Below are 72089 nucleotides of genomic sequence, written 5' to 3' on the forward strand. Positions count from 1 at the left end.
AGGTTTCTTTTTTTTTTTAAATGGCATTTAAAAAAGCAAATAGCACAAGAATATCATTCACATATAGCCTTAAGGTAAATAAAAATAGTAGATTGTTTAGGGACACAAACTTATATGAAATGCAAAAAAAATGACAAATATAGAATCCAGAGTCTTATGTTTGGCTTGGCACTGCCTCAGAGAAGGAAGGGCATGAAACATACCGGGGCTTCCTGGTGATGTCACAGTTCTTCAGCTGCAGGTTGGTTATAGTCCTGTTGTAACACAGACGTGTGACTACGGATGTGTGCATGCACAAACTCCTATGTTCCTGTGTACACACATACACACACACACATGCTCCTCTGCATACAGTGTAATAAAACCACTTTTCCCTGAGTTCTGGCCTCATCCTCAGCACCCACTTTCCAGCATTCTGACCCCTTGCAGAGCCTCAGACTTGGACCTTTATTTTAGGCTAAGCCCTTCTTGCAGCTCCCTGCTCCAATCAAACCAGTGATGGTTCAACACCCAACATGGCATCCCTTTGCTCTCCATCAGGATTCACCTGGAGCATCTATTCCAGACACCACCACCGGGAAGAATCACTCTGTGTGACTGTCTCACCAAGCAGGTGGTGTCAACCTTTTCTCAAGTTGATCTGAAATCTCATCTGGGATAAAGGGTCCATGTTTCTTATCTGTCCAGCATCACGTGGTCACTTTCTGTTGAACTGTACTCACAGAGCTATAGGTACCACCACTGGCCAGAAGCTCCTGCACTCAACCCAACCCCAGGGCTGCCTGGCACTCACGAGAAGCCTGACAAGTTCATCCATGGCATCACTGCTCCTCCAGATTCCCCATTACTGACTTCCCCCAACCACCCTTCTCCACTTGATAGAGCAACCCAACACATACATCTCTCTGAACCCAGGCTCCCACTTGGGGCATAATTCTCACCCTTTTAGAAGTCAAGGCTTTTTATTTTCTCTCTCCTGCTCTGGTTAAGGAGTAGATAAACTATGAGTTCCTAATACATCTATTCTGTTTCAGGAATATTTCCTCTACAAAGGTCTCCTGTTTAGCACTGAAGGGATGCTACTGTGGTCCAGTAAGTTAAGTTGCTACCTGCAACAGCAGCATCCCATGTGAGCACTGGTGTGAGTTCTACTTCTGATCCAGTCCTTGCTAATGCACCTAGGAAAGCAGCAGTAGATGGCCCAGGGGCTTGGACACCTGCAACCCATGAGGGAAATGTGGATGGAGCTCCAGCTCCGGCCTTTGGCCTGGCCCAACCCCACTCCCCACTCTTGGGGAGTGAACCAGCAAATGGAAGCTGTGTCTCTTTGTGAGTCTGTCTTCCAAATAAATCTTTTTTTTTTTAAATGAAAAGTTTAAAAAATGAAACTGAAAAGTACTTCAAAAGCAAATAAAACTGGCAAATTGTGTTTTTGCTTCAACTGTTACTGTTGTTTTTGAAAAACACATAAATGCTAACCGCTGTCTTACAGGCCTGGGTCTAGGTGCTCTGGTGTCTGTGAATGTTTCATACCATCTGCAGCACAGCACATCACAGACCAGCATACCTTCCATTCCCCTCCAATGAACCAACTTTCATTTGCATGCAGAAGACACTGAATTAAAGAATCAGTGACAAAAAAAAAAAAAAAAGAAAAAGAAAAAGTACAGGAGGGCCCAGTGGCGTGGCCTAGTGGCTAAAATCCATGCCTTGAATGCGTTGGGATCCCATTTGGGCACCAGTTCTAATCCCAGCAGCTCCACTTCCCATCCAGCTCCCTGCCTGTGGCCTGGGAAAGCAGTCAAGGACAGCCCAAAGTCTTGGGACCCTGCACCTGCGCGGGAGACCCGGAAGAGGCTCCTGGCTTCGGATCGGCATAGCATCGGCCGTTGCGGCACTTGGGGAGTGAATCATCGGACGGAAGATCTTCCTCTCTGTCTCTCCTCTCTGTATATCCGCCTTTCCAATAAAAATAAAATAAATCTTAAAAAAAAAAAAAGGTACAGGAAAAGGAAGGAGAGGTGTCTGCAGAGGTGACAAATGCTGGGCTACAAACTGAACTCAGCCAAGGGAGAGCAGGACCCAGGGGAATGTCACAGGCTGGGCTGGCAAGGTGTCTCCACTGCAGAATCCTCAACACAGCAGGACGCAGAGAAACTAAGACAGGTCAGAAAGGCTGGGCAAGCCAAGGCAATCCCAAGGCGAGAGGGGGCAGGAGCTGGACTCTGGGACCTGGCTCAGTGGGAAGAGAAAATGGGAGGCCTTTGGAGAAAGGCAGCTATGTTGGCTCATTTCTCAAGGTTGAGTGAAGACTGCTGTCCTTGGTCATGGGGCCAGGGAGAAGGGTGATGTGAGGGAGGGCACAGAGCTTTCTCACTTACCATCTCAAATTTGGCCTGAACTACAGGGTTGCAGATTCCTGGGCCAGACAGGTGAAACGAGACGGTGGCCTCAAATGCACATACAAATAGGTCTCAGACACTGATTTGAGCTTCATCACCCAAAAATCAAATAAAAACAACCATTAAAAAAAAAGAAATACCAGTGCTTCTTCCTGAATTGACACATTTTGCTCTGTGGGCTCTGAAATGAGTCTTTCTGAGGCTTTTTATTATTTTTCCTTGCTACAACATTTGATAGTGCTGTGGTGAAAACACAGAACCTGATAATATATCCCATGCCCCTCCAACCAAACCACTGCAAATTAGAATGAAATGGCTATCTGATGGACTGGTCCTCACTATTGATTAAGACCAAGTAGGAGAAAATATGACAAATTGTATTACAATTGTTACTAGTTTTTGGCCTTTCTGTGAGAAAAGTGCTCTGGACACCTCTGTCAGGAGGCCCTCATACACCTAACACCCCACTTGCAAAGAACAACTCCCCAAAGACAGCTCTGCCTTCATCTCTAACACATGACCGCCGCTCAAACACTTCCCACTATCAAATTTTCTTTTTTTTTTCTTTTTTTCATTCTTTTTTTTAAAATTCCCTTCCTTCCTTGTTTTGCAGTCTACATCAAGCTCTCTCATAAATGTTAAAACATTTTCTCCCCTAATCTGAGAAATATAATGGGCAAAGTGTCAGTTACTCTGTAGTTTTAGAACATTCCGCTGGAGATGAATGAAATCTCCCTCAAATGGAGATTTTGCTTCAAAATACCCTAGCATTAAATCTTTCCCCCTTCCTTTCTCTCTCCTTCCCTCCCTTCCTATCTCTCCTTCTTTTATTGCTTTCTTTACAAAAAAGATATATTTTATTTATTTGACAGTCAGAATTACAGAGGGAGAGAGAGAAAAAGGGATCTTCCATCTGTTGGTTTACTTTCCAGATGGCTTCAACAGCTGCTCTTGGGTCAGGCCAAACCCAGCAGCCAGGGATTCCATCCACGTCTCCCATATGGGTGACAGGGGCATGTGTACTTGGGCCATCTGACAGCTTTCTTAGCATCATCAAGCAAAGAACTGGATCAGCAAGAGTAGCTGGGGTTTAAACTGGCATTCATATGGGATGCTGGCATTACATAAGTTGGTTTAACCCACAATGCCAGCTTCAGTAGCATAAAATCTTCACACAGAATGATAGGAACACAATATAAAAAGGAGTGTAGACTGTACTCCCTGGGTATAGTCCTCTACCTCTATATAAGTCTACCCTTCATCAAAACTTGAAGTTTTCTTGTAACTTATCTAGTACTGCACAAATATGGGGTGACAGTAACAACAGAGGTTGGGGAATCATTATAATTTTTCTGCTCAGTGGCATCTGCTCCTAACTCCTGCATGGGAGCCCTGGTATCTACTTTACAGCACTTTGAATTCTGCTGGAGACAGTCCCACAGAGACTTTTTTTATACTTGCTGACTCTGCTTCCCCCAGAGCCAAAACCCACAGCCCTTCAGTGGAAGAGTTGGGACTTACCCTAGATTCTGAGGCTTGCACCCTCTTCCCACAACACCAGCGCCTCCTACTCAGCTCTGATTCTCCCTTTCCCTTTATGGTGTTTGTTATCTGGAGGGACTATGCAAATGGATGGAATCTCACTCACACAGCATCCCACTTCCCCCCCTTTCACTGTATACTCTGACTATATTCAGTAGTGGCCCATTTTGCAACTTCAGGAGGGTCTCCACATCTCCCTAAAAACTGTGTTTACTCGATAGTGAGGACCATTCTCCAACAGACCACATATAACCTGCGAAGAAGGATCCACCTTTGGGATGGGTGAACCCTTCAAACAAGGATCAGCATACCATGTATGAAAACAGAGCTCCAGTCTCTTCTTTAACCCTTTTCCCCATGTCTAATACTTGTATATGCTACAGGAAGTGGAGCTCATCTGTTAAATCTACTGAGATACCAAACCCTTCAGATAGCTTTGCCTTCAAAGCAGTGACAACCAAGTGCCCTACCAACCCTTCCTTTTCCTGCAAGGAGTTCAGAAAGTTCAATATGGAAAAGACATATTGTTAAAACAAAAACTATGCGTGGATTTAAAACACATATTTTACACCAAAATAAACATCTTTCAATTTCATTTTTCCAGGAATGTTTTCACTTACTCTCATGTACTACTACCCCCATCTCAGACATTTTTCCCCATTTATTAGCATGACAGATTACAGGCAGAATACCTCGGCACCAGCAAGGCACCTGACAGTCACTCAAATACAGCACTGAGCATGATGGGAAACAGCGTCCCCTTGATGACTCAATGCGGTGGGCAAGTAACTGCACGACCACAGCCCAGGGTATCCCCTCACAGAAGAGCTAGATTGATCCGGAGGGAGATCCATCCTGCTGCGATGCAGCAGTCTTTGGTCAATGTTTTCTTCAAGATGAGCTTGCAAAGTTAGCAAATAATTCATAGCTGAAGCTGGATAGTTATCTTCTGGAAAGAGTAGAGACTGAAAGATTTCAGTAAGTAGACTGACAACTCAACTGACCAAAATCACACCTTCAAAACTTAACAAAATAAAAATATTGCCCTTATTTATTTTTTTAAGCTGTTGGGGGAAGTAGGTATGAGTGTGAGCAACTAGGACCGCTCACTCATTGACAAGTTCTCCCAAAGACACTTAGGTTTCTATCATTAGTTTTATGACTTTGACTTTACACCAGGGCTTCCTCGTACTCTCTGGGCTCAAACGCCTATTTATGCCCTTTGAATACTTAACTTCGCACATTGTTCTTCTGGGTTCATCTCTGCATCAATTTCCTGACCACAGTCCCTGCTCACCTGTACTGTTCTCACCTGGCCTTGTGTCCTGCCCAACCTTACAAGTTAGCTGTCAAAAATCTGTGATCTGGGTCTCCATGTGCAGCAGTTTCCTTGGCGTGGGGCCTGGAACAGATGATAGCTGCTAGCTCCTCTTTACCCTGAGCATGCCCCACACATGGTCTGTTTGACCTCTGAATCCCTCTCTTATCTACAGTCTGAATCCCAAGCTGATCCCATTCCGCTGCTAACAAGAGATGGGGGGAGGGGGAGCATGGGTTTAAAGTAATCCATATTTAAGAAGTCCTATGAATTTTTATTAGACCCATGCTCAGTACAAGCTGAAAATGTGGCAGAGTGACTGAAGGAGAGATGTAATCTTAGTCCACACTGATAAGACACACACTGCTGCAGAAAACATGGGCCGTAGTGGTGGCACAGCACTGTACCGGCTATAAACACTTCTGAAGTATTGTGTTCATGTTCCAGTGCTGTGTCTTCAAAGAGTTAGCGACATAAAAGAGATGTATGTAATCAGAATGGCAAACTTTCTGACATCAGTGAATGTAAGAAAGTTGTAAGAAGCAGGTGTATCGACCTAGGAAAGGAGGATTTTCAGGGTTGGGATCACCAGAGACTGCAGAGCTTGCAAATGAGTGGCGACACAGAGGCTTTTGCTACAAGACACAGCCCGGGGTCTGCAATGGACGGGATGGGTGGGAATAGTAAGGGCTCACTCCCTCTCAGCTCCTAACTTAGGTGCCTCTGCCTCTCCAGTCTCAGTTTCCTGGTAGGACGAGAAGCACTGATTTGCAAGATGAAGTCATCAGAGCTCATGACTCCTGGTCCTTACAGAATTTCCATCTGAGAGCACAAAGGGGCATGGCCTCACCTGTTATGAGGCCAGGGATGGTGGTGGGGGGCAGTGCCATTCCAAGTGGTCATTCCCATGAAAACTCAACTTACTGAAATAATGAACAAAACAACTTGGTTATAAGCTCTGTGTCGTCCACATATGAAAAAATCAGAAATTCTCAAGATAGTAGGTGTGGTAGGCAGAAAAATGAAGCTCCCACAAAGATTCTTGCTAATCTCTCCAGCATCCCTGAGCATATCACCTTACGCAGTAAAACCAAAATACAGTTAAGGATCTTGAGTGAAGATCTTATCTTGGATTATCTGGCAGGCTCTAAAAGGCATCACAGGTATCCTTACAGGAGAAATGCAAATGGGATCTGATAGAGACAGCCAGAAGAGAGAGCAATGTGAAGACAAAAAAATGGAGTGATGTGGTCCCATGTCATTGAACTCCTACAGTAGCCAGAAGCTGGAAGAGACAGGAACGGATTCTCCCCATTGCCCCTGAAGGTTGTGTGGCCCTACTGGCACCACCTTGGTATTGGCCTCCCGACCTCTATAACTATGTGTCATCACATTTGTGGTCATTTGTTGTAACTGCCACAGCAAGTTAATAAAGGTTTTGCACTTATACAATATTTTGTAGTAGGCTAAAAATAGGCAGTAATATCCTTCAAGGGAAAAGACTGTATCTGTATGTATCTTTTATGGCCTATGCCATAGTTGTCACAGCTCTGTTCTTAGACGTATTTAAGGGGCCATGACAAAAGCATCCTTTAAGCCAGTCTTTCTATATGTCTCATTAGTAATTGCTCCTTCACATGTGACTGCAGCAGATAATACGGCAGATCACCAAATGATTCCAACCTCTGCTCAGCAGAAATGGCTGCAGCCAGACAAACCCTGTAATGTCTCACAGCCATTGGAGAGAGCCGTGTGCAAAAACAAATGGACAAGGATCAGCAATGTGATGCAGAGGGTTAAGCGGCCACCTGGGAAGGCGCTTCACTTCCAAATCAGCTACCTGCTGATGTGCCTGGAAAGCTGAAGAAGATGGCCCGAGTCCTTAGATCCCCAGAATCTCGCTCTGTAGAAGGCCCAGATTTAATTCTAGATTTCTCACTTTGGTGTGGCCCAGCCCCAGCTGTAAAGGCCATTTGAGAAGTGAACCAGCAGATGGAAGACCTTACGATTTCTCTCTCTCTTTCCTTTCTTTCTGTAACTCTGCCTTCCCAATAAACAAACCTGTAAAAGGAATTCCAAGAGGCAAACAGCAAACTTTTTCTCAGTGGAAAAAGTACACAGGAGCTGGCTGGAATCTCTAATTATTGCAGCCCAGGCAGCATTTCTCCATGCCCAGCTCTTGGCTTACAGCATGAAGAATACTATGGAGATGAGGAGTACAGTAAAAAATTCCAATCAGGAGTTGAAGAGGAGGTAGTACAACCAGGCTTCCCTATCTCCCATCATTCTCAGAACACCAGGCCCAGAATTCATGCTCATGTTCTCAAGTCCAGGCCAGGTTTATAGTCACTTTTCAGGCTTCTAATGGCTCATTGATAAAACCATCATTTCTGCTTTTAAAGCCAGGAAAGAAGGCAGGAAGGCAGGAAGGCAGGAAGGCAGGAAGGCAGGAAGGAAGGAAGGAAGGAAGGAAGGAAGGAAGTTAGAAGAAAATGAAAGATATCTATAAAAAGGCCAGCTAAATCACATGAGGCTGGGAATGATTCATTGCTCATCCACTCTCATTGGCGTTGAATAAAATATCACCCACTGGAGGCTGGAACAGGAAGGGGCTTCAGGTCTGAGTTGCACTTGTTGGTCTTTTCACTTCTTAGATATTAGCCCTCTGGCAAATCATTCTACTTCTGCTGCACAACTGAAGAAGACAGTGTATGTCCTGGAACAGTGGTTGCCACTGGGGTCCATGAGTGTCTGAGGAAGGAGTGAATGGAGTGCTTTGTGTGTCTAGGATTAAATAACCCATCCCAGGTTTCTCAACTCTTTCCTTGAGTCACAATAAAAATACAATGTTGTCTTCTATAGCTCCATCACTGAACATCACAACCTGTCTGGGTTTTCTGATGTCTAGAAAGAGGAACTAGAACCTTGGAAACTCAAACTGGCAAGGGCACATTGTTTTTATCTTTGACAGTGGTGCTTAGTTTTGCAATCCAGATACTTATGCACAAGAAAGTTGGTCAGTTCTTATGGATGATATATAAAAACGTTTTTGTTTGTTTGTTTTGTCTAGGACTAAAAACATATGTATTTGCATCTAAAACAGAGCTCTAAGTATGCCTTAATCTCCTAAGTTTATTTTCTCTATTTCTTTTCCTGATCCAAAGATGGCACGAGGGTAGCCTGTGGGAAATATGACCTTTGCCTTGGGGTAGAAGGATGAGAGGGCATTCCACAGCAGAATGGGCCAATTTGTATGTGAGGCTGAGGCAGGTGGGTATGGAGAATACAAGCTACCTTGGTTTCCCATCTGTACAAGGAGCTGTCCTAACCAGGTCCTGGTAGCTGAGGGGCACACAGGCACCTGGTGCCAGCCTCAGAGGGCAAGCCATTGTGCTTATACAATTCTTCCCTCTTCAGTCTCTCCCCTTTCCCTAATGCAACCAGCACAGACAGAGGCAGTGTACCCCTAAGCCAACTCCTGTTCCCCTGACTCACACTGGAAACACTCTCATGCCATTCCAGTAACCAGCATATTTTAAAAACCTTGGGCACCCCATAGAAGCATTGCTGACTTTCTGATCGCTGGAAATCTTATTCCCCATAATAGAAAAAAAAATACACAGATTAATTTCTCTTTTTGTCAGATGTGTAGCAGCAAGCACATTCACATGGCTTGGAAACTTGATTCCAGATGCAACTTTGGATTTGAACCTCTGACTAATTAGAACTACATTTTATTTCCCCACAAGACTATAGCAAGATCTTGGATATTTATCCTGTCTCTTGGGACTTATTAAAACCAAAGAAACACTGAAAAATGGAGCGTCATCCATGTATATTCTATGCTGACAAACCCACAGAATTTAAGGCATTTTCTCAGAGGAAATGGAAACAATTCTAAACCAGGGATACTTTTGTTTCCTTTTCTTCCTGAATGGTAATTTTTGTTTGGGAAGGCTTCTGTGTCTACCAGATAGGAGGTAGTATCTGTGGCCTAAACGCAGCTGTCTAAACCTTGCAAACAGTTGGAATAGCAGGAGAGGAATTCTTGGTATCACTGAAATGGCAGAAACGCCAGGGGACCTCTTAAAGCAGGCTCCTCCATGAAGACAAAGGCCTTCAAGAGACAGGAAACCAAGCCCTCTGATCAGCCCTGGGTCAGCAGTTAGGACCGAAGGAGATGTTATTTTAATCAAATCCATGTAAACCATGAGTTAAATCATGAACTAGGAAAACTCCATTTAATCAGCTTTCAAATAAAAAGGTGCATTTTTGTTCTGATATACCTGACTCCATATTCTTCAAAATTCAAATGAGGATGGCTTTTACTTTCAGAATAGCCACATTATACATTTAGAGCAGTACTTTCTGGCAGCCATTCTCAGGACTAAATCCATAAAGAATTCTAGAAGATTCCATGTTAAAAACTGTTTTTAATGTTTCCTTTGTGTCCTTACTGCTTCTTCCTTTCTTCTTGGGACTTTTGCTTGCCCAGATTACTCTAATCTTAAAAACTATCTATTCATTTGTGTGCTTGGGACTTGCTGTTTTTGAAAAGAAAAGCAAGACAGAGTTGACTTATTTCCACAAACTACAATTAACAAGCACAGTTTCTACAGATAAAGCTCCAAGATGCAGAAGAGAAGCCAGAACTACTGGGGGAGGAGGCACATTTATTTTCACTTTGCCATCTTACCAAGACCGTTTTCACTGACTCTGACTGCCCCCAGTCTGGCCATGTGCCATCCATTCATGCCTGCAGTCAACATTCTCAGAGGGCCTACTGTGGGGCAGCACCAAGACTAGCACAGATTCTGACCTGACAAAGTCTATAGTTCATCAAGGAACACACAGATACTAGACAGCAACGGCTCTACAACAGCTCTGCCTACTTCCACAATGACAAAGCAACACCACCCACCAGCTGGTGGGGGGATACAAACACACCCAAGATGACACCCCTGGAAAGTCACATCACTTTCTTAATTATAAGACTTTTTAAGGAGGGCACACAAAAATACATCTCAAATACTCCATCAGTAGTGGCAATGAGAAGGCTCTGCATCCAGACAGAACTGATTGGGATCCTTGCTTCCACAGCAGTGTTTTGGGCCACTTAGGGCAAGCGACGGGGTTGTGCAGATGACTGCTGTATGGCCAAAATATAAAAGACACAAAGCACTCACTGTGCAAAGGTCTGATAAAGGCTGGAGATTCCTTTACCAATATGGGCACCTATACCAGCTCATCTTTTGACATGTCAAAACAAAGCCAATTTTCCAGAGTTCTGTATTGGCAAAAATGTTTGACTGAATGAAGAACTTTACAAATCACAAGCCCTATGACTTGTGTCATTTTTCTCAGGCTGGCCAACAGGTAGTACTACTGGCATAGCGGAGGCCTTCTCTACTTACACATTCTTCAGCAGATACATAACACAGAGGCAAAACAAACAAAAAATACATCTGTGCCCAGTGGTCTTCTTTCAGCATTAGAAAACAACCCTGGAACTGGAGCTACTGAATGGGAACTTTCAAAGCAGTGGCCTCCCTTAAGACAGGTCAAGTGCTCTGCCCTAGTCCTTATTTGGCTGCTCTGGTTCTGACCTGTCTGAGCATCCATAGGCACCCACACCACACAGCCAGGCACACTAGCTGTCACCTGTGGGAGATACTTCTGGCTGCCAGCACTGCAGCTCCAGGACCTCCCAGACAAGCTTTTGCCTCAAAAGCTCCCAGCCCACGGCTGGCCTCAGTAAAGAAACTTCTTTAGATTGGGGACCCACAGTCCTTTTTTAAGTTTGGGTATGAGACCGAAGTCAAATTTCAGAAAACTACATGTGGTTTGGGTGTTTTTGTTTTTGTTTAAATCAAAAAAAATGAATCGTTTTACTTGGTTCCAGGGGCAAAGGATCACTTCACCAATGAAAAAAATGAGACTTGGAGAGGAGAAATGCTTTGTCTTAGGACTTACAGCAAGCTAGCAGCAGAACTGAAGCAAGAGTGTACTTCTGTCATTCACGCTGAGCGCTGGTCCCACAGCCTGGGACCAGGGACACAGCGGCCCTTCCCCTCTTGTGCCTGAATTGGGCACAAGAACCGTGCACTTGGAAGAGCCTCCTGCACTGTCACCCCCAGGCACTCGCAGCTGCTCTACAGTAGACTGCCTAGCAGTGGCGCGGGCACCCAGAGGTTTCAATCAGGTTCAGGAGGGACACAGTCTGACTTCTGGGCTTCTGACTCTTGTGCTTCAGCAGACAAACCGAGGTGTGGGGGGAATTGGAAGTGGCCTTTCCTGTCTTTCTCACACTATTTCTTCAAGCCTACTAGATTTGTGGCAGCTGAAAAGCTCATCCCTGAAAACAGATCATAGGCGTGACGCAATAGCCTAATAGCTAAAGTCCTTGTCTTGAATGCACCAGGATCTCATACAGGTACTGATTCATGTCCTGGCTGCTCCACTTCCCATCCAAGTCCCTGCTTGTGGCCTAGGAAAGCATTCAAGGATGGCCCAAAACCTTGTGCTCCTAGCTTCTGGCTTCAGACTGGCTCAGCTCCGGCCATTGCGGCCACTTTGGGAGTGAATCATTGGACAGAAGGTCTTTCTCTGTCTCTCCTTCTCTTTGTGAATATGACTTTCCAATAAAAAAAAAATGACAAAATAAAGAAAAAAGAGATAACAGGCTATTCTGCAGCACTTAGGGGATTGCATGAGGTCAAAGGTCACTGTGTGGTCATAATTGTTCTAGAATAATATTTCAGAGTTTAATCCCTTGCTTAAAACAGAAGTCCATTTAGAAGGGATCTTGTTCAGAGAGGAGACTAAGGTCAAAATCCAAAACCTCACTCAGGATGCAAATTCATAATGAAATAATGCTAACATGTTGATGATGTTGATGAGTAGGAAGAAGCAAGGAAGAGGAGGATGAAGCAGCTCGAGTGGCCAAAGAATCCAGCAACATAACTCAGAACAGCTGAAAAATCATTCTCAAGGCCATGTGGCTGGTCAGAGTTGTGTGGGGGTAGACAGGGATCCCGAGGATCCTTGCATTTGAGATGGTGATCCATGATGTCTAGAAGACAGGGATCTTTCTGGAGAGCCTGGTTCATGGTCTGAGCTTCTACTGCCCCTTCTGTGCAGCTGTATCAGACTATGTCACAGTTCCTTGAGTACTCATCTGTCACAGTCATCTTTGCCTCAAGAGTCCAGCAATGGTGTCTGAACTTGCTAAGTGAATACAAGAATGACCTGCCTGTTACACAGTAGTTAAAATTACAAGGCACAAAGAGGGAGGTGAGAAACAACAGTCATTGGAATAGATGAAAAATCAAGAACGAACGGACTAGTGGGTTCCCCCTGAGTCAGTCTGACACTGTCCCTCCCCTTACCAGCTTAACAGTGCATCGGCTCTGGTTCCACTCTATTTCTGGCTTCGGGAGATAGACTTTACAGCATAAACATATGTGCCCATCATTGCCAAAATTTTTACAACTAAGGGAGAAAATAGTAGGTTCACGTAACTGAGCTAAAGTTTGCTATTTTATATTAGAGTTTCATCCCTCAGAATTGGCAATCCCAAATTCAAAACAGACTTCATCTTGGATTCCAACAGAAAACACTTTGCTCTCAGAGCAAAGTTAGTCAACTTGCCTTTTCCGCGTCTAGATCAGCATCCTGCTTCTTCAAAACACTGTAGAAGAAAAAAAAGTGAAACATCAAAAGAGACCCCAAGCACTCTCTGCCTATAAACCACCCACAAAGTACCACCACAGAATTTCCATTTGTTGCAGACAATCAATCTACTTATACTTTTTTTTTCACATTCACATGATTGATGCTAAGACACAGTTGCCACAAACACCTGCCTGAAACTACAAAGACCTGGCTCTGTACCACCAAAGAAAGACAGCATGCAATTTAACCCCCAACTCCCCACACACTTCCTTTCTTCAGAGTCCCTACAAGTCACCATGGTTGGGGAGCTTTAAATGTGAGTTCTCCAAGGTCTCACCCCACTAACGACCTCACTGAAATCTGCCTCCCCCAACCTTGCCCCAGCCCATATCTGCGCTCACTCCTAATTTGAATATGAGTAGGTGTCACCATCCAACTGGCCTTTTTGGTATGACCCCTGTTTCCCATCAGCTGTGGTTGCCTTCTGCATGGGGTGGCTATCGCCCAGCCTTTTGGAACTACTTGTGTATCTTGTGCCAAGCCCTTGGCAAGGCTGAAGGCTGATTCTGCTGGCACTCATGCCCACTGCGTAGCAATATTTCGAGTGCTGGGAGTGAAACAGCAGATTTCCAGTTTGCTCATGCACTCGGCCTACAACCTGCCAACATAATGGTATCTCGGTGTGATTTGCAATTTCAGCTGGTTTGAATAAAGCGTCCGTGTTAATAAGGTGTCTAAAGAAACAATGAAAAATGGCTGGATTGAATTACGTTGACAACAATACACTAGGGCAGAAATGGGGAAGTTTGAGCTGAGAAATCTGAACACAAAAGACAGAAACAAGTTTTCTTGTGTGGGGACTCTCACACTTTTTCAAGATGACTCTTAGAACCCTTCTTCTTGGCACATGGTTTAACACAGACTTTTATAAATGACCTTCCCTATGAAAACCATCCTTTACCACACAACACACACAAGTGAATTTTTGCACTGTTGGAAAAGATGCATAATTAATAGTAACATCTTTATTTTGTTTAGTCAAGGATGACTCAGAATGAAGGAAAGAAAACAAAAATGGCCATGGGAAGAGAACTAGAAGTCATATAGTATGCTCTGCAGATGGACATGTAGATCATGAACTCACTGCAGACAAGCGTGCTATGCAGGGGTCGGCGAGGCAGTGTGCCGGGAAGCCAGCTGCCACAGCATGCGCCTCAGCAACCCATATCAGCCTCTCTCTTTACAGCCTCAGAGACTTGCTTTCTTCTTTCTACCAAGCAGACTCCTGGCTCACACACCGGTTGGTGCCCAGAAAGTTTCACTTGCCCCCTATGTTCAGTAAAGAGCAATTCAGCACAAGAATACCTCTGAACCACAAGGAAGTGTTTCCTCTGCTGGTTCAACTTGTGTTCTTAAACACAGCTATGGAGGTTTCAGAGAGTTGTTCTGGTTTATGGATCACAAGGAGTGCTGTGCGCGAGGCGAAAGAGTCCTTCGTTGGCCACACAAGCATAGCTCTTGCAGAACCACTTTCCCAGTGTATAGGTGAAATACGCCTGGGTCATGCCTACTGCGCAATGGCAAAAACCGCACTTTATGTCAGATTGTTGAATAAGGAGACTTTACTGCAAGCACTTCCGCTCCTTGCATCAACAGCAAAAAACCCTGAAAATCCACTTGGAGCTACTTGGAGCTACTGGCTCACCACTGTCCAAAGAGTCTCAGCCACCCATCCATGTACACAGCACCATCCAATTTCTTTTTCAGGCTTCCTGAACAGATGGTGTTAACTATCAAAGACTACATACATGTATCATTTTGGAGTCATAAACCAAAAGGATGCCAGAGTTTTAACTTCAAAGACTCCCAGCAAGACAGCTTGAGGTATTTTTAGGCTCAATTGTTTCAAAGAGGATAAGGATGGATGAAATAGAATTGCCTTAAAGTAAAATTTACATGGCAACCCCATCTAGAATGAAAAAAAAAGTGTTTGTCTTTTGATCCATTTACATCTTTCTTAAACAAAAGCTATGTTTCTGAAAAGTCGGGAATAACAGTTGGGAACAAACATTTTTGGTCATTAAATATTTAAATGAAACAGACACTTTATTTAAATGACTCATTTAAAAAGATCACTTGAAATGGATCAATTTCTGTTTTTTACTCTAAATCTAACTTCTGGAAAACTGTAATTTTGGCACTCCAAGATTTTAAGGCAAAGCAGGCCCATTTGTCTTGTGTGTGTGTTTGTGTGGGTGTGTATGTACGTGCGAGCATACACACGTGTGTACAGAGTGGCATGTGTGGCTCTACAGACCCTTCACATCGCTGTCTCTGTATTCAGCTGTGGCCCTGGTTCATCACAGCCCCTCCCACGCATTTCCTCTTCCTGCTGAGGGGGCATTGACCTTGTGTTTGGGAGACACAACGAAAGAAATGCAATGCCCCAATGGGAAAGGCTGCTCTGTAAATGTTGCTAGCACACAGCAGGAACGGAATGACCCACTCCCAACTGTTCAGATCAGCATGACCCTCCCCCGCTGTGGGAGAATATACAAACACTCTAAAAATACAACAAAGAGGCCCTCAACTTTGAACTCTCCAGAACTATCCCTCCAGCCCTTACTGCACTCATGTTTCCAAATGCCCATGAGACATTTCCCCCTGACCTCAGAACAGACAGAGCAGTAGAAGGAGGAACGAGGCTACAGGCAAAGGGGGCATGGGGCACATGTTCTGAGGACATAACAGACTTTGCAGTGCTCCATGAAGTGGATAAGATGATGACTTAGGCTGCAGGGAAGAAGGCAGGGTACATGGTAGAGGCCAACCTGCAAGACATTAGCCAGAGACAGAAGCGCTCACACACTGTAGCACGATATTTCCATTCTATGCCATGAAGGGGCAGAAAAAGAAGCAACCTGCAACATATTCCTGGCTCTGGAGCAGGAATAGTCATTGCAAGCCCACCAACATGGCTGGTAAGTCAAACTTTCCCCTTAGGGGGCCTTTGGGCCCCAGCTCAGAACCACCCTTCATCATTCTTGCTTTGTTTTGCCAGCTCTTCTGTGCATGACCAGCTTCCCCTCTGCTGTGCTCCCACATGACTTTACTGCGGGGTCAGTCTCACTACCTCCTCCTAGACCATCAGCCCTTCTGTAGCCTTCAGCCTGGTGCCTGAGGCAAGCACACAACAGTGGGGCCATCTCTACTGCTGGATGAGCAATAGGATTGAAAGGAGTAGCAGCTAACTAATAAAGCCACGCCTTTCAAGCCCAGCCCATTGTCTGCATGTCCAGAAAACTGTGTGTGTGTGTGTTTGTATGTGTCTACGCACGGTAGACACATAAAATAAAGCATACATGGGTTCATGCTCATGGAAAATATGCTTTAAGAAAAAATTATCTACTATTTTTTGCACTAATATAAACATCTTTTCATGCCATTACCCCCATAAACTTTCTTTTTAAAGATGTATTTACTTATTTGAAAATCATAGTCATGGGGAACAGCAGGGGTGGAGAGGGAGAGATCAATTTTCTGTCCACTGGCTCATTCACTCCTCCAGATGACCACAATGGCCAGGCCAAAACCAAGAGCCAGAAGTTTCTCCCAGGGTTTCCATGTAGGGAACAGGGGCCCAAGTGCTTTGGCCATCAAGTACACTTGAGTGTAAGCATATCTTACATACAACATGTGCAATGACCTTCTTTAAGTTCATTTTAAGTCCTTAGCTGAATACAGGACAGAGATTCATTTTGTGGCTTATATTATAATTTTTTTTCTTAAATATTGCTCAGTGTTCCTTGTTATTTTATCACACACAACTGAGAAACTGAGATTTGATACGTAGGGATCATAACCACTTCTCACATGTGATGACGGTTTAAGGGCCATGACAGACACACAATTTAAACTGTGACTTGGGTCTTTGCTCAACTAGTTTTAAAATGGAAGACTGGGAGAAAAATGAGGTAGATTTTTGCTATAGCATCATCTTTATTCCAAACTTGGCCCTTTCTGCTCCTTGCAAAAGACTTAAAATATTCACCAACCTGCCAAAGAACAACTGCACACTGCCGAGCATGTCTTCACACATTCACATCTCAATGGCTTCTTTCTGCTCCAGTGATCACAGCTCAATTCAATCGCAACCACAGTGAGAACCTCAGAACTGTATGTGGTGTAGTGTCAGTGGCAGCAGTGGATAAAATGGACATTGGACAGCGACTTCCATATCAAGCATGTCGATGGGGACAAGTGTAACCTCGGTTGTTATTAGCTTGGGACCCAAGGCACAAAAAAGACCAGGCAGGGCCAGACTCTACTGTGATTCCAAAGAAAGCTAAGACACTCACAGAGCACACACAGAAGCCCCTCAATGCTCTCTGGCCAATGAGGCGGCCCCTGGCTCCCTGCCCAAAGCCCAGGAACAGGCTCACTCTCACTGGCCTCTGCAGCTGCACACAGGCATGCAGTGTGTGGGACCCTCCACGCTCAGAGTCACCACAGTCCCCTGGGTGTTCAACAGCCGAGTCAGGCCTCAGGGACAGACCCCAGCCCAGACAAGGCCCTCTGTGGTAGAGGCTTTCTAGTCTCATTCTCCCAGGAGATAAATCTACCAGCAGCCATTCATTCTGGAGCCAAACTAATACATTATCCAGTGCCCTCGGTATGTACAAACTTTCTAAGAAAGCTAGAGACAGCAGCCAGTGCAAACTTTTCTCTCATCTTAGCCAGACCTGGTCAAGGCATGGAGTGGGAAGTGTACATGTCAGATGGTGATGGGCTCAGGGCACTGACACCCCTGGGCCTTGTTCAGTACTTGTCACCAAGGGCAGAGCATAGTGAAGAACATCAGTGGTGGCCAGGGGGGATAAATGCCCTGTGCCTCTCACATAGCAAGGGGTAGACAGTCATTTCTGTACTACCGTCTCATTCATTTTCATCTTATATTAGTTTTGTCTTCACCTCATTAAAAACATGATACATACCTGATGGGAATTTTGGAAACAGGAAATCCCTGTTAGAATACTGGAGCTCTTCCTTTGACCAGTTTTTCTATGCACATATTAATATTCAATATTGCTCCTACTTCTCTATCTCATCCCAAGTGGCACATGTGGTTCGGACACAGTGACCAAGGCAGGGAGCTACCCCAGTAAGAACAGTACCAGTACCATGAACTACGGCATCTATTTCAATGAGTTTGGTGCAAAAGGCAGATTCTGCCCCTAAAAATGCTTCTCACCACTGTAAGTTACTCTCTGCAATGGACAACTGTGATTCCCAGTCAGGGGAAGCAGGTGACTTGGAATCTACATTGCATTCATAGTGTGGCTGTTTATTTCTCTGTGCTTGGAGGAGAGGGGGTGTAGCAAGAGTCGGTCACATGATACAAAACGTAAAGAGGCCAGGCAGGTGGCAGAGATGAATAAAGCAGGTGAAATGAGGCTGATGTGGGCTGAAGAGCCTGGTCTCCTCTCAAAAGAACAGCCACAACACTGCTTAAGCTGCCTATTGTTACAGAGAACAGAGGCTTGGTTTTTGCTGGACTTTTTCATGTTTGCAAGAGAAGCTAAAAGTTCTAGTTGTTATACAAAACTGCCGGTGGCAAGTGTTGTGGCACAGCACTATAAACCACTACTTGGGATGCCTGCATCTCACAGTGGAATGTCTGACTGGAATCCTGTCTACTCTGCTTTCAGTCCAGCTTCCTGCTACTGTGTTTAGGAGGCAGCACACAATGACCTGAATACTTAGCACTTAGTAAGTACTTAGGTCCTTGCCACCCATGCAGGAAGGAGATTCAGATGAAGTTTCTGGTTCTTTGCTCTGATCTGGACCAACACAAGCTGTTATGGGCATGTCAGGAATGAACCAGTAGATGAAAGAACTTTCACTCTTTCACATAAATAAATCTTAAAAAAACAATGAAAATGCCAATTTACATTGTTACATTTTTACAATGTGCTATGAGGCCCAACAAAACATACAAGAAGGCATAATGCAGCACACAGACTGGTCTGCTATCCTTGGAAGTCACAAGAGCTTGACTTTAATTTCTCTTTCTGTTAAACAGGAAATCAGCCAGTATTTGCTAACCAGTGGGGGCTCATTTAAGAGCACCGAAGGGGTCTTTTTTTTTTATCTAGTAGTAAAGTAATCCAAATACATTCAGATGCACAAAGCAGGGTAATTGATCCCCCTCTTTCTTAAACCTAGGTTAACATAAGTGGGACTTATTTTGTTGTACACTTATTGGAAACATGTATCTTTGAATGTTAGCTTCAAGAACAAGAACAGTACATTATTGTATCCTTAAAGGTTGAAGGTGTGGCCAACTAGCAGTACTGAATTGAATGGCAAAATGAATGCCTGATTGGAATGCTTTTGATTCCTAATGAGCAAATGCTCTGCCCCAGTGCAGTATCAGGCATCGGGGAGAGTGGTGGTGAGGTAGCCAAGAAAATGGTGGATAAAGAAAGCCAATCTTTAACATGGTGAAATCACACGCTTCTGTGTTGATGAGAATGCTCAATATTTTAAAGAAAACAGCTAAAACCCTCATCCTGGCTGAGAGAACTGTGTCAGCAAAATATGAGGCAGTATTGGGAGCAGTAAAAAAAAAAATTATTAGTAAGAGTTAGAATCCAAGATCTCGTTATATAGGTTTTCCTACATAAGAAGTCAGGGGAAGAGAGGAAAAAAAAGGGGGGGGGGATCTTTACTACAACACACACTGCCCCACATTTTACCACTGTGCTGTTTCTGCATTTGTCCTTTTTAGCCTACTTCTAGCAGTCTCTTTTGCTAAAATACATTAGTTGCCATGGAAACGATGTCATAGTGTGTAAAACCATTTACTGTCCTTGGAAAGGCATTCATGATTTTAAAAAAAAGAAAGAAAGAAAGAAAAACTGAACAGTAGCATGTTTTTAAAAAAGAAGCAACAGAAAGCACTTGTGCCAGGACGTGTGATCTCCAAACCAGGACTTGAAAGGGTTCTTCCGCCAGGGTCCTGAGAGCTTCTGCATGTCAGGGTCCCTCAGATCATCCCCAGGAGCACCCTTCCAGCTCCTGCAGGCCAAGTGCACTTCAAAGTCTCTGATCTCCATGTTGAGAACAATGGGCTCCCTATGGTCCGCACTCACTTGTACAGCGTGGGGGAAGGGAGAGGCTACAGAATGAGAATGGTGCTATGCCTCCAAAGCCCCCTACTTGGGGGAGAGAATTGAGTTCTGGATTATACCCTGCTGTCCTATTTTGCAACCAGGGATAGAGACAATATTTGGGACATGGGGATGTGAACTTGGGTTTTGTTGTGACCACGGACTAGCAAGCCACTCCCTGTTTTCCTTTCATCAGCTCAAAGGAAACCACACTCATTCCATCCATCATGTGCCATGCTGACTAAAAGAAAAACCAAACACCACAAAACCAAATCAGCCAGGCGTGTTCCCTAGACGCCAAAAATCTAGTGGGGACAGTGAGACAAGAGCACCAATGCACCCCTGGGCCGTGAGGAAAAGCTGGACTTGATTCCAGCTGTGATAAGGAAGACGCTGAAGGCAGCAGTGGGATCTCAGATTTTCCCAAGCTCACTCAGCTGTGTGGGAGGTGGGGCTGAAAGGGTGGATACCAGAGAAGGGCAGAGTCGTAAGGTCGTGGGATCAGTAAGCGGTCCAGAGGAAGTGGACAAAGTAGAAGAAATGCAATGTCCTACAAGGGTGACGCCTGCCTTTATTCATCAAAGTGCTGGTTTACGCCTGTTGTCCTGGCCACTGCTCAGGACAGTAAGTATGTGGAAAACAACATTTGAGTTTTGTATTTTCCACTTTGTACCTGTACCTACTGTGACAGTCATGTCTACTGATGTGTGAGACCAGAGTACAGTGGAGGATATTCTCAAGTTCATGTTCAATCTGAAAAATGACCAATAAAATCCATCTCTCTTCCTGTCCTTTCTCTCTCTTGACATATATAGCCCTCCCTTTTAAGAACAACATACAGGATGCTTGCCATAAAGTAAAGAACATAGGGTTGGTGTTGTGCAGTTGTGGCTTAAGCCTCCAACTGCAAAGCCGGCACTCCCAAGTGCTGGTTTAGGTACTGGCTGCTCCACTTCCGATCTAGACGTCTGTTACTGTGCCTGGAAAAGCAGCGGAGACTGGCCTAAGTGCATGGACCTCTGTACCCTTGTGGGAGACTCAGAAGAAGCTCCTGATTCCTAGCTTCCATCCAGCCAATCCCTAGCAGCTATTGTGGGAATTATATCAGCAGATGGAAGCTGTCTCTCTTTCTCTCTCTCTTTAACTCTTTCAAATACATAAAATAAATCTTTGAAAAAAAAAAAAGAAGGGGGCAAAAACAAAAGAGCACCTGAACATGAACAGCAATGGGCTGCTAACTCTGGCCTGTGGCAAACCGTAGTGGACAAAATATTTCACAGACCTGGCCCCCACCAGACACCAGGTGGCTGAACAGTGTGCTGTGACCTATGCTGCAGACCAAGATGCACAGAGCAGCAGACAGGAGAGTTCTTGGGAAACACAGACAGTTATAGGCTTTGGTGTAACAGTAAATAAAAAGAGAGGATACAGGCCTGCTATAAATGTTTAAGGAATTGTTTGTTCTCATTATAATGTCTTTGTCATTTATTCCAAACTGGGTATACATTTTTGCAATATCCTTTTCAGGAGCAATGAACTAAAAGAAAAGGAAAATGCCAGGATAGTGAAAATTAGTATAAATCTGCTTTTCAGGAAAAATATTTGTTGATGTTTGCCCTCCCTGACAGGAGCACAAGGGATCCCCCTGCCCACATGGAGCAAAAGGCACACATCTGCAAGGGCAGCGGTAGCATCTGCTTCCAACGCCAACAGCTGCTGTGGTCAGACGACGCTGAGGATGCAGCTGTGGAAGGTTCTCCAACAGCACTCTGGCCAACAGAATTTTCTTCTAGATCAAGTAACCATTGTTCGAAGGCGGCTCTGCTGGAGTGGGTGTGGGTGTAGTGGCTAAAGTACAGCTTGGGACACCCATCTCCTGTGTCAGAGTGCCTGATTTGGAGGCCGTGGTTTCACTCCTACTTCCTGCTCATGGGAGACAACAGTGATAGCTTAAAGGAGTTGGGGCCCCGCCACTTCATAGGAGACCTGGATTAGGTCCCCAGTTCTGGTTCCTGACCCTAGCCTTGCCCCATCCATTCTGTTATCAGCATTTTGGAAATGAACCAATGGATAGGAGTCTGGTTTTAGCGCATGCGCTCTCTGCCGCTCAAATAAATAAAATCCTCTTTTAAAAAAGTTATATACATATATTATTTATAAATAAATATATATGGGCCCGGCGCGGTGGCGCAAGTGGTTAAAGGTCCTCTCCTTGCACGCCCGGGATCCCATATGGGCGCCGGTTCTATCCTGGCAGCCCGCTTCCCTTCCAGCTCCCTGCCTGTGGCCCGGAAGAAGTCGAGGACGGCCCAAAGCTTTGGGACCCTGCACCCGCGTGGGAGACCTGGAAGAGGCTCCTGGCTTCGGACCGGCATAGTATCAACCGTTGGGCTCACTTGGGGAGTGAATCATCGGACGGAAGATCTTCTTCTCTGTCTCTCCTCTCTGTATATCCACCTTTCCAATAAAAAAAATAATAAAAATAAATCTTTAAAATAAATAAATATATAAATATAATAGAATATAGAAATATATTTAAGTATATATTCATAAATAAATATATAAATATATTAAATGTAAACATCTATATTATATATAGATATAAATAAATAAATAAATATTTATTTATTTAATCACTGGAAAGGCAGATATATAGAGAGAAGGAGAGACAGAGAGAAAGATCTTGCATCCACTGGTTCATTCCCCAAATGGCTGCAACAGCCAGAGCTGAGTTGATCTAATCTGAAGCCAGAAGTCAGGAGCTTCTTCCGGATATACCAGGTGGTGCGGACTCCCAAGGCTTTGGGTCGGCCTCTACTGCTTTCCCAGACCACACATAGAGAGCTAGAGTGGAAGTGGAGCCACCAGGACACAAATCAGGCGTTTGCAAGGCAAGGACTTAACCACTAGGCTACCACACCAGGCCCAAATAAAACACTGTTAAAAATTTAAAGTAGGGCTGGGAGAGCTCTTTTCTGCCAAGGGTCATTTGGATATTTATAACATCATTCATGGGCCATACAAAAGTATCAATTTAAAAATCTGCCTGCTATAGATTTACTGAATTTTGAGTCCTGCCTGGTTGTCCAGGTAGGGCCAGATCAAATGGTTTTGCAGGCCTTATACAATCTGCTGGCCAGACATTCCTCACCCCTGATAAAAAGTGATTTTGTTTACTTTTGAGTACAGCTTTTTTTGTTCATATGTGAAACAGAAGTTACTACTTCAATATACCATCTGTAGAATTATACCAGCAACAGAAAAATCCCACAGTTTAATGATTCCAGTTTCCTGTTAGCATTATCAGGTATTTAAACAGAAAGTAAAATCACGGTTCTATTCTCTTTTCAATCTATTTCACCGGCTCAAAATAAAGCCTGTGGAACTCTACTAGGTCAGAGGTAAAACATCTGATGCTCCGGCAAAGGCCACTATGAACAGTAAAGGGTTCCACAAATGATTTTTTTCACAGTGATGATACAAATCAATTCTTTGATGCAAAAATCAAGAAACCTATTGAGCAGAGAGTTATTTGGAATTTGGGACTGTTCATGCATCATTCTTAACTGCATTCAACCAAGTGGCTCTATCTTACCAAATGCAAAAAGAACTGCAGATGTACAAACTGCCAGAGCGATGCTTGGGACTCCTGCACCCTGGAGTCTTTGGGCTCAAGTTCTGGCTTTCCTCCAGATTCCAGCTTTCTGCCTATGCACCCAAGGAGGCAGTGGGTGATGATTCAAGTACTTGGGTCATCCCTGCTACAGAGGTGGGAGGTCTGGACTGAGACCCAGGCTTTGTCTTGAACCTGGATCAGCCTAGAAGATTGTGGCCATTTCAGGAATGAACTAGCAGATGAGATATCTGCCTTGCTTCCTTTAAAAAAAAAAAAAAACTTTTTAAAAATAAATGGACAATACTTTTATATACCCCCATTCAGATTTGGAATGGTACATAGGCTTGAAGCTCGAACTACAGAAGCTGGGGGACAAAGTTAATACTGAATACAAAACACACTTCCGCACCACATGTCATCATCCACTGCTGAGTTGAAGAAATGTCTGAGAAACCACTCTCAAAGTCAACCTGAGTGTGATATATTGCTACACTAGACAACATCTTTGAAGTCTGAGTACATTCTGTTAGGAGCTAGTTAGAAATCTTTGACCTAATCAGTGGATAAAGCAGCTAAATACGTTGGCTTTTGAAAGCTTGAGCCAATTGCAATTATTGAAAGTAAGGTTTGTGGAGCCAGCACCACGGTACAGTAGCTAGGTTTCTGCCCATGGTGCTGGCATCCCATATGGGTGCCAATTCTTATCCCAATTCTTATCTGCTCCACTTCCCACCCAGCTCCCTGCTTATGGCCTGGGAAAGTATCTCATGCCCTTGGTTTCCTGCACCCATGTGAAAGACCCGGAAGAAGCGCCTGGCTTGGCTCCTGGCTTCAGATCAACTCAACTACATTTGTTGTGGCCATTTTGTTAGTAAACCAATGGAAGGAAGACCTCTCTGTCTCTTCTTCTCTCTCTAACTCTGCCTTTCAAATAAATGAACAAAACATTTTTTTTTTAGAAAAAGAAAGTAAGGTTTGTAAACGAGATGCTGAGATCTATCACAACAGTAAAGGAGTAACTGGACATTTTAAAGGATAGTAACTTGAATGGTGTCTGAAATTATTCTAAATTGAAGTTTTGTAACATCTTCACCTGCACTGATTTTCTGATGGAGTGCCCAGTTTCAGCTCAGCACATAAACGTTCTCCATTGGAGTAGGCGAGTGGACTGTGTTAGCATGTCATCTAAATTCCACAAGACATTCAAAAGAACTGTAAGAGCATCATATTCTCCTAAGCTTTGTCTTTTACAACATTTGTTGAAGGTAAGCATTCTGAAGAGGGAAAATGACCTGTGAAAGGACTGGAGTAAAACCTATCGACATACTTCAATGTGAAAACAACTGTGAAAGAGCCTCCACTGAGCACACTTTGTTTTGAGCTTACCACAAAATTTGCATCTGCAGCAATATTTCTGCAAAAGTCAGAAATATTTGAACGGCTTGCAAATGCCTTTATGACTAACAGCAATGTATTCTTTATTAAAAATATCAATGTCATAGATACAGGGAACATGACTAAGAAACTGACTGAAATGTGTAATAGTTATCAAAGATCACTCTCCATGTGTGTATTAATAGTGCTAATCAATAAAGCTTTTTTTCTCTCTAGTTAAATGGACCTTTTTTCAGCTTTATAAAATTTATTTGTGAAAAGATTTTGGATGGAACTGCTTTACAGGCATAAAATATTTTTGAAAAATCTTATATAGTCATATATCAATTTTTAAGAAATAACTTTATTCATTTAGCCATTCTTTTCCACTTAAGTTACATGGTTCCCCTGAGTCTCTCGCTCCTATTGACAGACAAGGTAAATACAGGACACACTTCTGTTTTCAGGAGATTGGTTCAGTGTCATCGTAACCATCAGGCAGAAAAACGCATTTTTAGTATCTCCAAACAGCAACTCCCTGACCTTTCCCTATCACATCCCTAGTTAAAGTACATTTTTAGAGCAGGCTGAGAGATTACCAGGGATGTCAAGAGACTGGTTTTACTATCATCATCTTAGTTGCAGCATCATCCTTGTTTGAGAGTCACACAGATGAAATGCAATTAAAAAGAAGGTTCTCCCCTGCTGTCATACGAATGTGTTGGTAACTGCTTACGAATTATACTTGGAAATAACTCCTTTCATAAACTGATGCTTTATTTAGTACATGAGGCTCGACTAGAAATGAAGAGTGTCTCCCTGCATACTTAGACACAATTTCTAGTGTTCACCTGGCTACCTTTACAATATGAAACTGAAGAATCAGGCACAGTAAAAATGCCCCTCTGGTGTCCAGCAGCAAGCTAAGTTCATTAGAGAAAGCTTGAAATCCCAGTGCTTCCCACTGACCGAGTCCCCGAGGCCACGGGGGTTCTCTCTTCCAGGCTACCTGGAAGAGCTGTGGCTGAGCAAGGACAAGTCCATCCTTGGATACGCGGAGATCACAGGCACACAACGCAAGCCCTTGAGAGGACAGGAGTTCACAATCCTTCACTACAGGCAGACGAAGCCATGATTTACTCACAGGAAAAAGTGGTACACTATAAGCGTATAAGTAGTGTAAGAGTGTAAGTACTTCGCATCCTCCCCCAAATAAGAATATAGCCTGTAACAGGTGTTAGCACAGTGTTTAAGTCTCTGCTTGGAGTGCTCACATTACCATATTTGGAGTGCCTAGGTTTTAGTCTCAGCTGCTGTGTTTCCCATCTAGCTTACTGTCACTGTGCACCTGGGGAAACAGCAGATGATGGCTTGAGTGCTTGAGTCCTTGCCACCCATGTAGGAAACCTGGTCTGAGTTTCTACCCAGCTGGCACTGGGTTTCTTTGGGCATTTCAGAAAGTCAATCAGTAGGTGGAAGACCTCTCTTCATCTATCTATCTGCCTTTCAGATAAAATGAAAGTAAACAAATATATACACGTATGTGTGTGTATATATATATATGTATGTATATACGCTTTTATCTCCCTGTATATATATGCCTATTATCTGTGTATCTCTATATATCTTTCAAATACAGTGTAGCAGACCTAAAAGGTGCCTGCCCTACTCAACTAAATATAAAAGATGTTACTTGAAAGAATTACAGAAACAGAGAGAGAGAGAGAAATCTTCCATATGCTGGTTCACGCCCCAAATAGCCACAATGGATGACTAGACCAATTCAAAGCTAGGAGACAAGAGCTTCATCCAGCTCTCTCACGTGGATGGCATGGGCCCAAGTACTTGTGCCATCTTCCGCTGCTCTCCCAGGCACATTAGCAGGAAGCTGGATCTGAAATGCAACCGGCTGGGAGCCCAACTGGCAGCCCTATGAGAAGTCATGACACAGGTGGGGATTTCACCCACTACTCTACAACTCCAGACTCAAAAGATGTCACTGTATTTTTCCATGCTTGAATTCAACTTAATTGCAGTCACTTGCTATTTTCAGATAGCTTATTATTTTCAGAGTTAAAACTTCAGTTGCAGGCCCAGAACATTAGCCTAGCAGCTGAAGTCCTCACCTTGCATGCCTGGGATCCCATATGGGAACTGATTTGTGTCCCAACTGCCCCACTTCCCATCCAGCTCCCTGCTTGTGGCCAGGCAAAGCAGCCAAGGACAGTCCAAAGTCTTGGGACCCTGCAACCACATGGGAGATCCAATACAGGCTCCTTGTTCCTGGTTTCAGACCAGCTCAGCTCCCTGCTTGTGGCCACTTGAAGAGTGAATCACTAGACAAAAGATCTTCCTCTCCATCTCTCCTCCTCTCTGTGATTCTGACTTTGTAATAAAAAAAAATAACTCTTAAAAAAAAAAAAACAACAACAACACTTCAGTTGCTTTGGGGTAAGTAGTCAAATTAGACTCACATCCAGCTGCCTTTCAGGCTGTGTTCCCTTCCCTTTCCCTCCTCTCCTAGAGTGAGGTTACAGAACCAGGGCAGTGATGAGAGAAGATCTGGTCTAGTCTCTTGTTCTTGGTCTTTGGATGTTGTTCTGTCTCTGTTGCTGGACAGTTTCTGTGCCCACGATGCCAATCAATTTCTAGCCCTCTCTGTTCTATGTCTTCTCTATTCTGGCTCCAGGTCTTTCAGTACTTCTATAACTGCCCTAAACAGCAAGAAGGACTGCTGGCATTTCTTCTCCATGTGCAGGCATTGTGGACCTGGCAGAGGACACAGGCTATATATGCTGTTACAGGGCACCATACAAGGTGGCTTCCTTCCAACAAGAATGTAAGAGCTCCTCCATCCACCTGGAGTGCTAGGCTTCTCACTGATCCCACAGGCAGAAGTTGTGGGGAACAGACATTGGATACAAGTAACAGATTCATTTGTCAACCCTAGATCCTGAATCTGCAAGCTCTTCCCATCAGCTTAGCAAGGAATTTTCTCCTCCCTGGGATAACAGCAACCCCTGCAGCCTCCCTCCTGCAAAGCTTCACATGCAATATATCCCAGGCCTTCTGAGCTGGAGCTCCTTGGAATCCACAAATCATTTCTCTCCGAGCAAAGCTTGCCTATTTTAAGTGAAGGCCTGGGCTAACTCTGCTCTCTGAAACCTGCTTGAAAGGCCTGTTTGAGATGTCAGAAACTGAACAATGTCTTCCTTGTCCTTCCTTGGTCATGCTCTGTCCTCCCCTCCATTGATGTCATGGAATCCTTCATCTCAATGGGGGAGACTCCCAGGGCAACAAGAATTAAGAGGAAGGGAAAGTCAGCACACTATCCGTTCAAAATATGATTTTCACTAGCCAGCTGCTCACAATGCAAGGTCTCAGAGCTCCCAGAATGCTCATCTAGGACTTCTAAAATTCCAAGTGCAACACTTGGATATGTCATTCTTTCAGAGACACCATTTGTCCATTTTTGAACCAAGGGCAAAAGCTACCTCCAGCTTCCATTTGTTGAATTCTTCACATCTGATGTGAAGACCCACTCAGCAGGAAGCTGTTGACCACTGGCATCATTCTGGAACTCTTCGATTCCCCAGGTGTCCTCAGCCAAAGGCCTCTGCACCATTGTTCTCGCCTCCTCTGTGTCTTGTGCTCCTTTGCCACATCCTGAGGCCTCAGAGCTTTTCTTTTCTGATCTCATGCCCCAATCCAAGTTCACACCCATTATCTTGCCTGAACTCCACTTTCCACTGATTCAACTGATATTTTCTATAGTTTCTTGGAACATACCCTTCTCACGTAACTAGTCCAATGAATTCCTCATTCTAAGTCACAGCAGGGTCAAATTTTCCACTGCATACTGGCAAGTACCACCAGGCAAAGTCACAAAATCAAGCTAAAAGGAATCATTTAAGAAAAAAAAAACCTGGAAATTCCCAGTACAGCCTCAGTCTGCAACATTTTTTATCCATCTATCCCTCTACCTTAGTTCCTCTACTAGAATGTCCAACCTCCTTCTCCATTTCCCAAATCTTTCTAACCTCAGATGATGATGGCTCTACCTCCAACTTTGCTGTAAAGTTTCAGGATATTCCACATCTAGAATTTCTTCCTTCTCACACACAAATTTCACCTATCCTTTTCTCCCTTATGGTGATGGTGAAAATCATGTTGTGCCTGCCGGTCAGCATTCAGTTTTGCAAAACACCTTCTTAATTTTTTTCTCCCTATGCTTTTTAATGATTACCTTATTCTCAAAAATACAACTCTCTGGGGTCCCTTTCCTATTTGGAAAAGTTTCTCTGCAGATGTAACGCAGGTTCTAGAGGTAAGGTCATGCTGTATTTGGTGGATTTAAGTGCAATGATGAGTGTCTTTGTAAGAGAGGGGGGATTATACTGCTGTGTCTGCAAGACACGGGAAGCCACCAGAAGCCAGGAAAATGACAGGAACAGATTTTCTCTTGAGAAGGAACCAACCCTGATAACATTCTGACTTCCGGCCTCTACAACTGTGAGAACTTTTCTCTGTTGTTTTAAGCTATCCAGTTGGTGAGAACTTGTTCCAGCAGCCCCAGAAGATTAACACAATGGCTAACTCAACATTTACCAGGAGTTTACCCCTACCAACTCTCCATTGATCTTCATTTGTATATTCCTTTTTCCCTGTACCCCACCCCTCCACCAACCTCCTTCTCCATTCCCACTGAGAGCCCGGGGACGGGGGAGGGTGCTCTGGGGGAAGCCAGGGCTTCCACCACAACAACATGAGGAGCAGAGAAGGTGGTTGGCTTGCTTTGGGTGACCAAGATAGAGGATCTCAACACGTTTACATGCTTTACTCTGTCCCTTACAGCATGCCAAGCCTGGAGTGCAATAAAATAAGGCTAGAGTTTTTCAAGCACTGAGCCTCCTTGGTTCACAGTCATGGAAACACTAACCAGGGGCTTCTGGCACCTCAGAGGCATCTGGTATTGATTATTCCACCAGTCCTTCCACATCTCTCTCAACCACCTCAATTTGGTCTTCATGGAACAATCCTCAGCCACTAAGTGAAGAGCCTCCATCTCTTGACCATCTGAAATCAAGACTCCATTGAATAACCATCAAGCGGGGGGGGGGGGATCACAGGGTCAGCAACACTGACACAAAAGAAGGGCAAGGCATGCACACTATCTGTGCTTTGGCCCTTTTTTTTGCACACAAAATTAGAATCACTTAAACACATACGGACAACCAAAATCTGAATTCTGGGCCATGAGTCCAAGGCTCTGTCCATGTAGGGAACACAATGTACAGCTTACGTGAAGAAAATTTACTGTAGCTGCATCTTACTTGAGAAGTACTGAAATCCACATCTGAGACCTCCCAACTTGAAAGCTTGACCCACAACCAATGAGCACTTAAAAAGCACACAGTTCAGTGTAGTGTATGGCACATAACAAACTACACAAGGTGCACTTTCAGCTGATGAGAAGCTTGCCACTGAAAATAGACAGCGTTGATGCTGACACACACAAAAGTGGTGGCATGCGAACAAACTGGATAAATATAGAAAAAGGTGGCCTCCATGCCAGCAAGGGAGAAAATGACTTCTGTCAGGGTGGCTGGCCATCTCCCACTTCTAAGGTGATGGGGAGAAGACAGGAAAAATGCCAAAATCACAGATGGTGCATGGATAAAACAAGGGACAAAACCTTCACACTGCTTCCCAGGGCTCACAATGGCATTTCGAACAACAGTGAAGTAGCAGGTAGCTCCTCCCAGCTGCAGTGGTTGGTCTGCCTCCACAGGAAGCTTCTGATCACTCTCCAGCCCAGATCCATTAAACCTGGCATCCGTGTGGGAACTAGGCAGGGGAAGCCATTAATGAGGAATCACAGGGAGCTTTGCACAGGTAGCTGAAAAGGCTCTAAACGAATGCCTGACACACATGACCTGGTGGGCTGTTGTGTCTTTTGTTAGCGAAAGGATTCAAGCAGTCCCAACCGCAGAAAACATTTTCTAAAGTATCTTTTCAATCATCCTTGCAAAAGACATACCAACAGAGACTGTCACTGAGCTGTCACATTAAATCGTTACTTGGTAGGATCTTAAGCTTGAGACAGGAGCCTCCTCCAAGCCCAGGGGATTCTTCAGATGATGATAATGCAAAGTGAATAGAACGAATGCATGGGGAGGAAGGCACTCCCACCACCAAGGCAGGGTTAGGGATGGCTGAGGAACTCAGCTGAATGCTTCTTTCAGAAGTCTGGAAATGGCAGATATCTAAGGAGTAAGAGCACCTACTTTCTCTTTCAACACCAAAGTTCTACTGGGCTTCTCTCGCCTGTCTCCTCCTTCACTATTGTACTCATCCAGTCTACTTCAGATTCTTTGAAACATTCTGCATTTTCTGCAATCTTGGATGTTGTTCTGCACTATTGGTAGCCTCCAATGATGTATTTATAGTTAAAATTTTGTTGGTGAAAACCTGATGGCAGAAGATGAAGAAGTAACTTATTTCCTTGGTCACTCCAAACTTTTAACCAAAAGCACAACGTGCTGGGGGGCAAAAAGGTCTTTGAATAGACCATTCACAAAACACAAATGGTAGCTCCTAGAATAGTCTACTGTAGCAATCAAACTTAAACCATGTGCATCGCTGAAAAATAAACCTAGTGCTCCCAGAAAATTACAGAAGCTCAATGTCCAGCAATATGCCAGCCTAGTATCGATGCTGCCCAGGTCCCAAGGTCTAGTACCCCGACCCCAGGGTCTGGCTAATTAAATATCTACCAAATATCTACTGTGTGTCTGTCCTATAGGTGGAAAGATAAAGGGAAGGGCAAGGGAACAAAAAATACTACTGCAAACAAAAGACCAACAATTTCATGAGAAGACACAATCCATATATTGGGATTTCTAGGAGACCTGGATTCTAGTCTAACTAAATTAGGCAACCATTTAAAAATTTCTTTTATCTTTAGATAAAGGTATTTAACTTACAAGGCAAGGTATCATTTATTAGGAAGCAACTGAGAGATACAAATGTTCACGTAATGAGGAGACTGGTGGAAACCTTGCCAAAGATGGTACTCCTGTCAGGCTCCCACACATGAACAGAACTGTGAAGGAAAAAAAGCATTGGGCTAGAACACATATTCCATATTAATGAGATAGCAGATGGATATCTGGCTAATTAAGTCTTAGTGGATTAGTAAATGAGGTGAGCCAAGTTGACTGAGCAAGAATGGGAGACCGTGTAAGTTCAGGCTATGGAATCTAGACTTGGTATTATTATTCAAAGGGCTCTTTGCCAAGGGATAAAGGAAAAGAACTAATATCTATGATCAACTGCCTATCCATTCTTCCATGGGTCAACAACTTCTCACTCAGTCTAGAAAGTATGGGAGTAAAATAACATTATTTGCAAATCAATGGTAGGATATAAAGATATGGCAAATCACAAAAGCATGAAGCAGGTGAATTAGCCACAAAGAACAGCCACAGAATGACATTTTCAAGTAGGAGACAATGATAGAAGATCTAAAACAACAGACTGTTGGAGTTCATAGAGAATTCACCTCTAGAGTTTACCAATGAGGTACATGTTTTTCAATAAAGTGTCATGTTTATTGAGATATGAGAAAATAAACTGGACAATAAACAATGACCTCCAAACTCAGAAAGCAACAAGAAAACCCATTAATAAAAATTATTTGTTCAAGTATCTTTGTAGGTCCCTAGTTATAAGCAACACATCACATCATTTTTGGAATAAAATGAAAGCAAAATTGAAATAAAGATAACACTTCACACTATTTGAAGTTATTACTGCATCCATTTGTATGGAGATAAAAGAATTTGTGGGTATTTATTTACCTCTTCAGCAGAATGTAAATGGGATAGGATTTCACAGAAGCATGGACTCAGTCACTTTTTCTGGGCATTAAGTGAAGAAAGGATTGGGAAAAGTGCCTTGGGCTTTGTTGTGGGAAAGGAGATCTGGCTCATTTCTAATTTTCCATTAAAGCCCTACTTTTCAATATAAAGCAGATGGAATTCTTACACAACTCAAAGAAAAAAAAAAAAAACCTACTATTTCTGGGTGCCCCGAAGATGGAAGATCTAAAAATGTACTCATCAGATAAAATCCCAGCAGCATAGTGCAGAGGATCAGGTACTTGCCAATCGCTGATACCCAAGCAAGAAGGCTTTTCTGTGACAGTTTTGTGCTTTCTGGGCTCTGCTCAGGTTGTGGCTCCCTTTGAGTCTGACTGGCGACTTCAGCCACCTTTTCATGAGCTCCCACCATCAGACCTCAGGCTCCCTGTGCTTGTTGCATTCCTTATCTTCCGGAAGCTGCCTCTCAACCATTCCATATTCACCGCAGGTTTCATACACAGAAAGGATTTCAACATGTGAATCAGAACAAGGCCTAGGAACATGCATTCTTCAAGATTCCCAAAATACTAACGCACACAGCCTTAAAGCTTTTTTCTCATCATGAGCTAAATAAGCCCTAAGTCAACAGATGAGGAAGTCTTTAAAAAGTTCATGGAAAATGCACATTAGGAAACAAAAACAAAAACAAAAAAAACTATGCATGGCTTGTACTATAACTGGACAGCCTGAGTACAGCTCCCAGCTGCTGCTTACTCACCTGTGTACCCCTGGCTGAGTCACTTGCTCTCTGCTCATCTTCTAAATACTGATATACTGATAAACACTAAATACAGCACTGTGTGTGGTGTTAACAAATCAGCCAACAACAAGTAAGATACAGTTTGTAAGAAAGTGGCAATGGCCACAAAGGGAAGAAGGGTGAGGGTAGGATGGTAGCCAAGCACTATGGGAGCCCAGAGGCAGAAGGGAGGGCGCACTGCCAGGGGGCCAGTCTCTAGTAGTCATCAAAAAGCATGAGGCTGCACAACAGGGAATATGTGCCTTGGTTTCTCCCAACATATGCATGGGAGGAACTGCAAAAGTGAATGCCAGCAGGCAGGGAATAAGGAGTCACCACGCTGGAGGAAGAGCAGGGATGAGTTTAGCAGTCACAGGCATCAAGCTTCTCCCTGAGCCTCATCTCCCCATCAGACAAATGAGGATACTAACTCCTGCTTCACAGAGTTGTCAGGAGTGAGGAAATGACCATGCGTGGAAGCCCTGAACACATTCCCCATGGGTTACCATTTCTCTGATGTACTCAGAGAGGGCTGATAGCTTTCTCACACTCTGAGAGGGAGGGAAAGCAAAGCTGTGGTCCCCCCAAAAAGTTTTTCTCAACACAAAGCAGCAATGGTGAAAGCTTTCTCATAGTGCATGCTGTTTCCTCCCAAACATTACAGCTAATGAGGATATCACGCACACCGGTACAGCTGGAGGCCAAGGGTTCGTGAGGGCAGAAGAAGTGATGATCTCGCCTTCCTAAAAAATACCCAAGAAGACCCGAGTTGCAGTTCACTTCCCATATGAGGAGTGAAGCCGGCCATTCTAGCAGCAAGCTGAGGGCCACAGGACCGCGCTCTCTTCCAGAGATCACAACTCCAAGACTTACAAACATTGTCAAGGTTTCACAAGTTAGTGTTACCTTTTCTTCCCACGTTCTTATTAGTCCATCAATCCAGTTCAATTCATATCCTTCTAGGATTACTGCCTTTTAATCAAGTCCAGAATGTCACTTACTCCTCAGCTGTCTATAACACATGTCATCCAAATCCATTCAGAAGATATAATTCAGGCTACTTACGTGTTTTAGGAGCTAAAAATTAGATTTGTTCTACTCAAAACACTTGAAATAATTACATCCCTCTAAATAACTCAAAGCACTCTTTTTTCTTCATAGGAGCCAACTCATAACCCCAGGGTGGATTTTTTTTTTTTTTTTTTTTTTGCTGTGGGGTTCACTCTATCTTTGGAAAGTCATGATGACATTCTGAAGTCAAACTCGAGATATTTATATTGCTAATTGGTGAAAATTTGGGGTTTCTTACTAAAACAGGAAAACCCTCTGGTAAAGCTTCAGCATGCTGTTATGATTTTGACTAAAAATGCTATTCTCAACCATATCATGCAAACAAATTTCCCACCTTTCCAATAATTCTTGTGCCAATGCTGACAATCATACAAATCTCTTTCTAAAACACTGCAGATTTCCTTATAAGTGCATAATACATTTTCATCTTCTTTTCCCTAACCAATGTATGAGAGATACTCATCAAAAAATTTATGAAGAGGGGAATTAAAAAATAATTCTATTTCAGCAGCACACATTAAAAAAGGAAACCTGTCTAGTTTTTTCATAAACTTACTGAAGACCCTTCACTATACGTGTCGCTATGAGGACATATTCATGCATATACGTACACAAACACATGCTTGTACACATACATGCCAACAACAGCAGCAAACACCCAACCTTTCCTATGTGTGAATACTGTTGTAGTCTTTCATACTTATTAACTCACTGAATCCTCACAATGGTTTCTGTCCTATGAACTAAAAATGAAGACAGGGGGGTACACAGAGATGAACTGTCTTGGCCCAACAGCTAAAAAGGGATCAAACCTGTTCCTTGTCCTAAACCCCATCTCTGCTTTGGGTGAAAGGATCCAAGCCTGATGACTTTGACACCTTGGACAAGTTACTTAAACCCCTCTCTGGATTTCATTTTCCCTCCTCGCAAGGATAATGAATGTATGAACTACCTGATCTCCAAGTCTCTGGGCTCCATGACCTGTGTCCTTTCAGACTCCACAACAGTGTCCTTCATGGGATGAATGTTCTATGGGGTCTAACACCTGTTTCTGCCTGGACCTGGGAGCGTGGGACTTACAGGATTCTATCCCTCTATTCCTCTGATGTTGCTCTGGCCAGGTTCTGAGATCTTTGGTTCTAAGTTCAATTGTACTTCTCATTCTTTATCTTTGCTGACTCCGCTGGCTACTGACCACCCCCCCTGGGGCCCACCCAATATTCTGTCTTCCCCTCTGCTACTCAGGACCAGGGCTCAGTCTTGTCCCTATGTACCCTGTACAGCTGCTTCCGTCACCTCACCCACATCCATGGCTGCACAGGTTTTCTAACTGGCTGTCAACAGATCAATGTTGGGGACTACCTGTCTTTCTTCATCCCAATCCTACCTAGTCAACAGCCGGGAGAAGCTTCCCCTGCAATTCCAAAGAGCTATTGTCTATTACTCATCTCTATGTCGCCACCTACTTTCCCAAAGCCAGGTACCTGCCTCCACCCCCAAGTCCTGCCTCATCCTCACTCTATCATTTTTGTTCCATTTCTACCTCTGTCCCTCCCATTGAGATCCTCACCCTCAGTTAAGGCCCTTCTGAGTTTGCATCACTGCCATCCCTGCATCACTCCTGCCTGCCTTTGGTCAAAGGCCCACACTGTGGCCAGCGATCTTTACAAAAACACAGATCCACCAAGGCCACACCTCCACTTACACCTCTTAAATGGTGCTCAGGATAAAGAACTCACAAGAATCTTATCAACTGTCTTTTCCCTTGCCCATCTCTCAGCCACCCCTCTTGGCCCTGCACTTAGGAGCACTTTCCCAAAGGTCAGTACATTGACCCCAAGAGCTGTGCTCACTGGGGCAGTGGCCTTCCCACAATCCTCAGCACACCCCTTCCAGCTGCTCCTCTGGTCTGCCCCTCCTTTCCTATCCCTGCTGGGCTGAAGCTTCTCTTTGGTGCTCTGGTGCTTCCTGAGACCTGCCTGCCCAGGATCACAGCATCTGTAACAGTGGCCAGAGATGTCCTCATTTCTCAGCCAAACTAACAGATAAGCTCCTTAGGGGTGGAGAAGCAGAACCACACCTCTTTGTGCCCCTGAAGCTACTAGCTCAATATCTAGCAGATGGTAAGTGCGATGGATGAATACAGCTGAATGAGCACATTTATGTAGACAACTCAGAAGTTTACACAGACTTTCGTATGGACCAGAGGAAAAACTTGGCTTAAAAAAAAGACTCATATTATTATACTATATAGTATACATAAAATATGTTATGTATAACAATACATATATATACTAGTACATATAATATGTTATATGTAATAAAATTATTGCCAGGATCAGTATGATATGCTTTCCCACTTTAAAATTTAGATTTTGTTCTGGGCCCGGCGGCGTGGCCTAGCAGCTAAAAGTCCTCGCCTTGAACACACCGGGATCCCATATGGGCGCTGGTTCTAATCCCGGCAGCTCCACTTCCCATCCAGCTCCCTGTTTGTGACCTGGGAATGGAGTCGAGGACGGCCCAAAGCTTTGGGACCCTGCAACGGTCTGGGATACCCGGAAGAAGTTCCTGGCTCCTGGCTTTGGATCGGCATAGCATCGGCCGTTGCACTCACTTGGGGAGTGAATCATCGGACGGAAGATTTTCCTCTCCGTCTCTCCTCCTCTCTGTATATGTGACTTTCCAGTAAATAAACAAATCTTTAAAAAATAAATAAATAAATAGATAAAATTTCTATTTCGTTTTGTTTTGTTTCCCAGAGCGATAATAGATAATGGTCTCAACAGGATGGATGGGCATTTCGGTATTTTAATTCAGACATAAATTTATTTCTCTTCAACAAGAAGCCTCAATTTCCAAAACATTTTTCCCTCACCTCTTACGGCATAAGAATATAATTAGTATCATCATTATATCCACATGTAGTATTTGGAATATTGCCTAGTGACTGAGGGCAAGGATAGTGGAGCCCAATTATCTGGGCCTGGATTCTGATTGTGCTGCTTAGAAGGATCTTAGATTACGTACTTAACATACTGCTGAAAGTTGTTTAAGTTCCCCATCTGTAAAATGACTATAGGTAAAATCACTTCCAATCATTATTGTTGAGATTGCAGCTTTTATATGGTCCCTAGCACAGAGTAAGTGTTCAGCAAATGCCAGTGACTATTTGCCATTTCTAATTGCTCTACTACACAGTGAGCTCCTGAAGAACAAGCAAAGCCGAGGCATTCATTTCTACCACCCCAGCTGCCCCTGTGTCTTGTACAAAAAGCACACTAGGCTAATGTTTGTAGAACAGATGAATACAATGAAGTGTTTCTAGAAAAACGGGTATTATTGATTATGGGGACTTACGAGCAGAGCTACTCCAACAAGCTCGAAGCCTGTGAAGAATTGGGTCTATCCAGGATGCTGGCAGCTCCCCTGCTCCTTGAAGTATTCCATGGAATTTGAAGAGTGCAAAGACATCAAGAGTCCAGAAAGCCAAGTGGGAGAGAAGAGGAGGGCTGACTGAGCCTCCAACCTTTTTGTTAAGCTGCAACGCTGTGGGGCAAGGAGTTTCACCTCTGCGTCATTTCTTTTTCCAGTACAAGGATGGGGAATCTGTGTCCTGCCAAGAGTCATCTGAACATCGACCACATCATTCACAGGCCATACAAAGTTATCAACTTGCAATTTAGCCTGTGTAGTTGCAATAAATTTTGCGTTCCTCCTGCAGTTACCATGGCATGGCCTTAAACAGCCCGTGGACCAGATGTTCCGCATCCTTGGAAGAGAAAGCAAAGCTGTGTGATTTCACATTACCCTCCTAGCTAGATTGGAAATCTACATAATCTTCAGATTTAAATAACGAGGCTGAGAAAGGTGGTTCTGGAGTGAAAGAGCCACACCAAAGTCAACAAAGGAAGCATCAGATGATGATGCCATAATCAGTTGCTGAGTAGGAACTGGCCCCTTCAAACAATGCAAAGAGCAAGATTTTGGCAACATGCTTAGGATGAGAAAATCTGAACCTATAAAACCAAAAAAAAAAAAGAAAAAAGCAATAATGGTGTCAGCTCTTTGTTTCCATTTAATTCCCTCCAGTCTATAAGCTTCTTTTTAAAAAGCAGTTATTAATTTAATTCAAAGTCAGAGAGAGGGAAAGACAGAGAGAGGTCTTCCATCTGCTGGTTCACTCCCACATGGCCACAAATGCTGCATCAGGCTGAACACAACAGTCAAGAGCTTCATCCGGTCTGCCACATGAGTAGTAGGGGCCCAAACATTCAGGCCATCCTCCATTGCTTTTGCCATCATTAGCAGGGAGTAGCAAGGACTTAACAGGCACTTTTATGGGATGCCAATGTCACAGGCAATGGCTTTACCTGCTACAATACCAAATCCCCATTAGTTTCCTGAGAACACTGAATGTGCCTGGTTAAGTGCCCAGTATTTGGTAAAACAATTGAACAAAAATATATTTCTTCTTTTTTTTTTTTCTGGGTGCATGCCTAAACTGCATTTCCCAAACTCCTTTGCAACTAAATGTGGCCACATAATTTGCCCTAATTTAAAGAATGTGAGTGGAAATAATGAGCATTGTTCCCAGGTCAAACATTTTATTATTTTAATTTATTCATTTTTATTGGAAAGGCAGATTTACAGAAAGTAGGAGAGGCTGGGAAAAAGATCTTCCATCCACTGGTTCACTCTCCAGGTGGCTGCAACAGCTGGAGCTGAGCTGATCTGAAGCCAGCATTCTTCTGGGTCTCCCCCATGCGGTGCAGGGTCCCAAGACTTTGGGCCATCCTCAACTGCTTTCCCAGGCACAAGCAGGGAGCTGGATGTGAAGTGGAGAGCTGGGACATGAACAAGTGCCCATCTGGGATCCTGGTGCTTGCAAGGTAAGGATGTAGCTACTGAGCCACTGTGCCGCCAGGCCCCAGGCCAAGCATTTTAAAAGCAGGTATAGTCTCTTTCCAGTCTTTCTCCTCCTCTATCAACCAAAACAGGTTATAACGACTTAGTGCTGTTACAAGATAGTTATGGGATCTAGAATCACTGCATTCACACATTCACACAAACCACACACCGCCCAGAAATATTTTGTTTGGAATATTACATGAACCAGAATAAACATCTTTCCCTTTCTTGCAACTTTTTTTTTTTGCAACTTTTCATATTTACAGACCTGTCTGCCACTGTTGCTAACATTAGTGCTAACATTAGCCTGGTTAAAACAGACACTGAGTGCATACCAAGTAACCATATTTGCTCTTTTTTTCAAACACTGAATTCCTATGAAGGTAAAATTCAATCATAAGCAACACAAGATCAGATTCTCTTGTTCAATATATTAGCTGGAAAAAGACAAAGGTTAAATGTAAGGCCTTCTGTTACAATTTGAAAACAAATTTGGGAGAAAAGCGATTTTTTTTTTTTGGAAGGGAGAAGATAGAGAAGCCTTCATAGAAGAAATGACATTTGAGATGGGCCTCAAAGGTTCAACAGGATTTTCAAGCAAGTCAGATGGAGTAGGCGACTCCAGACCTGGGAGAGAATGCATATTTATTCACATTCAACCATGTCATTACTGGTAAGTTGGCCAACAGAGTATAAGTTTATGGTGCACTGACTTTCCTTCTTGGTTCTGGCACCAAATAACCCTTTGTACAATACACTCATTAGTTCTATCCTTCATTTTTTCCATGATGAAATCTTAGAAGGAAAAGAAGCAAATGTATAATAAATCACAACATTCTTTCCTAATAAATTCTTTAAGAGCAAACTTGACGGAACTCAGAAGAGTTAGGGAGCTACACTTTTGGGAATCAATGGGTCTCATCAAAGTGTTGATACCATCGATTAAGAGTGCAAGTGCCCGGTTGGCTCACAGAATGGAACACCAGGAGCCCTATACGGGCATGAACATTTCCTCTTTAAGAAGAATATCAGATGCTTAGGGTAGACATCCTCTGTTCATAGCCAAGTGCTCACAAGGCCTCAGGTAGTGAAACCACTTCCTATCAAAGCCTGTGAGTTCCTTCATCAGAAAGCATGGTACCCACTGGGCAGGAGAGAGAGAAAGATGCAAAGAATGGAAAGAATGGCAGTAGCTTGGGTGGTGTGAGGAAGGATGTGGGTGTCTGAAAGCTGAGGTGAAACAGGCATGAAACCAATCCTATGTTTTGATGTCTCTGGGCACTTACTTAAATCAAAGGGTAAAACATCCCTGGGCAGACAAGATTTTATTTCCAAAGATCAGCACAGTGGCTTGAGACAGGAGAGAAGAAGCAAGTCAACTTGTCCATACCAATTTCATTGACTCAGAAACAACAAATTCTAACCCCAACACCAAATATCTGCCCCCCACAGGCCTGAGTATCCCACAAAGGAGGCGGGGTGGGGTGGAGCACCTAATAAGGTAGAGCAACTTTCAGAAGGCTGGAGTAACTGTCCCCTTACATCTGAGAAATCCTGCAGTTGCCACTCAACACTATGGACACAGCAAAATGCCTGCACCTGCCAGCCCACATCCGGCTGGGGGGTGGTGGTGGCTCACAATTTTTGATAAAGGAGGATAGAAACACACTGAGAGGATATGGGTTGCTTCCTAGACAAGAAAGGAAATCCCTGGCAAAGACAAATAAGAAACACCATGCCTCCCCTTGGGTACTTGGGAATGTGTCTCCTCACACTGAAAAGGCTCTTTGTGCCACACACACACACACACACACACACACACACACACACACGGCTGGACCGGGTGATTTATTGGGGGAGGGGAGAAGGGGAAGCCAGAAGGGTGATTTTATTATCCCTCTTCCAGGGGAGTTCCAACAAGTCCTCTCCTGGGGCTGGTGGCCTTTTTCTCAGGCCCAGTCCCCTCCTGCTAGCCGCAGAGATAAGAGGGGAGGGGACCAAACAAAAACAGCAACAAACCAGGGAAGTCGGGAGGAAATGCAGCTTGGGAGCTGGGAGGGGGAGGAGAAAGAAGATCCAGGGAGCAGCAGGGGTGGGGGCCAGAGCCCTGGAGGCGAGGTCCCCCGCACCAGAGAAGCGGGAAGGCGGCGGTGATGGCACAGGCAGAGCGAAGGGGAGGATGGTGGAGAGCAGGGAGCTGCCAGGAACAGGCAGAGGATGCAAGCGGGGGAAGGCGACGGCCCCGAGGGCGGGGATCGTGAGGTGGAGTGGGGCAGGGGCGAGTGGGGAGGGAGGCGGCACTGAGCATCAATTATTAAGTGATTACATCATCTCCGACATTAAACAACACACACACACACACATACAGAGCCGGGTTCCCGCTGGGGGCCCCCAGAAAAGAGGGCGGGGGCGGAGTCTGGGCCAGCCTCGCCCCCAGGTCAATTCCGATTTTCACGCGGCGCCTGCTTGCGGGACGAGGACAGGGCCCAATCCCCACGCTGCCTGTGGGGCCGCGCCCCACCAGAGGTGTCCTCGCTCGGCCGCGGGAAGAAGCCCCCTCCACAATCCGCGCGCACGGCTGCCCGGCAGGGCCCCCCGGAGGCAGTGGGTGGCCGCGGGCCCAGAAGCCCCCGGCCCCGCGGCGGGGGCGGCTGCGTAGGGGCGCGGGCGGCCCCGCAGCATCCGTGGTCCTCGCGCCGCATCTGCAGCGGCTTACCTGCGCGGCGCCAGGCACCGGAGCCCATTCACATGGTCCTCTCCTTGCTGTGGTCGGGCGCGGCTGCGGCGGCTCCGGCAGCTGCCGGGTGGGCCCTGGAGAGTGCCGAGGGGGCGGCGCCGGGTAGGGTGAAGGAGGGCGCAGTGGGAAGGAGGGGGTCCCCGGCCCGGCGGCACGATCCCTCTGTGGTGCGGGCGGCGGCCGCCGGGCGGTGCGGCGCGGGCGGTGGCTTTGTGTGCGTCCGGAGAGTCCTCGGCGTGCAGGAAGAAGCGCCGCACCCGGGCCAGCTGCTGCTGCGGACGCGCGGCTCCAAGCGCAGCCTCGCCCCTGCTCCTGCGACCGGCCGGCGGGCGGGTGTCGGCCGGGCCTTCAGCTGGCCGCGACCCCTCCTCCTCTCCCGCGGCAGCCCCCTCCCCGCCGGCTGAGCTCCTGACAGATGGCGCAACTGCAAAGACGCGCCGCCGCCGCGGCTGCTCGCAGCGACTCCCGCGGATACTCGGGCCCTCCAGCTCCTGAGGAGAGCGAGCAGGGGGGGCGGGGAAGCCCCGAGAGTGGCAGGCCGCGCGGCCCTATCAGAAGGTCCCTTGGGAGCTGCGCGCCTCCGCCATTGGTGTGGGAGGCGGGGGCGGGACGGCCCTGGGTGGGGCCGCCCATGGGGTTGAGCGTTACTGTGGCAGCGGCATCCCGGCTGGCGTGCCGAGTAGGGGTGCTGGAGGGTGCGCGGGAGGAGGTGCGGGTGTGTTTTAAAGACTGAGGAGCTGTGAGCTGGGGGAAGATTAGGGAGGGACAGCGGCGGTAGGACTCGCGGCTTCTCCTTTGCGGAGGATCGCAGGTACTACTACAGAGGGGTACCTGACACTCCTCTGAGATCCCGGCAGCCAGCGGCGGAAAAGCCTTGCCCGATGAAGGTGCGGGGTTAGAGGCTGGGGTTGCGAGGTAAGAAGAAAAAGCATTCAGGCTGGCGACTACAGCCTTTCCTCGGATCAACCTGGAAAAGCTCAAGAGAGTCCTGGAAACGCGCCAGGAACCGCACGAAGAGGAGGAGACGAAATTCGGGTTCTGTTGCGGGTCCCCTGTTTTCTTGGACACGCATCATTCCCATTTCGAGCCAAAGTCTGGAGCGAGTGTTGCTTAGATGAGGGCTGGCGGCCGCCAGGGAACGGGAAATCACAGGGTAGAGCTTGCTTTGTACATTTGCACCAAACCATGTTTCCCTATAGCCGTGGGTTGTCGTTGGTTTCTCATGACTTAGAAACCTCTCATGGTTTCTTTTCTTTTCTCTCCCCACCCCCCTCCACTGAGTCGGGGCGTCTGCTCAGATTTTTCTTGATGAAATAATAGGCGGGTTCGTGTACAGTTGGGAGTGCATCAGTCTTTATTTCCTATCCAGCTTTTTCTATGGCAGGATGTCATTTCATAAAAAGAAACACGTTGGCTTCCTGATTTTCTTTATAGGTAATTCCTGTTTACTGAAAGTTTTGCCTTAAGGCGTGCTCAGAATTATTCTCCGTAATGATTTTGGCAAGAGCCTCACATCCTATTCCCTCTTAACCAATCACGTGTTCTAAGAAATGGAGTGAATCAGCTCCTATGTCTGCTCAAAATCTATAATGTTTTCCTGCCCACTACTTTCCTACTTAGCTTTCTTTAAAATACACCAGTCATTTTTGCTGATTGCTTTTTTCTTTACAGAACCTTCCTGAAATGCTTGCTAACATTTATTATACTATTCCCATGAATGTGTGTGAGGAGACTGAGGACAAAGTGGTGTAACTAAATGACAGGACAAAAAGTGTTGAACTTCTTTCTTTCTCCTGAACAAACAGAAACCCTGTTTTAGTTGTGTGCTTGTTCATGCTACTGCCCCAAGAAGTGGGAGTAGGATCTTTGCATATGATAGAACACCAACTTATCTTTAGTCAAGCATTGCGTATCTCGAGGAAGAGGCTGTTCCTCCTTAGTGCTGACCTGTCGTGGAGTTCCCTGTTTGGTGTGGGGTGGAGAGAGAGAGACAGTTGTCCAGACCAGTGTTTTTGGTACACAGATTGCTGAACCTCATTGCCAGAGGTTCTGATTTAATGGAAGTGAACTGAGGACTATGATTTTGATGTGTAGCAAGTTCTCAGGTCTCCTAGTGCTGCTGAGCTGGTACCATACCTTGAGAACCACTGGTCTGGAGCTGGGCTGTCCAGTGCAGTGGCCATTACCTGCACATGGCCATTGTGTACCCACCTTGCATTTCCATGCTCGAAATGTCTCCAGTGCAGAGTTAGATGGCAACCCATGTAAAACAAAAACAAAACAAAAGTTGGATTTTGAAGACTTACATTTAGAAAGAGAACTAAAAGCATCCAGTGTTTGGCGTGCTAGGTGAAACCACAGTCTGTAGCACTGGCATTCCTTATTAGCCAATTACTCTTCTGATCTGCTCCCTACTAATGCACCTGGGAAAGCAACAACAAATCATTCAAATCCTTGGGACCCTGCACCCAGGTGGGAGACCTAGATGAAAACTGCTGGCTTCTGCCTGACCTAGTCCTGGATCTTGTAGGCCAGTTTGGGCAATGAACCCACAAATGGAACATTTCTCCCCATCTCTCATTCTCTCTCTCTCTCTCTCTCTCTCTCTCTCTCTCTATATATATATATATATATATATAAGCGCTAACATCACCTATTTCTTTTACTTTATAAATGACATTTGTGGTTTACATTATAGTTCTATGGGATAGCACTGATCTACAATTGTTGCTAACTCCATCACCACTATGTGCTGTTGAGAACACCTTGGTAAGTCTTGTCACTTGTTCTCTCTCTGAATATTTGTGTTCTCTCTGTAAGGAAACAGATAAACTGGTCAGACGTATCTCTGAAAAGAGCGTATGCATACCTCCCTTCTTTTAAAAGATAAATCACAGTATATTCTCGCACACACACACAAAACAACTGTCTTGAGATATAGCCCTCTTTGGAATTCTGTGTTCAGTCCAACCCACATTACGTGGAACATGGAGTCAGTGGACTAAGTCATCTTACTGTTTATGGCTCCTTCAAAAGGAGTCACTTTTCAGTGCTTGCCACTCTAATAGCTTCTTGATCTAATTAGTGAACAAAAAGAAGAAACGGTGCGATTAAAAATGACAACCTGCTCCCATGGAAGGTTTTATCCTGCTTTTTGTAATTCTTTTCTTACCTACCTATTTTTTTATCTTATACTTTATGCTTGTCTTAAATGTAGCTTTAAATGGATTTGGCTTCCTCAGGAGAATTTGCTAATGATCTGAGCAAATGTATGGAGTGCTGCAGAAGATTTGGATACTATTTCCCCCTTTTGATCTGTTCTGCAGATCTCTGCAAAGAATTCAATTAAAGACTCATGACACTGTCCCTGGCTTACTCAAAATAAGTCATATTGTACTTCACAACCCCCAATTTTGTTTCCTTCTTTTCTTATAGGCAACTGCTATTTACGAGTCAGAATGTGGATGTTGCTCTAGAATGTGTTTGATTGAATTGTTAGTGCTTATTATAATTCTACTTCTTTCACATGAAATTTTCTATCCTGATTTTTTTGTTTTGTCTCATCAAGATTTCTTTATATTGTTGCTTCTAAAGTAATATTCTTAGCTTTAATTTTATGGAAGTACTTTCATGTCTTATTACTTCTTTTTTGTTTTAGTTCTCTTTTAACCATCACTTCAGTGGCAACAATTTGGCAGGGTAAAAACTCTTGATACATAGCTCTTACAAATCAACAAGAAAATAATGCTGAGCTCTCTCACTGAGAAATGAAAGTAAAGGAAATGCATCCTCAAATGACCATGGAACATAAGAGGAAATTTCTCTTCACTTAGAACCCAAGCAATGTAAGAATGGTTTGCTTTAACTAGCTAATTGGCTGAAAGAATGCAGGAAGGAGAGAACCCACTCACTCCTGGTTAGAATGTTAATCTGCACATCAGTTCTGAAGTTCTGCTTAACAGCACTTGAAAAAAGTCTATAGAAGTTTATCCCTTTGACAATAGCAAGTTGCTTCTGGAAAAGCTCTGAGCAAGTGTTCAAAGTTAAAGATCATACAGGAGAAGTTATGCATTGTTTGTAACAGTGAAACATTGGGAAAAGCCCATAAATAAAGGATTTGGTATGTTAAATATGTTCTCTATATGACAGAACACTGTGTAGCTGTATCTATGTTAAATGATGCCACTTATTGTCACAGAAATGCCTTCACAATAAATGAAAAGACTCAACAATGGATTGGTATGTTTGTGTAAATACAAGTTTATGTCTGGTGGTAAGTGCGTACATATCTAAACATGAGTATATATTCCTATTATTTTAAACCTATCTACATATGCGACTTTTCATAGAAAAATATACACATACAAAAATATTTATAGTTATTTTCTGCAAGTTGATGAGTTATAGGTCACACTTTTTAAAAATCTTTTTCTTGATTTTCTTGACATTTTCATTGGGCATTTATTATGTTATCAGAAGAAACAAAAGACATGATGTTAAGCTTGTTCCTTGCTTTGCTTCCTTAGTTTTCCCCTTTCTCTTCTTTCCCCTTCTTCTTCACTTTTGTTCCTTTTGAAGAAACATTGTCCCAGGATGGTATTCAGGAGCCAGGAGAGAGACCAGGAAGGAGGAAAAGCTCCCGCCCACATCCATCTTCTTCTTCTAGCTTCTGGTGGATTTCCTGGGAGTGGGAGACTTGTGGGAAATTTGCTCCTGGGTTAATCTCTTTGTACTTAGCATCCCTGGGTGACCACGTATCTCTTGCTTTTGGTACCGTGTATCATAAAGAACTTGCATAAACAGATGCCTTTATCTTCAGAGCACAGTCCATAGACCTGGGCCATATTGTGTCCACAGCTTGCCAGGAGTTAGCAGGAGATAGCAAATCTTCCTGTGGGGAAGATCTTCCATACCACACCACTGCCTGAGCTCAGGGAACCTTGGAGGCTCCATCCAGTTTCTGAAGCTGGGATTCGGACAAAATATTAATCACCACATCTCTCTTGCCACATTTTATCTATACTGCAAGTTTCCTCCATTTGCCTGATGTGTGGCTGCCTGGCTCCCTTCCGCCTCAAAGCAACAGAGAGCCAGCTGAGTAGGCAGGGGCTATTATGAATGTGACTTCAGGACCTCTGTTGAATGACATCAATGTGTCAGGGTCAAGCACGGACTGAGCCAGCCTGTGATCAGGAAGGAGCTACTCTGCAGACCACGGAGAGAGTGGGAGAGTCATCCTGACCCTTGCGGGACACCTGGAAGAAGCTCCTGGCTCCCAGCTTCAGATCAGCTCTGGCTGTTGTGGTCATTTGAGGAGTTAACCAGCAAGTGGAAGATCTTCTCTCATTTCTGTTTTTCTTGCTATAAAATCTGACTTGCCAATAAAAATAAATCCTTTTTTTTTAAAGGAATCATCTCCTAACAGATCTCTCTCAATAAAATTTTATTTTTATTGGCAAGGCAGATTTTACAGAAAAATCTTCCACAACAGCCATTCTCTACTGGGCCATCTTCCACTGCTTTCCCAAGCCACAAACAGGGAGCTGGATGAGTAGTGGAGAAGCTGGGACATGAACCCACACCCATATGTGATCCTGGCACATACAAGGTGAAGATTTAGTCACTGAGCCATCATGCCAAGCCCCTCACAGATCTTAACAGGGACCCTACAGGAACCTATCAAAAAAGGACTGTTGTGTTCTAATAAGGTGGCTGTCCCTTTTCACTGACATTGTAGCTAGCTAGACTTCCTACTCTTTGAATTTTTATTACTTTTTTTTGAAACATAATTTATTTGAAAGGAAGAGAGAGCAAGATATTTTATCTGCTAGAGAGACATTTTTTACCCACTGGTTCACTCCCCAAAGGTCTATAACAACATCTAGGGCTGGGCCAGGTCAAAATCAAGAGCCTGGAATTCTCAGACCCACATAAGAGTGCCAGGGACCCAACTATTTGAACCATCACTTGCTGCCCTCCGGGGTATGCATTAGCAGGAAGTCCCTTTTATGAAGAGAGCCAGAATCTGAGCTCAGGCTCTCTGATACAGAATGCAGGCTTCTCAGTTGGCGTTTTAACTGCTGTAGCAAATACCTGACCCTGTGCCCCACCCTTGAGCTCCCAACCTCTTTATTTTGAGACTCCATTCCTTGTAGTAATGAAGCTTGAGACTCATTGTGAGTGACAGCGCCAATAGAAAGTCCCACTCTTGTACCATATCTAGAGAAGCCTTGGGCATCCCTGTTTGCAAGGACAGGTTGGTTAGGTCTGGTTGTCCTGGTGGAAGGGGAGCCTGTTTTGTCACATTAAGGGAGACACTCAAGAGCCACACTGTGAGGCCAACAGGTGCATTTCTTCTCTTCTTCTCCTATCCTGGTAGAGTTCCTGGAGAGTGCCCTTGATGTTTCAAATACTTTGTGGTCACAGCCTCTTGTAGTCTAATGAAAAGGAGATAATATGTGTCAGCTTTCTAATTAGGTTAGTGATCTAATCTGTATGAGGAAGGGATTCTGTAACATGGATTTTGTCACTTTCAAGAATCCTCACAGTTTGTCAGATTGTCAAGGGGAAAAATGAACAAAAAAAAAAAGAGAAAATTCTTGTATCAGTGAAGGTTCTTAGTTGCAAACATTAGAAACCTTAGAATGGGGCAGGCATTTAGCCTGGTGGTTAAGATGCCAGCAGGGACACCTGCATCCTACTAAGGGTACCTGAGTTTGATCCCAAGCTCAAGATCATAATTTTGACTTCCTGCTAATGCAGACCCTGGAGACAGCAGAGATGGCCCAAATCATTGGGTCCCTTGCCACTCATCTGGAAGACCTAGACTGAATTGTTGGTTCAAGAACAATTAGGTAACTCACATAAAATCAGTGGAGATACTTGGAAACCATCTCAGGAAACAGGGTCGACCCTGGATCCACTAGCCAGGGACACATGTGGGAAGTGGTGAAGATACCTCAGCTGTGCTCTGATGCTGCTGGAGGCTGTTGACATTGCTGACGAACAGTGCAACTGGATGAATTCTTTTTCTTTTAATTTATTTATTTGAAAAGCAGAATGACTAGGAGACGGAGAAGGGAGAGATCTTCTACCCACTGGTTCACTCTCCAAATGTGTGCATGAGCCAAGCCTGGGCTAAGCAGAAATTAGATCTGGGAAATGCATCCTAGTCTTTCAAATGAGTGGCAGAAGCCCAAATACTTGACCATCATCCACAACTTCCCAGGCTGTGCTTTAGCAGGAAGCTGGACAGGAAGCTGAGTAGCAAACACTCAGCACTGTGAGGTGACATGTTGGTATTGCAAGCAGTAGCTTAGCCTACGTGCCACAATGCCAGCCTGCTCAGTGAATACAGGGTAACTTCTCTCTTCACCCTTTTCACTCTTGTTGGAGATTCCAGTTCCTGTGTGACAGCATCCAGTAGACCAACTATATCCTCACTTTCAGTGGGGTGGGAGGATGTTGGGAGCAGGAGAGAAGGAGGGGAATGAGTAGCATTTATATTTCTCTAACTTTCTTGCAGAATGGCGAGGCCTTGCCCCCAACCAATTTGGGTAATAGAATTCTCCAAAAAGGAATGGAGAAGAGAGGCTTGGCCAGAAGGTTAAAATAACAAATGCCCACCATAATTGTTCACACAATCTATGTGAAATTCGGGGTCCACAGTAGAGTGCATATTTAACGGGAAATTCTTTCTTTCCAGTAAGGATCTCTGTTCTCTGGTAGGAGGATGATGGGCCAAGTCCCACCCTTTCGTCTGCCCACCTAAGTGCCCAGTACATATTTGAATGTAATATCTACCATGAATGATGTTTTAGCTTGCACTTCTTCCGCATTTCCCCAAGGAGAGTTAACTGGTTTTAGAGTTATTGCAAGGATTCACAACAGGTGTTTTAGGAATGGGAAGTGCTGTGGAACAGGAAAATTGATGGAATTTTAACTCTTTCTCTAACTCTGAGGACTGGCATAAGAAATTCTATCCATCTCACCTTCTTCCTGTTCATTGTGATGTTTCATGTAGAAGACCCTTTGTGGGGCTGCACAGTTCACAGTGAATCCCCTTTTCTGGGGGATTCCAAGTACCTGAATTTATTTAGCTAGTTAAATACTTGGGGTGTATGCTGTGGTGTAATAAGTAAAGCTGCTGCCTGTGGCACCAGCGTCCCATGTGGGCACTAGTTTAAGTCCTGGCAACATCACTTCCAATCCAATTCCCTACAATAACACCTAGGAAAATAGCAGAAGACAGCCCAGGTCCTTGAACTCCCAGACCCACCTGGGAGAAGAAACTCCTGGCTCCTTACTTTGGCTGGGCTCAGCGCTGGCTGTAGAGGCCATTTCGGGAGTGAACCAGAGAATGAAAGATCTCTTTCTCCCCTCTCCTCTTTTCACCCTCTCTCTGTAGCTCTGTCTTATAAGTAAATAAATAAATCTTTAAAAAGAGATTTCTGATCTTTGGTATTTATAAAGATACTGAAATTTTCCTATTTACATCATTTTGTCTATGTATAACCATATCTGGCCACATGGAACATGTATTGAAAAAAATCCTATAGTACCTTGGTGAATCCAAGACATAAAATAGAACCATGTTTATATACATGTATGTTTGTCTATATTTCAGTGTGCACACATTTTCACAAATACAAACTTATGGAAATGCCTGGGATTTCAGATCAAAGTCTATTACCTCAGACATGTGAATTTGGTAAGTGTGGGTATGAAGACTTATATCTCTGATACTTCAAAAGTTCATGAAAAATGAAACTTAAAGGTAGGTTTAGGGACATGCATGTTGCCTCGTGGTTAAGACACCTCTTGGGATACACATATTCTATGCCGGAGTCTTGGCTCTGCATCTATTTCTGCTTCCCACCAGTGAGCACCCTGGAGGACTGAGTGGATAGCTCACGGATTTGGTTCCTACCAGACACATGGGGGACTTGGATTGACTTTTGAACTCTCGGCTTTGTGTGGGCGTATAGGGAGTAGAAGCAGATGAAGGCTTTCTGTCTTTTTGTCTGTTAGTCCATCTCTGTCTTTGCTCTGCCTCAAAAAAAAAAAAGTTTGTTTTGCTACAAAAAGATTGAAATTTATGCCAGTAATTACATAATACATCTTTTCTATGAACGCTTTGAAACTCTTCAGGATAGAGTACTTTTTTTTGGTTGTTGTTTGATATAGTTTAGTTGGTGCTGGGGTCTCCTTTCCCCTTCCCGCAAGTTCCCTCCTCTCCCCCCTGTTCTGCCTTCCAATCTCACAATGGGGTCTTTCTTGAATCTTCTTAAGCCAATTATGTTGCTGTTGGAGTGTTTCCCAACCATGTAAGATACAGTCTTTTCGTTGTGAGTTCATTCTTGTATTCAAGGGCCCTAATAAAGGTACAATGAGGACTAGATATTTGTTATTTATGGGCAGTACCAATAACATTGATCAAAGGGACATTGCCCATCTCAGGCGATTATAAGCAAACAGGCATAGAGGCTAATTTTTCTGGCTTACAAATCAAGGTCAATAACTCTGAACTGCAAATCCCAGACCAACTGGAGGAAGTAACACTTCTTTATGTGATCCATGGAATCAAAAACACAATGAAAATAAAGGAAACAAAAGGAACTCAGACTTAAATTATTGATGAGTTTATGAAAAATTAATTTAAAAACCAAGACAGTCAAGTTTACTAAGATTCATCTCTTAGAATCTTAGAATTTTACTTCATACAAACATGAAAATGAAATTTATTCCATCCTGTATTCAGTTTATCATTTACTTTAATGAGTTATCTTTAGATAAACTATATCTGTTCCCTGAACTTTTTCTCCATCTTGCTCAATAAAAATGAAGTTTTCTATTTAACATTTTTTATTTAAATCTGAAATTGGACAAGGGCATTCTTTTCAGCACTAATACAAATGGTCTTCAAAAATTCATGGAAAAATATATATTATGAAAGGACTATTCCTGGATTCCAAAAAGTCTGCACTAAAATAAAGATCTTAAGATTTATTTGAAAGGCAGTTGCAGAGAAAGAGGAAGAGGTCTTTCATCTGCTGTTTCATTCCCCAAATGGCTTCAAAGGCTGGGGCTGGGTCAAATCAAAGCCAGAAGTCAGGAACTCCATCTGGTCTCCCACGTGGGTGTTAGGGACCCAAAGGCCATTTCCCAGCAGCATTGCAAGGAGCTGGGTCAGAAGCAGAGCAGCCAGGACTTGAACTGGCACCCATATGGGATGCTTGCATCACAGGCAGCAGCCTAACTTACTGTGCCACAATGCTAGCCCCAAATAAATATCTTTTAATTCCTTTTTTCATAGAGTTTTTGAAGGATGCCCATACTTAATGTTGTTCTGAAAACTTTTGTAAGTTAAATAAAACATAAGGAAGAGAAAACGTGTGTATAAATAATGAAAATGAGATAAAATTCTTGTTATTTCCTGTTAATGTAGTTTTCTATCTGGAAAGACCAGAGAATCAATTGAAACATTATTTAGACTAACATGAATTCAGCATGGGAATTACTTCCCATTAATCTTGAGGTGAATTTATAAAAATGAGAGAAATGAAAATTTTCTGTGTCAAACACACTCTAGAACATTTTTCAAGATGTTCCTGAATTACACTATTTGTGAGAGAACATGTATACAATTCTAGATCCAATATCTGTGTAGATGCATAAAATATAAAATAATCTGCACCATATAAGAGTATATATGTGAAACAACTCAACAGAAGCAATTTTTGTATGCCAAAAATTTATGTTTGGATATGTTGTATTTACACTAGCCACATCTCTGCTATAGATTAAAAATAAATAACTTCCTTACATATATTTGAGAAATCATAATTTTGGGAGCAAGCATTTGTCTCAATGGTCAACATGTCCCTTCACATGCCTGCAGCCTATAACCAAGAGCTTAGTTCAAGTCTAGCTATACTTCCAGTTTTAGCATCCTGCTGCTCTGTACCCTGGGAGAAAACAGATGATGGATTTTGTACTTGGGTCCTTGCCATCCATGTGGGAGATCCAAACTGAAGTTCCAGGCTCTAGGTTTCAACAATCAACAGGAAGTAGTAGTGATTCTTGGCTTGGGTTAATCTAGAAGCCAATTGTGTGGCAAGGATGAGCGTCATAGTTCTTAATTGAAGAGTGATCCCAGAAAACTTGATCTGAAGATGAGTGAGACAGGAATGGGGGAAAAATCAACAGGGGTGTTATCAATATGTCTATTTCTAGTAGCAGATAGACAGTCAACCCACTGAAAACCTTCTGGAAGATTCTGTGAATTGACATTAGAGGTAATCTAGCAACAGAAGGCAGAGGAAGCTGGGTGTTTAATCCCTATTCAAGGGTTCTCTACAGATCCCACAGGAGTTATATGCATATATATGTGTCACAGAATACATGGCTTATTGTAAGAAACTGACTCACAATTCCGGAAGCCGAGGAATCTCATAATTTGTGTGTAAACTGGAGACTCAGGAAGGTGGGTGGTACAGTTGTCAGAACCAGGGGGCTGATTCTGTAAGTATTAGTCAAAGGTGAGAGACCCATGTTCCAGCCAAGACTGTCCAGCAGAGAGCCCAGTTTCTCCCTTCCTCCTGCTCTTTTTTCTATGCAGGGTCCAGCAGGATTGATGATGCTGTGTATAATAGACGAGTGGGCAATCCGCTTTATTCAATTGGTCAATTACAGCACTGATCTCATCTTGAAACAGCCTCCTCAATACACCCAGAAGCCTAGGCACCTCGTGTCCAATCAAGAGAATACATAAAATTAACTGTTATACTCACTGAACTGGCTATTGTCTTTGGTTGAATGCTGCTTCTAGGAATACACACTCAGATCCCTGGCATTGCTGCCTGTAGATCGAGTGTGCATCTATGGCCAGAAGCAACCTCTGCAAGGGGGACGGGGCTGCACAAAAACACCTCCTAGCACAGCGATTGGATCAGGTGCTGGGTAAGCCAGATACTGCAAGTGTCTGTCATGTCTATCTAAAAACAAGAGGCCCCTGTATGCAAAAATTATGCATTTTATGGAGAATTATAAATAAATATTAACTAGACAGACCAATCAATTTTAATTTCCTCAATTAAACTGAATCAAATACAAATTCAATCTCAATTTCAGAATTTTTCTTTTATCTTGAAAAAAAAGAACGTGTGATAGTAAATATTTGTGCAAATTCTGACATAGTCAACATTACTCTTAAAAATACTATGAGTAATGAGAGGGTACTAACCATACCAGGTATTAAAATAGATTGATACTCACATAGGGATAGACAGACAAGTAAAGGGGATATTCTAGATAGAGACACCCAAATATTCATTAAGCATGGAATGCTTGATATGGGGCATTCTACATAATTCATGAATCAAAGCAATGTTGAATACATATTATTGGCAGTTAAACCTTATTTCATACCTGTGGGACTAAATATATATATATATGTACATGTATATATATACATATACATACACACATATAAAGAAATTAAATCTTATACCACAAGGCACAATAAATTCTATATGAATTCAAGATTGAAATGTAAGTAAAATTATTAGAATATCAGATAAAAAATGAGAGGGAATATAGACTTTACGAAAAGGTAAGTTCAGTCTAAGACTGATATCTGATAGAATGTTAAGTGAAAGAAATGACAGAGCTGAGCGTAGAAATGAAAGCATCTAAGGCCCAAACCACCACAAACAAGACAGAATGCCAAACAAAAGAGGAAACATTAATACACTCAGTATGAAAAAGTGCCTCAAGTTCTTGAGAATCAATAAGAAAACATTAAAGTATCAATAAAAATGGAACTGGGTAAAATATCCATTCATTACTCAGCAAATTTTTTCTGAGGACCAATATTAATGGAGATAGCTGGCTAGGCATGGGGTAAATGCTGAATAAAATAACACATTACTCACCTTGTTCAAATAGAGGTCATTGGTAATAGATGGACAGTGGGCTGAGAGATGAATGAGAGAAGGGGCAGAGACAGAATTTGATACACCTCTTCAAGTAGTTTGGTCCTGAAAGCATTTTCACTTCGGTAGTAATTCATAAAAAACAAGTGAAAAATGCAGATCTTTTTAAAACTATCAAATCGACACAATACTAGGTATGTTCGTGGTGAGGCTCTTCTACACGCTGCTATAAAGCGAGTGTATGTCTGTAACCATTTGGACTGAGAAATTTCACTCCCAATAACACATCTGAGAAGATAATGGTAGATGTGTGTGCAATAATGAAACACTGAAACGGAAATGCATAGCAATAAGGGACTGGCTATGTAACTAGTGGAATTTATTGCTCTCATTTAACCAAGAAGTGTAGAGGCAGGAAATTGCTTGCATTGGTTCATTCTCTTAGTGGGGTCATCAAAGACGTGGGATCCTTTTATGCTCCTGATTTTACCCTTAACAGAACTTAGGTTGTTCACTGAGGACTCACCTCTCTCAAGACCACAATATGGCTGATGTGGTCACAACTGTTACAACATTTAAAGAACAGAAACAGCAGTGGGTGGCGTGTGGATATGGTTGACTCTGGGAAAGTTGGGCAAAGAGAAAGCTTCTTCTTTATGCACTTCCAGCTTTTGGCCAGGAGCAAGTTTCCCTGGCTGACTTCCCCCTTATATCTTTTGAAAAGAATGGGGTGACAAGTTCATCTCTTCTGAAACTATCCTTCTGGGTTTCAAAGACTTTCTGTTGAATCTCTGGACCAATAGGGAGACCTGCTGGGAGTTCCCGTCTTATACCACTTGATCCTGGGCCCGCTTCACATGGTCCTTCTCTTTCATGTCTGTCTCGACATGGTTCATCTACAGGGTGTTATCCTACCAGTTTCACACAGTGTTTCTGACTGTAACCCTGTAAGCAGGACAAATTTATTCACCAATTCATGTAGACAAAAACACAGTTCATGTTGTATTGCATTTATTGCCCACAGTTTCCAAATGTCAAAAAAGTCAGGGAATCCTACATGTTTGATGAATGTTTTTGGTTTTCAGCCAAGCTATTAAAATTTCAGTACAACTTGAAGTTTATTGAAACTTGTGTATTGGTCACACATACACCAGAAACATAGATCTATCATTTCAACCTTCAGAGAGAAAGCTAATAAACCAGGTGCCAGGAATTTCATCCAGGTCTCCCACATGGGTGGAAGGAACTCAAGTCCTTGAGTCACTGTTTGTTAGTTTCCAAGTGGATGAAAGATATTTCTCTCTTTCACCTCTCTTTCTGACTTTCAAGTAAAAAAATAAACCTACCACTTTACTCCCTAGTTGTTTGCAATGGCCAGGGTTGAGCCAGGTCAAAGCCAGGAGCTTTACCCAGGTCTCCTCCGTGGGTGGCAGGGACCCAAATACTTGGATCATATTCTGTTGGTTAACCTAGGTCATTAGCAAGGAGCTGGATTGAAAGTGGAACAGCAAGGACAGGAAATGGTGGTAGTGATGCTGGTGTTCCAGGCAGTGCGTTTAGTGGCTGTGTCACAAACTGAATCCATTAAATATTTTTTAAAAGAAGAAGTCTTGTAAGCTGGGTCTAAATCAGCACTCTGGTAAGGGATGCAGGCATTCTAAGTGGCATCTTAACCCACTGTGCCATGATTCCTGCCTTCTAGTGCTCTCTTCCTTGTAAATATATTTCTCACGAGTTTGTTTTTTTCTCTCTTTAAAAAGCTTTTAATTTTATTTTTATTATTTATGTAGTTGAAAGGGTATGCATGCCCATGTGGGCCTCTGATTAAGGTGAGAAGGTTAGTAATGGAGGAAGGTGGGTGGGACAAATGTTCCAACTCTTTTTTTTTTTTTCTATTGTTTCTGGAGTGGTGGAAGGGATGGGAGCAACTCCTTATTGTCAAACTACTGGGAATGGGGGACCATTCTCTGATGATGCCTTAGAGACCCCAGGTAGAAAAGAATGTTCCAAGGGTGTTACTTGAGTGGTTTTGATAGTTCTGAGACATCATCAACTCCATTGCGCCAGAGTTAAGAAAATCTTTCCAAGATCTATTTTCTGACCCAGTCCAGCTTGGTATATCCACAGATCCAGACATTACTGTTAGCTGTGCTAGGAGAGTTGTCCAACCTGTACTGATTTCTATCCTCTGATGAGACACTTGACATATTCTGGTAGCCTAGATAAGCTGGCTGTCATGGCCTCCTTGTGCATCTGAGCATGTTGTCTACTGCACAGGCATCAGCGACTGAGGAGGCCCATTTTTGTTACACGCATTCCAAAATCGAACCACATATATTATGATTTTCCCTGTGGCTGAGGTTTGAGTCTAGTGATCTAGTTGGGAAGAGTCCACTGAGGAACTTTGCCTGGGGTGACCTCAGACTTGACTCTTAAGTATGCCAACCCGTGCAGGGTCAAGCTTGGTGTATTGCCCACACTAGCCAACACACACTGGTAGATGTACTACCTGGTCAGTTCTACCCTTAGCCACTTCTCTCACATAAATGGTTGGGTGCTGTGGCTTAGCCTAGCCCAGCCTGTCACAGGTCTGGTCCTCATGCACACCAGTGGGTATTGTGGCCTAGTAGGGGCAATCCCTAATAATCCCCACCAGTTCTGCCCCCAGTCCTGGTTTTTGCAAGTGCCAGCCTCTGTTGTGGTCTAACCTAGTCTATCCAACATCCCATCTGGCTCTTGTGCACCCATGAGCGTTGTGGCCTAGTTTAGCCTGACCATCCCCAGATCTGGCCCACACATAGGCCAACAGGTGCTGCCTTGACAAGCCTAGTCTGCCTCCAGCCCTGGCTCTCATGATCACCAGCAGGAGCTGCAGCCCAGCAAAGGAAGCACCCATACTTTCCCTGCCAGACTTGCTCCCAGCCTCAAGATCTTATGACTGTACTATGGTCCAGCTTGACATAACTCGTACCCAGTCCTGGCACTTGCACTTGCCGGTGGGTACTACAGCCTAGCCCATCTGGCCTGTATTCATTATGACTCTTTTGTGCCAGTGGGAGCAGCAGTCTAGCCCAACATGGCCCACTCCCAGAACCAGCCCACATGTTGGCTGACAGGTGCTGCAGCCCTACCTGAACCAGCCTGCCACCAGTCCCAGCTCTTATGCTTACCATTAGAAGCAATGGCCCAACAAGGGAGTTCCCAAAGTTCCTCTACTAAGGCCCACTCCCTGGGTCTTGTGTCTACCAGTGGGGCTGTGACCCAGTCTGAGATGGTCTGCCCCCAGTTGCAGTATTTGCCAGCAGGTGCTATAGCATGCTTATCCTGATCTACCACACTAGACCTGGCACACGTGTGTGTCAAAGGGTACTGAGCCCAACCTGGTCTGATTTGCCCCCAGCTCCAGCTCTCATGTTCACCAGCAAGGGTTGAATTCTACCAAGGTAGTGCCCACGTTTACCAGTCAGGCCTGTTCCCAGCAATAGATCTCATATGTGCTGGCAGGTGCTGTGGGCCAGCCTAACATGGCTGACCCCCACTCTTGGCACTCACTAGAGAGTACTGCGGCCTAGCCCGACTTCTGCCTCTCATTGGTGAGTATAGCTGCCTAGTCCAGCCTATCCCACATCCATTCTGGCTCATGTGAACACCAGTAGCCCAGTTTGGTCTGCCTCTAGACACAGCATATTTGCATGCCTGTGGCTGCTGCAGCTTTGCTCAGCCTGATCCGCCTGGATCCCTGGCTCTTGCTCTCACCAATGGGAGTTGTAGTTTAGCAGGGAAGTTCCTGAAGTTTCCATATTAGGCCAAGCCCAGTCCTGGATCTTGTGTGTTCTGGTAAATACTTCAACCCAGCCTGCATGGCCTGCCTGCAATCTCAGCTCTCACTGGTGGGTATGGGCCAGGCATGGGCCACTCCCTGTCCTGGCCCTTGTGTGTACCAGTAGTTGTTGCAGCCTGGCCCAGCTTGGCCTCCCCCCAGACCTCATTCACACAAATACTGAGTATTGCAGCCTTGTCTGGACTGCCAGTTCCCAATCCCAGTTATTGCACTTCCCAGTGGGAGCTGTGGATTAGTAGGAAAGTTTCCCAAGTCCCTTTTCAAGCCTACTCCCAACCTTGGGTCTCACATGCACCAGCAGGGGCAGTAGTCTTGCTTCCATGGTCTGCCCTCAGTTCTGACTCTTGCATGTGCCAGTGGGTTCTGCAGTGTGACCCTACCTGGTTTCCTCCAAGCCCCAGCTCCCAAGAGTGTCAGGTGGGTCCTGTCAGGTAAGTCCTATGTCCAGCTTTGCTTGGCCTACCACCACCCTTAACTTTTTGTGCAAACCAGTGAGTACTGAAATCCCACAGAGGTAAGCCTACAAGTCCCCAGCAGAATCTGCGCCCAGTTCAATTCTCATGTATTTCAGTGGGTGCTATGACCCAGCCTGATGTGGTCCACTTCCTGCTCCAACACTTGAAGGTGGGTACTATAGCCTAGTCCAGTCAAGTATGCCCTCATCCCATTATTTATGTACCAATGAGTGATGCTACTCAGCCCAGCCCAGGTCTCCCACATGATGGGAGCCTTGGCTTGACCAGACATACCCTCTAGTTTCCCTCTATAAACCATTTGGTCTCAGCTCCCTAACCTACCTGTGAGTGCAGTGGTTCCATCTGTGGAAGCCCCCAGAAGTCATTCCGTCCCTGTAAAATATGCCCTCAGCTGCTCCCACTCTAACACATCCCCAGATCCACTTTCTTGGAAGTTGGGGTGATATGTCCTGGCTAGGTTTTCCACACCTTACTCTCATATCTTAAAATAAATAAATAAATAAATAAATAAATAAATAAATAAATAAATAGGCAACTTTGCTGTCACGCTGGTATAGTTAACAAAAAGTTTGTATTAACCAGACCCAGAATGCTCATTAGGTATTGGTTGCTTTTTTCCCAGCCTAGCTACAGACAATGAGTTTGAAATACAGAATAATTAGCGAGGATATAGCTGCGATCATGTAAAACTATTTTTCTCAATAATTCTGGGAAAACATAACCAGAACTTAAGGCAGGTTAGGCAATTCAACTATGAACAATAGTTGATTTTTTAAAGAAAAAGTACCAGAAACTCCTTCTCTTATATAGGATTTGGCCACCAGAAGAACCTGGAGTGTGTGATTTGTTTTTGAAACACAATGGCATGATATCTGTGGCAAACACTATATCATATTTATCTTAACTAGCGAAGTAAAAGGGCCACTCTGTTTCTGGTAAGAGTCTTGCTGATGAGACGCTGTACCTGGATTTTCATTATTCATTCATGTGGAACTTGTACTCTTCTTTACTTTCTATCTCATAGTGGCCCATATCTTAATTTTTTTTATCATCATGGTCTTAGGATTCTGTTTGTAATTCTGGTAAGTCTTAGGTGCTTCAGAATTGCTCCAGGATCTATTGTCTTGAAACCTGTTAAGAATTTCTTTTTCCCTAGCTCCATGATCTATTTTTTTTTTCTTTCTTGTTTTCTTTCTCTTATTTTCTTTCTCTCCTCCTTCCTTCCTTTGTTCCTTCGTTCTTTCGTTCCTTCCTTCCTTCCCTCCCTCCTCGTTCTTTTTTTCTTTCTCTCTTTCTTTTCTTCCTTTCCCAGTAAGTATTTCCGCCAAGTCTTTCCAGAGGCATGGTGCAATGGTGGGGAGAGGAAAACTGACTGAGAATTCTGATCATTGGAAAACTGGGCCGAGGCCAGGATGAATGAATCTGCTTTCCTCCTTCATTCATCTGTTTGCGTAGGTCACTGAGGATTGGAAAGGCTAAAGAAATGACAGGAGAGTTATCTTTTGTGGAAAGAAGAAAACAGACAAGTTTGCACATTGAAATGGAAGTAATACTGTATCTGTTAGGTACGATGAAAGGGAGCTCTTTCAGGTCACAAATCCAGGAAAAGTGATCTGAGTAGAAACACAGGCAGCAACTCATTCTGAAAACTTGCTAAAGGTTCTAATGTTATCTGACCTCGGATTCTTTTTCATTTTGTAGCTTGTGGTATTTTTCTGTCTCTGGTCTGTCTTTCTCTCAACTTCAGAAAAGAGGATTTGGGCTTTCTGTATCACCATATACTCATTAAAGCCAAGTCAACTGCAGGATGCTTGCCTCATCCAAGGTGTTAAGGCTCTAGCTGAGGAAAGACGGAGCTTCTAGAGAGAAGCCTGTGGAGGCAGTCAGAGATGGACCTCAGCAGGGACCAGCTTTTCAAAGCCACTCTTCTGTTCTAGGGGGGCAGGGGAGGATCAGAGGCTTGAAGTGCCCCACAACCCTTCTAAAATCCACTTGAGACTGCATCACTGCTAGCCCAGACCATGGGCATGCCCAGCTTACCTCATTCAATTGTAACAGAAGAAAGCGTTGAAGATTCAGAAACAAAGCCCAGAACTGGGGCAGCACAGTGGCTAGAGGATTATTACCACCATCTATTCTTCTCAAAGGAAGTATAATCATGATTTTGCTCACTTGTGTTTGGGGAATTTCTGGCAAGATATCCCATTAATTAGTGTAAATAGTACCTCCTGGAGGTCCTAGGGCAGTGACACACTGCAGGGAATTTTGTTTAATGTTCCTTTTATCTGTTAGATTTTTAAATAGACTTATACAATTTTTATTTTTAAAGACTAGTGGTTCAGCTTTTAAGCTACTTAGTTGTTTTAAAAATGTTTCTTTTCAGTATCTTGAAAGCAGAATGGTGAAGATGGGGGGGGGTGAGGGATATATTTTTTATCTGCTGGCTCACTCCACTTCCAAGTGCTCACAATAACTAAGGATGTGCCATGGCAATGCCAGAAGCCTGAGACCCCATCTGGGTCTTCCACGTGGGTGGTGAAGAGCCCAAGCACTTGAACCATCCCCTTTTGTCTTCCAGGATACATTAGCAAGAATTTGGATCAGATCTGCACCAGTGGAGACCTTACCTGCTACACTGTCATGGGTGCAGTTGTCCCAAGAGCAGGCTTAACCCACCCTGCTACAACACTTGCCCCTGATTATAATTAAAAAAAAATTTTTTTAAATCACTTCACAAGCAGAGAGGTAAATAGGAGGCATAAAGGGTAACTGTTTTTCTTGACTCTATCTCCTGTCCCAGGAATGCCAGTCTTGTCCATTCAGATAGAAAAATGGACAATATAGTAGTAACCGCTTGGAGTGGCATTTGTATTTCAATACAAATATGAGTCACTGATCAGATTTTTCCCTCTTCTTTCTGTTTCTGTTTTGAGAGCTCCTCATTCGTGGCTGTGCTTGGTGTGGCCTTCCAGAGGAGCTTTGGGCCTTGCTTCTATAACTTCGTGGTTTCACCCCAGTTCTGAGCATCTTTCCCACAAGACTGCATGGACAGTTCCAGTGGGATTTCTTCTTTCTGTATCACATTTTGAATGTGAACTGAAATGAAAAGGCCCATGGATTAGAATGAATAAAGACTCAGAATGGATGTGTCTGCTTCCATTTGGAGCCCTGAATACAAATCATGGATTAGCAGAATGGGAGAGGGGAGGATAGATGGAATTAATGGGCATAGTCTCATTCCACAATTAAATATAAGAACATTTAATGGATACGTGGATATTTTTCATAGATAATGGAACAACATCGTAAGCATTTCTTGAGTTCTATAATGGAAATACTTCTTAGGAGAAATGCAAATCTATTTCTTTTGTAAAATCATCATTCATAGGCTCATGAGAAATTTCATACTTAAAGGACACTAGGAATATTTTTGTAACACTCATTTTACTAATTATCTCCTTTCTTTTTTGTCCTTTGGTCCTTGGTTATTCAAATTGCTCTTGCTTCTTATCAAATGCTTATTTATGATACATTCACCTTAGAACAAAGGATGGATTCCCTCCATCTTCCAGTTACTGCCCTCTCTTTCCATTGCAGCTATGACCTCACCCTCCTGGTGTGCCCTTCAGCTTCAAATGGTAGCATGTTTCAGGTTAGGGCTTTGGTCTTCTCACTGCCTTTAGGATTACACATATCCACTCAAATATTTTTTGAAAGCTGTAAATGGGGCAGTGCTTGTTCCCTGAGCTCATGGCCAGTGGTATGACTTTTGCATAGGTGCCAATGACCACTGAGACTGGCAATCTGACTCTGATACTTCTTCGCAGTTTCATATGCGTAGAGCCAGTGCCAGCTGGACACTTCCACTTACATGCCTGGTAACGACCTCAAACAAAGCATTGTCAAAACAGAATTGTGTCTGCTTCTATCCTTACTCAAAATATTCTCCCTCTTGGATTTTGCAAGCTCTGTCTTAGTCATCCAGGTTTGCAACATGGAGGCATTTCTCGAATCTCTTTTCCTTTAGCCTATGCATACAACTTGTCACTCTTAATTATTTGTTTTTATTAAATCTAATCTCAATGTTCCTGATTTCTAATGTCTTCAGCTTAATTCAGACCTTTTTCATTTCTTGCCTAAATGATTCCTCCTGCATCTATATCTGCCTTTTTTCTATGTTACCAAATATTTCTAAACTATTTCTAGCATTTATCCAATTAAAAGCCTGTACTCCCTGATGTTTGCTGGACAACATTCAAACTCCTTTGCATGACATTCCAAGTACCAAACCAGGGAAAACATAACAATCTTACTATGTCCTTCACAAGCTCATCTATCAACTATGTTATTTGTGTTACGTGTTTATAAATGAGTTATGTATGTGATCCCTGGTTATGTTGGCTGTTCTCAGGTGCTTTTTTTCTAAAGTTTTATTTATTTTTATTGCAAAGTTAGATATACAGAGAGGAAGATCTTCCATTTGATGATTCACTCCCCAAGTGACCACAGCGGCTGGAGCTGTGCTGATCCAAAGTCAGGAGCCAGGAACTTCTTCCAGGTCTCCCATGTGGGTGCAGGGTCCTATGGCCCTAGGCCATCCTTGACTGCTTTCCAGACTACAAGAAGGGAGCTGGAATGGAAGCGGGGCTGCTGGGATTAAAACTGGTGCGCATATGGGATCCTGGCGCATTTAAGGTGAGGACTTTAGCCACTAGCCCACAGTGCCTGGCCCTGTCCTCAGGTTTTTATGCCATTGCATTAGCTATTCCCTCTTCCTGTCATGTTCTTCTTTCTCTCAGTTTTCTATGTCAGAAGAACATGCTAGGAACCATGTTTTCTTAAGATCTCAGTTAATGTCATGTTGACTAGGAATCCTTTGTGGATCTGTCAATGTGGATGAGGTACTTTCTTTTGAGGCCCTCTTTCAGTGTTTACATAGTGTTCCTGTATATTCTAGACATTCCCTAACTGAATGTTTATTGAATGACTTAACTATTGAAAGGTGAATACAATCATGTATTGGTCATAATATAAGATGGTTAAATGAGTGTACAGAGGATGAGACCAAAATTGGTAGATAAATTTTAGGAATTTTATATCTTTTCTCCTTTACATGCTTTCAGAAATCTGTACTTCTACTTTTCTCATTTGATGAAAAAAAATATTTTACTATGACATTTTTTATTTGGAGAATGATCAAAGTTACTCAAAACATTTGTGAAATGACTGTGAGAGAAGCTTAGTTTCCTGACTGCTCATGCAGAGAGCTCATCAATGCTTATTTACAAAGCATTTTATGCACTGCTAATGCTTAGCATGCCACCTTTATTTGATGATGTTGCTATTGAGAAACTATTCTTTTTTTTCCTAAGATTTATTTATTTTTATTGGAAAGGCAGATATATAGAGGAAGAGAAAGAGAGAGGAAGATTTTTTATCCGATGGTTCACTCCCGCAATGGCTGGAGCTGAGCCAATCCGAAGCCAAAAGCTCCTCTGGGTCTCCCACGCAGGTGCAGGGTCCCAAGGCTTTGGGCTGTCCTCTACTGCTTTCCCTGGCCACAGGCAAGGAACTGGATGGGAAACAGGGCCACTGGGATTAGAACCGGCGCCCATATGGGATCATGGCATGTGCAAGGTGAAGATTTTAACCACTACACTGCGCACTGGCCAGAAACTATTACTCTTTAAAAGGGAGCAGAAAATAGATATTTCTTCAAAGTTTTGATCTTTGAATCATCATCCTTATCTAGAGAATTGAACTAACAAAGAGGTTGCTGACACACTGGATATGAGCCAAAAGCTACAATGTGGGTTAGGTACATGTTTGAGAGGCAACAAAAGCTGTGGAATGCATAGCCTAGAAGAATGGCAGGAAAACCAGGATACAGTGATTTATAAATAACTAAAAGCTGATACAAAGAAAGGGTGGGATTATATTGGATGTGGTCAAAGAGACCAAGAGAAAATAAGAATGAGATTTAAAAAAAATACAATGTCTAAGAACTATGTTGTTAAGAAAGTTGGGGGAAAAATGAGAAATTAAATTATGGAAATTGAAAACTTACTGTGTGTCTGGTGCTACTGTAAGAGCATTGTATGTGTGGTTGACCTATTCATTTGCTACAAGAACCCAGTGAGGATTGTAGTTCATTATATTAGGAGAAATTTGAGTCCTAGAAATATTTAATAGCTTGCTGAAAGTTCTTGCAGGCTTTTCACCAGGGTGGCAGTTTTATTGTTTATGATAAAAACAGTAATTAGCATTTGAAAATGCCCACACTGTTCAAAGTAACTTTCGTACATAAGTTTGTTAATCCTTCACAATAGTCTTGTTGCTATTTCTACTCTTTGCATGGACTTAGCACCTTTACATGATCACTTAATTGATAAATAATAAAAACTGAAGGCTTCTTTTTTTTTTTTGTAGAGTTTTATTTATTTGAAAATTTGCGTTTAAGAGATCTTCCATCTGCTGTTTCACTCCCCAGAATTCCTGAAGAGCCAGTGCTGGCCCAGGCTGAAGTCAAGAGCCAGGAACATCACCCAGGTCTCCAGTGCAGGGTTCAAACACTTGGGCCAATTTCAGCTGTTTCTGCCACACTGTTAGCAGGAAACTGGGTTGGAAGTGGAACAGCCAGGACAGGAACTGGTACCCATATGAGATGGTGGCATCACAGGCAGTGGTCACACAACCACTGATTTTATACCAGATTGGCTCCTCCTACAACAACATCCAAATCTTTAAGAAAGCAAGTTGTAACTACAGATGGATAGCATTCAAACACACAAGTCTAAATCCCTTTCGGTTAGTCTTTCTTCCATAGATATGTATTTGTTAATAGCTTTACAGAAATATAATTCACCCACCATAACCGTTTTTCATTTAAAATGTACACTTCAGTGATTTTTATTATATTCAGAACTGTGTAACATCATAACTTTGGGATAGTTTCATTTTCTTTTAGCCAAAGAAATCCAAAAACCCTTAGCTAACTTGCTATAAGTCTTCCACACAATCGCTCAAAAGGAAACATTAATTTACTTTATGACCGTGGATTTCATGCAATGGAATCATGCAATATGTGACCTTTTGTCTCTAGTTTATTCCTACCTTGTATGTTTTCAGGATTCATTTGCATTATACTAGTCTTTCATTACTTTTAATGGCTAAATTGTGTGTCATTGTATCTGCTGCATTTCATGTGTTCATTCATCGATTGATGGATATTTGTATTGTTTCAGGACGATTATAAATAAGATTTTATGAATATTCATGAACAGGTTTTCCATAAAACCCATGCATTTCAAAATAGTCATTTTTAGAAGTATTCTATTTTGGGCCCAACATGGTAGCCTAGCAGCTATAGTCCTTGCCTTGTATGCGCCAGTATCCCATATGGGTACTGGTTCATGTCCTGGAGGCCCTGCTTCCCTTCCATCTCCCTGCTTGTGGTCTGTGAAAGCAGTCAAGGATGGCTCAAGGTCTTGTTATCCTGAACCCGTGTGAGAGCCCTGGGAGAAGCTCCTTGCTTTGGATCAGCTCAGCTCCTGCTGTTGCTGCCACTTGGGGAGTGAATCAGCAGAAGAAAGATCTTCTCTGTCTCTTCTCCTCTCTGTATATCTGATTTTCCAATTAAAATAAATTAGTCTTAAAAAAAAAAAGAACTATTATATTTCCAAAGGGGCTCCAGCTTTGTAGGGGTTCCATGAAAGGCTCTGCAAAGCAGTTAGACAGGATTTCTATGGTCAATAAATTTGGCTAGTGCTTCCCAGCATTCTCTTGTTCCACTGGAGTCATACTATATAACAAAGGCACCCAGAAAACTTGCTCTAACCAAAGCTTTTTAAACTTTTCTTCCTAATATTCCACAAATTCTCTAGTGCTGGAAGCTTCTTTCACAGACCACTTTTAACTTTCTGAGGACCTAGAGCATTGAGAAACATTTTGGAAAGAAAGCAGAACATTTGGAATTCATTCTGTGATGCTCTCTTCCCTTAATCTGTTCCAAGTTCTTTGCATTTGACATGCACATTATAATAATATGCTTAATATTATGGCTCCCTTTCTATTTTGAACTGGGGAAATAGGTTAAGATTTTCTCTTACAAATACAACATTTTAGGGCCCGGCACTATGGTTCAGTGGCTAAAATCGTTGCCTGGCATGCGCCAGGATTCCATATGGGCACCGGTTTGTGTGCTGGTTGCTCCACTTCTCAGACAGCTCCCTGCTTTTAGCATGGGAAAGCAGTAGAGGATGACTCAAAGCCTTGGGACTATGTGCCTGCTTAAGAAGCCTGGAAGAATCTCTTGGCTCCTGATCAGTTCAGCTCCAGCTATGGCGGTCACTTGGGAGTTAAACAGTAAACAGAAGATCTTTCTGTCTCTCCTTTCTCTATAAATCTACCTTTCCAATATAAATAAATAAATCTTTTTTTTAAAAGGCAAAAAACAACCCATTTGGGGTAAAAAATAGCCATAGGTTGCTCTGCTGTCTCTTGTTTCAGCAGAGTTCAATGTCGGTTAGCAACCAGTGATGGCAAGAATGAGGGTTCTTTAGTGGTTGTGGTTCATTCCTTTATCATTGATGAGATTTCCTGGCTGGGGAGAATGAATGAGTGTTGATTATGGAATGCACTGGAACCCACCATTTTGCAGATAAAAGCATGAGATCTGGAAGGTTGCCTCTTATCACAGCAATGAGTTAACACACTAGGGCAGGAATCTGATACTGTGGATTGTATTCCTGTGTTTCTTCTGACATATATAATTTAGGATTAGCAATGTATTTTTTCAACCTAAATCCCAAATAAAACAAGTTGGTTTTTTTTACACTTAAAAAAAAAAAAGACCTGGAATTGAGCTTTGCTAAGGGAATTATGTCAAAAAGTTGAGGTTTGGGGGTTTCTCACTCTGGAATGGTGGAGTCTTGGAATGAAAGACAGTACTAGTCCCAGTTGGAGTCTAAAACTAGCAGGGTTTAAACGGTGAACAGTTAGAGAAATATGAAGGCCAAGTGATGAGATCTGATTTGCAAATAGCATGTGGAGTTTTGTTGGGGTGCCATGCATTTTCAGCACAACTCATTTCCACACCCAGGCTTTGGAGTAGCAAAGGCATCATAAAAATGTATCAAAATATAGCCCATGCTCAGAAGCCTTGAAAAGATAGTCAGTTTGCTTTTTCTACATGATTTCTCCGAGTCATTTACTTTTCAGTATGGTATGTGAATCTAGAGTGCAGCATAAAGGAAGACATCAAAGTGTTATGGGAGTCTGTACTCAAAATACATTAGACACTCCTAAAGAGTAAAATTAAATTAGCTATTGACATTCATAGGACTACTCTAGAAAATTACTCAGTTTCATAGGAAGATGTTCTCACTTTGAAAATGTAACATAAACTCAGAAAATCCTTTGGTCTCTAAGAAAGAATCATCTCTTTTGCCATTTTAGACACAATTTTGATAGCCCCCAGAAGCAGAGGATTTCAAGTCAGTTGATTTTGTAAAGGATTCATTGAGTCTGTTCATTTTCACTAGTAGCTTTGCAGGTTCCAGGCAGTTCATCTTGGTTCTCTCCTGGGCCTGGAAATTTGCCCTCTCAACCTGCTTTCCTGAATTAGAATGAGAATCTCCGGTTTGTTTTCTTATTGCTGCTATGCAACCCAGTGGGCCTCCCTAACACTTAATTTGATAGTAGTGCACTGTACTTTCATAATATTTCATTTGCATAATAACAGCAGTTCTCCTGCACACTGGCATGGTACTGACCTCAGTGCTCCGCATAAACACTTGCTGAATGGGTCTGAATGCCTGAATAGAAGATCCTTTTCTGGGAGTGGGAATCAAGCATGAGAAGTAATCTGCCAGCACAGTTGGCTCTGTAGATGTTATGCCAGGCATCAATGCCTTTCCTGCTGTGGATATCATTATTCTCCCACCTCTTACCCCCAGCACCAAGCCTCACTCACCCATCAGCAGGGTAAAGGGATAGGGTCCTCAGCAGTTGGTTCAACTTGACCCTGGCTCTGTGGCCCTGAAAACTGGGCCACTTATCGCCTCCCACCCATCCTGCCTCTTTGCTTCTTATTTGGTTCCTCTGTGCATTTTGTCAGCCATATGAGGTCAATTCCTGCACTTGTAGGATTCCTGTTGCTAGATAATCCCCTTTATCATCCTGATCCTTAGTGATGTGGATTTAGGTGAAGCGACTTGTCACATGTAGCAAAGCCTCTCTCCAGGAACAGCATCCTTCACACTGTAGCTAAGCCTGGGCAGATACTTGTAAGTGGATGGGCTGCTGGGGCTGCATCATGGAAGTTTTGCTTTTGTCCTCTTCATCAGATGGGCTTTCTTGGGTCAATCTGCTGGGAATCTTGGTTTTTCCATAAGGTCAAATGGAATCATTGCCGCAAACTCCAAAAACAAACTCCCAGAATTATTAGGAATTGAGACAGTGAAAACTAACAGACTTGAGGAATTTCCAATATTGAAAAGAATTACCCAAATGTAGTAGAAATGATGGGGTTACCACAACAAGCTCCTTTGTCCACCCTCTCACTGTTTTAACAAAGAGATCTGAAGAAAGAGATCAGAGTTTTTCTGCTGAATGCAATAGGACTTTAGAGATTCGGCCAAGTGCATTAACAATTCACAGGATGAGGGAAATGTTCCAGTCTTTGGAAAGACACAAGTCTAGGTTTGAGTCCAATGTGTACAAACTTTGATTTCCTCAAATGGAAAATGGGAGAATTATGCCTACTTTATACCACTTTTGTAGGGAGAAAATGAAACATTGTACTTATTCATATGTCAGTAGTGAAGTTAATTGGAATTACCCATGGTCCTCATATTTGAAAGATGCACAAAGGTACTTCAAAAGTTAACAGAAAATACAAATTGTGAAAAAAATATATACATGCATTTCAAATCCATTGCAGCAAAATCTTACTTTTTGCTTCATCTTTCCACCAAGTTTTTGTAATATCCTTAAATACACACCTTGAAGAGTAGGATTTACAGCCCAACAAATATTTCCTTTCTATAGATTGTTTTTGAAAGTAAAACACTGGCTCTGTCTCCAGGAACTCTACTACCAAGCTTAAGTGAGCTGGTCATAGGTTTGACTAAGAATATAATGGAATTTCTCTTTTCTGGGATTGACATTTGTTTCTCAGTCTCAATGAGATTCATTTTGCACCATGAATTCTTGTTGAAAATTCAATGTTGAGTAAACTCTTCCAGCACAGACTGAGGGATCAACCAACTAAATTAACATTTCAAAGAAATAACTTGTAGGATGTGTTCATGGTAAATTCTAATGAACACACAGAGCTGCCTTTTTCAAATTAATCAGAAATGATCAAATCCAAGTGCCAGATATGAAAATGTACCTACTCAGTCTTTTCTTTTTCTTTCTTTATGGATGAAGAAGTCTGTATGACTTCCCGGCCCAGCGTCCAGGCTTCTGGCGCTCAGGTACAGGCTGTGAATTTTATACTTGCTGAATCAATGTACCTGGGATGCTCATTTAGCATCCTCTTCTCTTCCTTCTTCCAGAAATTCACCATCTGGGGAAGGATGGATTCATTCATGCAAAACTCTGCAAGTTTGGCTTCATAAATAAAGCTGGTTCCTTCCGGAAATGACTGTGCCTTCTAAAAATCCAAACTTAAAACTCCAATAACCTGCAATTTCTTCCAGAGAACTCAGAGCTTCTGCCAGGGCCCAGTTACACACAGGGTTCCTCCCAAAGGCTTGGAGGTCATCACTTATTTCAGATCTTCCCTTTCCATTTCTGAAGAGTGCTTTAGTTTAGCCTGAGAAGCTGCCTTCAATCCTTTTGCAAGCAAGCAAACTGTAAATCCTAAATACATAAGATGATTGCAGTCTCTACAAGGCTGGCTCCTGTCGAGGACAGTGGGCTGAGGGCCAGGCTTTCCATTGCCTTCAGAGAGATCCCTGGAAGCTGAACTTCTGCTCCGCTACTCACCGCAACTGAACGCAGTAGGGAAAAGCAGTGTCCCCACATCTCATCTCTCTTTTCCTTGTGGTAGAACAAGCAACCAGGAGAAATAATTGTGCACTTTTTTTTTATCAGTTTAATCAGACAAGCCCACATCTGTCCTTCATGCAGAGGGTGTTGAATATAATATTGCTTGAAGTAGTAGGAATTATCCCTTAAACAATTTCACCTACCCAAACATTCAAACCAGAAACTTCATTTTTCTGATTGTCCCCTCTTCTTTGTGTCTTAAGACAATTCAGTGTTTAAGACAATGGTTTTCAAGCCTGGCTGCACATTAAAGTCATCTGAAAGACTTGAAAAAGACCAATGCCTGGACTTCAGTCATA

General features: G+C 43.4%; 1 long non-coding RNA gene across 1 annotated transcript; it reads right to left on the bottom strand.

The window, feature by feature from the left end:
- Positions 1–12007: 12007 nt before the first annotated feature.
- Positions 12008–42520, bottom strand: LOC121158827. The gene is made up of 2 exons (XR_005884220.1): positions 42461–42520; positions 12008–12952 (listed from the first exon to the last, which is right to left on the bottom strand). It is a non-coding gene; the product is annotated as an uncharacterized LOC121158827 (long non-coding RNA).
- Positions 42521–72089: the final 29569 nt, after the last annotated feature.

This window comes from Ochotona curzoniae, unplaced genomic scaffold (assembly GCF_017591425.1).
Source record: "Ochotona curzoniae isolate NIBS_2020 unplaced genomic scaffold, NIBS_Ocur_1.0 contig_3819, whole genome shotgun sequence".
NCBI classification, from domain to species: Eukaryota; Metazoa; Chordata; class Mammalia; order Lagomorpha; family Ochotonidae; genus Ochotona; species Ochotona curzoniae.